The 72,089-nt window shown below is 39.3% G+C and overlaps 1 pseudogene; it reads left to right on the forward strand.

Annotated features, from left to right (window-relative positions):
* Nucleotides 1-2,119: 2,119 nt before the first annotated feature.
* LOC134863087 (piggyBac transposable element-derived protein 4-like) lies at nucleotides 2,120-34,587 on the forward strand (annotated as a pseudogene).
* Nucleotides 34,588-72,089: the final 37,502 nt, after the last annotated feature.

A 72,089-nucleotide genomic window follows, 5' to 3' on the forward strand; every position in this document is an offset into this window, starting at 1 on the left:
AGATGACCTGGCTCTTTTTATTAACATCAGTCTGTCCCTCCACCAGCCTCATTACAGTTGTGACGTTTACAAGCATTGGGATACAATAGCCAAACTGAATGTGGCACAAAAGAGGTAATTTGACATTAATCGGATGTAATGTGAGAGGGAGGTTATAGATGAAGACAAGTGCTAGCAAAGGAGTCCTATGATGAGATGAGGACGGACATCAATAGACATTGATGGTTGTAATGAATAGACAGAGTGCTGCGGTAATGACACTTTACCTTTAATAGTGCTCATTAAGAAGACTAGCCACTTGGTTGGCGAGAATGAAAGATGAGCTCTGTCGTCAGGCCATAGACGGAGGAAATGTCTTGTGAATGTCTTTGCTGATAAGGAGGTGTGTGTATATATAGATATATAGATACATAGATATATATATTTTATATTAATAAATACAGATAGATATAGATATATAGAAGCTGCAAGGTTCTTATAGTCATGGTAAACCAGGAGCCAGTCAAGTAAAATTTGATTGGTGGGCAGAATGAGAGACACTGAAACAAGAGAGGGAACATTTGGAAAACAAAAACAATTGTTACAAATGAAAAGTTCTGTCTCAAAGCATAATTAGTTGTACATTGTTAATTTTCTAATTGCCAATTTACATATTCTGATGGAAAAAGCCCAACATTTAGTATTTAAAGCAATCACAAACCCAGTGTTTTCAACTTTTTTCTCACATGCCTCCACGGTGAGCAAAGAATTAACAAAACGTGTTCTTTGGAAGTTAATAGGGGTCGCGTTCAACAACAACAAAACTTTAACAAAACATCTGTTTTCAAATATGAAAACCTGTGTTTTTATTTGGAAGTGTTTTAAATAGTAGAGAAAATGTGTTTTTTGGTAGATAATGAGCATACGACTGGATAGACGACAGTTAACTGAAGTTATGCATGGAATTAGTAAACACTTGGTCATTTTGTGGGTAAAGTCACCAGGGTTACAAAAAGTGCAATGAAATGTACAGAATGAACAGCAATATTCACAAGGTGAAAAATAAAATAAAGAAAAACATGAGGAAGATATTATTACACTAAATATAACAAATATACAGTTATGTTATTAAAGTCATAATAATGCTAAGATGTAAAAAGTATGTAGGTAGTACAAGTATAAAAAAGTGCAGGTGTACGTAAAGTAGTTCTACAAGTAGATATATACAGAATACAGAGCTGGCAGTTTGATTTGAATACAGCCTTTTATACTTCTTAGATCCAATATGCACAGTGAAGTCAGTGGTATAATGTGATTTAAGTCAGTATATACAGCATGAATGGTTGTGTATGTGTAGTATTTTGGCAGGGGTGTTTAAGTGTGAGCTAGCAGTCAATATCAAATTGCTCCCAATAGTCAAACAACAAGGAAACGTAATTTTAAAACCAGCACTTACTAATATGTAATTCTGTTTATTTACAAATGGGTATAGGATAACCCAACTAAAATAAACTAACCACGTGACTTCTATGCAAGTTCACATTCCTACAACCATCAATAAAGTTGTTTGTTGCACATCTCGACATTTTAATAAAGGTCAAAGTTAATGATTCCCCTTTTAACCTTTGTCTTGTGTTAGGGTCGGCACCGACCCGTTTTTAGGTTTTAAATGCATAAAATAACCATATCAATTTGTTTATTGCATCAAGGCTTTATGACTTTGTCAGGAACCTCTATTTCAACAAAATAAAACAAAAAAAATTGTTTTCACTAAATTATAAAATGCTCTAGTTGAAATTAAGACCTTTGTGTTGTTAGGGTTGGTTTCAACCCAGTTATAAAAATAAGATTATAAAGCAATAATTAGAGCCAAAACTGAAATCACAAGTTCACTGTCAGCCAACACACTGACAGCCAGCTCCTCTCCCAATCATGTGAGCTTTAGGGGATTCTCATTTTGCCTTGTTTTCCAGTATACCTGCACAAAAACAAAACAAACAAAGACTGGCATGTCCAGACATGCGAGGCCAATTCAGTATAGAATTGGTGACTTGCAGAGTGCACATCTCCAATTTGTAGCATGCAAAAATGAGAAGAAGATTTTCAGTGAGCCAAGTTCTGGATAATATTTTTGGTGAAAATGAGGGAGAGGACACAGAGCAGCATAGTGATTCGGATGAGCAGGTTTCTGAGGAGGAAGACAATGTGGAGTATCATCCAAAAGACAGACACATCTGATGAGTCTGATGAGGAGGTCACTGGTGCTGAAGCTGCTCCCTCTGAAAGATTCAAGTCCAAAAATGGTAAGATCTGTTGGAGCTCAGTACCTCCTGATGTACATGGCAGGGCAGCTGCTGCAAATGTCATCAAAATGACCCCTGGAATCACAAGGTTTGCTGTGATGAGTCCGCAACATCAAGACATGTTTTGAGCTATTTATGCCATTGTCACTAAAAAGAGTCATCATTGCTATGACGAACCTTGAAGGGAAAAAAGTCCATGGCAGCATGTGGAAAGACATTGATGAGGAATACCTGGATGCTTATATTGGTGTTCTTCTTCTTGCTGGAGTGTACAGATCCTGCAATGAGGCCACTGATAGTCTGTGGGACGCATCGACAGGCAGAAATATTTTCCGGGCAACAATGTCACTTCAGACCTTTCACATGATATCAAGAGTCCTCAGATTTGACAACAGAGATACCAGAGCAAGATCTGACAAGCTTGCCCCCATCAGGGATGTCTGGGAGAGATGGGTGCAGCTCCTTCCACTGATGTTCAACCCAGGGCCAGAGGTGACAGTGGATGAACGTCTTTCCCTTTCCGAGGAAAATGCCCCTTCCGGCAATACATACCCAGTAAGCCAGGGAAGTACGGCATAAAAATCTGGGCAGCCTGTGATGCAAAAACCAGTTATGCCTGGAATCTACAGATTTACACAGGCAAAGCTGCGAGTGGCATCCCTGAGAAAAACCGAGGAAAACGTGTGGTCCTCGATATGACTACTGGACTGCACGGTCACAATATCACTTGTGACAATTTTTTTACCAGCTATGACCTTGGACAAGAACTTCTCAGGAGGAAACTTACCATGGTGGGCACAGTGAAGAAAAATAAACCTGAGCTGCCTGCTGAAATCTTGCAGGTGAAGGACAGGGCTGCACTTTCCACAAAGTTTGCTTTTACAGACACCACCACTGTTGTCTCATATTGTCCAAAAAAAACCGGAATGTGATACTTTTGTCTACTCTTCACAAAGATGCAGCTGTGTCATCAAGAAGTGACATAAAGCCCACAATTATCCTCGACTATAACAAAAACAAAGGAGGAGTGGACAACCTGGACAAGCTGACTGCCACCTACACTTGCCAGCGAATGACCAAGAGATGGCCAATGGTTGTGTTTTACAACATCCTTGATGTGTCTGCATGTAATGCATTTGTGTTGTGGACCCACATCCACCAAGGATGGAACTCAACCAAAAAAAACAAGCAGAGAATGTTTCTTGAGGAGCTGGGAAATTCCCTTGTCAAGCCACACATTGAGCAAAGAGAACGGGTGCCCCGAGACCCAGATGCTGCAACCTTGGTCAGACAGCTGCAGAGCTCACCTAGAACTCCGTCCACGCCAGCATCCTCCTCAGACAGCCCTGCCTCAACATCATCCACAACCACACTCAGGCCACCTGACTCTAAAAGAAAGAGGTGTCAGGTCTGCCCAAGCAGTAAGGACAGAAAGACAAATGTATTGTGCTTCAACTGCAACAAATATCTCTGCAAAGAACACACTAAAAGTGTCACTTTTTGCCACACATGCATCTAAACACACACACATGTTCATGCACAGAGAGACTTTTACTCTGATTTTGTTTTTTATTAGTGTTGGAACTAGTAATTGATTTCTATTGGTTTGATTTGCTTGATTGGTTGTTGTTTGTCTAGATACATAGATTTGTTCTGCTTTTCATTTTGTGTTTGTACTAAAGTTCTATTGCTGAAAAAAGAGACTTTTTTGCCTTTTTCTTGAAGTAAATATATATGGGTCGAAACTGACCTGTAACACCATAGATGTTACTATAGTTAATACTAAAATGAAAAAATAAATAAAACTAATTTATTTAAGAGATGTGTTCTAAATCCCCTCAGTAATAGTCAGGTGACATAACAACCTTTTATTTATTTATATGATTCTCTTGAGGTTCATTTTACTTTTTTTTTTTATTGAAATCGAGGGGTATACTGACAAAAAAAAGGCCCAGGGGCCCACACCAAAAATATTAAAACCAATATTTTTATGGATAAGGAAGCCTAACAAGGTAACCAAGAGATGAGAAACAAATTGGATGATAGATCATTGTTTTAAGTGTATTTTACAACTAAATTAAAACACGGGTCAAAACCGACCCGTTAACATAAGAGATGGTAACAGGGAACTAACACAAGACGAAGGTTAAGTCTTGTTTTATGTAACATGAACATTCACAGCTCAATTGATTTAGGCACAAAACACAACACGGCATTTTTAGGGTCAGGGATAGCCTTATTTGTTCTTCTCCATTCTAATATGATCTGAAAGTTAGTATGTAATGAGTTCCAATTGCATAGTATGTGGATTTTGAATATATGTGAAATAATCTGGAGGTTTAGAGATAAGCAAGAATTTCTCAGTATCGTTTGTGAGAAAACTGGACATACTCCAACGCCCAAAAATACTACTCTCCACTGCTGTTTTCAGCAATAAAGCACTAAAAATCCCACTGTATACAACCTGCTCTGCAACAAATAGCGACAAGACAAAGTCAGCAACTAGCTAAAATGAACATAGCGCAGCATTTAGCAGCAAAAGGGCCAGATACTTCCCTAAAGAATTGCTAGAGACCAAAAAAACAGCTCAAAAGTGAGTTTTGGACTAAAATATAGAATGTTACCAGAGGGATGACACCAAATAAATGCTAATGTTGCTCCTCAAAAAAGATAGATGTCTGTATAAGTAGCCGCTTAAAATATCAACATTAATGTGATAAGGCAATACTGTTTCAAATGTTTCACAATTAGTCTGCACTCTCAAATTAGAATTCAAATTTAAATGTAAAGGGAAACTATCTTGCATCCATTTATCTGTCTGTACACAGCTAATCTTGGGAGCAAAGTCAAATATTTTGTTTGTTTTCAATAGTATATACTGGCTATCCCTAAGGACCTCACATGTTTGAAGTGATTCAGAAAATAAAAAATGTATACCTTCATTGACTAATCAAGTCTCATAACTGAATTTTGAATACTGTTTGCGCTAAAAGTTTAAATTTCCAAAACAATATTAGTGAACAAGTTCAGGTCATTGTCAATTAATACATATTTAAAAAAAACACACAAACAATTCATGTAGAAGAGTTAAACTCTCCAAAGCACCAGCGTAAAACAGATTTTCTGTGTAATAAGGTGACCTCCTTCCTGCATTGTGACCGAAAGAGCATAGCTCGATTTGGCTGGATGTTGGTTTGACATAATCTAAAAATGTTTGTTATTCCTTGGGTTCCTGGATGTTAAAGCTGAATTTTAAAACACACACACACACACACACACACACACACACACACACACACACACACACACACACACACACACACACACACACACACACACACACACACACACACACACACACACACACACACACACACACACACACACACACACACACACACACACACACACACACACACACACACACACACACACACACACACACACACACACACACACACACACACACACACACACACACACACACACACACACACACACACACACACACACACACACACACACACACACACACACACACACACACACACACACACACACACACACACACTCAATCAATCAATCAATATATGGAAGTGGAACCTTAAACGGTATAATTCACTGTTTCCGGACGGACCAGAGCTCAAACTTCCGGTATCCCAGATGTTTTTGTTTTTAGCCTCAAGTAGCATGTAGCTAATGGAATATTGAGTATGTGAGTATAATAAGAATGACGCAAGGATATACATACTACCATTCACTGACGCTACGTTATCATGTATTATTGTGTGTTTAATTATGTAACATTCCCAATGAATATTAGATGAATTGTGAAACAAGGATATTAAAAAGACACGTGATATGGTTACGTTAGAAAAAAAAAACACGGAAGAAGATGACGAAGTCAGATGTGCCCAAGACCTGTCCCGTCGTCACTAACCAATGAGTGACAACGAGACGGGAAGAACCTTAGAGTAGAAAACCATTTGAAAAGTTTGAGATCAGGCCTTATACCTACGACGCTGTAGACAGCTAACCACTCGAAAGTGGTCTGTGGGCCAGTTAAATAGGAGAAGACCTAAACGTCCATTGTAAACTTATCATATCATTTGTGTTAATAAATCCTGTAAAATTTAGATGAGAAGTCTCTTGGATTATTTTAGACCATTTACTATAGAAATTAGGACCCTACAATAGTGAATCTGAAAAAAAAGCGAAAAATAAATAAACATTTAGAGGCAAAACATTCTGATGCATCATTTCAATAAAATCAGATGGAACAGATTAACTTCAATTGTATTTTTTCAATAAAGTTAGAAGCATCTGGTGAAGATCTGCAATCTAATTACTGGACATTTTTAGTTTGATTATGATTTATAATGATTATTTAAGCTTCAAACTAGGTACCTTCTTAAATTTTTAAACCTAACTGGTTGAGGAACAAAGTCAAACAGAAGGTTAATGCATAACTGTAACCCAGAACAAAAAGCTCATGTAACTGTTTCACTGTGTGTATGTATACACCATATCATTTCAGTGAAAATTGTGTTGATTGATCTCTCCGAACATCCCTTGGATACTTGGCAGTACACCCTACATTTGAAGACAAACTTGAAATAGCTTGCAGCTTGGCAACTATGGGACTACCTAATTCTGTTTCTTTCTCGCACCAAGACAAAATCTCGGAGGGATTTACAGTTTCTAATTAATAATTGGTATACGAGGCTGACGCTCTGTGAGATTATTTGAAGTCATTAGAAAACACCCCCTTCCACTGAATCTTGTGAGAGAACGAAGGCGACTGACAATCCTGTAGGGATTGCACCGCCGCACCAAAAGTGTTTTGTTCAGGAAATTTAATTGCGGCATCCACAAACTTGTTCCTGTGAGTATTACAAAATAATGACTCTGTTTTAACATGGAATTAAAGGGATTTTTTCTCCAGGCTGGAATAAACTTAATGGAAAAATATTAACGCTAACACCCTAAGTCCTGTTGTTCTCTGTGCCATACTTCATTGTTTGATGATAAATTGTCGTGACTCTCAATCAAATTCCCTCTTTGTTTGGTTTTCCATATCTTGTAGCTTTCACAGTCCAAAAAGGCTTCTCCCCTAGTGATGCATACAGAAAGTTTCCTTTGTTCTGTATAAAATTAACCAAACCAGACAGCCGGGTGTGAAGTATGTTTGATGACAAACACTGGGAAGTACTGTGAAATACTGTATCATGACAAATTAGCAGAGGACGCAATTTGCAACAGCTTTTAGATCGTGTTTGACAAATAGGCCTAAAAAATGAAATGTAAAAGAAGAACAAAGGCACATAAATATCAAAGACATTGTGCGGATAATAGCAAAAGGATAGGAGGGTAATTCAGGACAGAAGGAAAAGGGCTTGAGGAGAATGGAATGCACCAGGACAAACACATCTAGGCTATTGATTTATTGGAGGGTATAGTCTTAGAGACGGGTGCAAGATTGATCAAATGGAAGGTTATCCTTACTCACAGAGGCAAGCTGTTTGCCAATATCCATCACTGGAAACTCAAAATGGCTCAAAGGATCTTTGACATTCCCTAATGCTGCAGAGGCAGTGCTCGACAGGTTAGGATATTCTCTGCGTGTAGAGTGATTGATTTTGGCCAATGAAAGGCTCTCAAATATCCTTTATTGAGGTAAAACAAGAATATCTCTCCTGATTTTTATATTTCTTGTATATTATATTATTCAATATATAGCTAGATGCATGATTACAGTTTCATGTGAATCTTCTTTTCCATCTAGGGCTGGTGGATCATTTTATGACAGTATTTTTGATCCAGAACCTGTTAACCCTAAACCTAATTCAAGTTGTATTTAAGCAAATAAAGTGTACACAAAAAAAAAAGAAGCTTGGTACAATGTGTTGAAACAACCACATTACGCCGAAGGATTAAAAGACTTTGTCTGCACAGATTTTCAGTAGAGTTCGGCCACTTGAGGAACACTAAAACAGTAATACCTTTTGTAAGTTTAAAGGGCTACTAGTTCAATGTTGCCTATTTAAATGTCAATTACATTACTTGTTGGTTCCTTTGGTGTGGAATTTCTGGTCGTCTGATGAATGGGAGTCCAATATTCACTTGTTCTGGTCTCCACCATCTACAGAATAAAATGTTTAGCTGCAAAGTTCTTACTAGCTCCACGAGCAAATCGCTAACTTTTTCAGGTTAACTATTGATAGTGAGCAGGCCATATACATTGGGTTTTTATATCCATGAGCATGAGTGAAAAAAAAGCAGTTCAAATAGGGCCACAAAATTCCAATTCGCTGTTGGGTGATTATTGGTGGTGTTGTCACCTCCTTCACATAAATCGAGTCATTTTATCCATTTTTGACTGTAAAAATGTAAATTAAATCAGCTTTAAGAAATCCTAAAATCCCCTGCATGACGAAGCACAGCCGTATCCTAGAGACTGAAAATCTGTGTGAAAGTTTCTTTTTCTGATCCAACTATTCAACTTTTGATAACACAATACCATTTGGTTTGTTTAGCTAGCTCAAGCAACACTGCTGTGGCTGTTTTTGGAAGGGGACTCCTGCGAGGCTGCCATACGGTTTAGTTAGTTAGAAATAGCTTTGTTTCTGGGTATGTATTCATTATGTTAAGAAGTGTGTCTTTCAGTACTTCACAGATTTCCAATTTATTCTTAGGAAATGTTTTCTTCGTAGGGTACCTGTTGAATTGTTGAATTTGTTAAATTTAATCTAAAATGGTGCTTGTTAAGTCTACAAGACCAACCATTTATTGTCTGGTACCTCTTTTTCTAACATTTCGGAAGGGCCTTTTCAAACTCTAGCAAAGAATACTTTGTCACTAAACTTCAATGTCGATGTCAAGCGCACCCCTATGAAATGTACAGTATTTTTACCTCTACCAAATTTACTGCAACCTCAAAAAAAGATGACGTTTTGTAGAGGTTACAGTACATTAACGGACGTATAGCTGATGGATGTGCTGTTCACAACATCTTGACCCTAGTCATGTCGGAAAAAAGTGAAGTTGAAAACATGCAAAACAATGTTCCGTGCTTTGTGATTACCCACTATATATCCTGAACCTGCCGGTCTGCTTTGGGGGAGTTACAGCCTGTTGAGTGTCTATTAATTTGAATCTGCAGTGGTGTTGACAAGAATCACCACCAGGTTTACTGGCCTGATTGTTTCATCTGTCAGGGCATTGGAGTAAAATGAGACAATTAATTCCTGTGAACCAAAATCCACCCTGTCCATTAATCTTGTAATTGTAACCGAACACAGCGGTGGCAGCCCGTAGAGTAGGGGAAGTGAGGTGAAGGAGATCCAGTCCACTCAGAGCGCTATAACACACCAGTAATCGCTCCGGTTTCTTATTTTAAGTTTCATGTAGCTAAATATAATATAAAACAACATGGGAAACACAGCACTGCATGAACTCCTGTTTCTGCACATTCAATCTACAAAAGCTGATTCAACGAAAAATAAACCTTATGATCTAAACTCAATTTAATGATGTGATTGTTAGTAGTAGTAGTAGTAGTAGTAGAAGGCATTGTTCTGATTGGATGGAGCTGATGTTCAAAAAGCTCTAAATATTCCTAGATCATCCGTAATATTTAATTTAACGGTTTAAAAAAATATGTATAGGCAGATTATATTCCTCGTGAATCATTTCCTGTCTATGCACATGTAAATTTTAGGCATGGTATTACATTTGATAAAATCTCATGGGTGCATGATGAACTTGAATGTTCCGTCTTGACCTTAGAAATACCAATTTTAAAATGAATGTTATTTAAAATGTACCACTTACAGCTTACAGCATCTTGTGGCCTTCAGCAGCAGAATGGAATTTGCTCAGATGACATGAAGATAAAAAAAAAGATAAGTTTTGACAAAGTATTTTGCAGTCCTATACAAAATAAAGTCGTACAATTCTATATTAATACTGAAGTAAAGTATATTAACTGTAAGGCTGCCTGGAGTTTTTGACTAACTGTACCCCAATGAAATGCAGAAGCCTCTCACAGATGCAACATTTTTTAAAGAAATGTGCCTGCGGTATCAAAAAAATGTAAGAAATATCTTTGAAAAATAACCAACATACTGTATGTTATTCGGATTAAATACACACACTAGGTGTCTTTCTATTCAAGTTGTCAGGCAGTTAATGTGAAAGATAGACCATGATTTAGCATTATGTAGCATGACTTGGGCACAGAGACTGTGTGACATTAAGCAAACAAGTGTGTAGTTTGTGTTTTAAGGTCTACTCGACAGTGTTTATCCGGATACAATTTCTACACACTGTCAGTAAGGAACTGGATACATTTCTACTCAAAGTGTGTCATACTGTTATCCATGTGTGTAAGCTAGCTTGTTTGGGATTTAAATATGTTGCTGGATATTTTACCGCCATCGTGGCTCGTCATCTGAGACTGAGAGACTAGAAAAGCTGCAGTTTGGAGTCAGAGCTGTTAAAGTAACACTCTGGTCTTATTGCTCGTTTTAGTGGAGGACAAGTAATTTGGACTTTCCATGCGCTCAAGCATAAGGCATGTGTGGGGGGTTGGTGTGTTTAATTCAAAATTAAACTAAATTAGACGTTCTAAAAATGGGGATCAAGGACTGACCACGCCACCTGGGGACTCCAGGAAATAGACAAAGTAATCAGGACACTTAGGGGCTGAGACTGTTTCACAATAAAGTGAGGTGAGGGTCCCCCCCAAATGACCAGCACTGGTAAATGACGGGCACAACATAAAGCAAGACCTAAAGCTAAACAACTACAAACGAAAGGAAAAACAGTATTATTCAAAATAAGCAGAAGCTAAGAAACTAAGACAAATTTAAAACAAGCTAAGCTAATCAATAAAAGCAAAACAACCCAAAGAAAACAATAAGCAAAACAGTATAAACCAAAACAATACAAGCAAAACAGCAGGTGAACCTAACAGCAATGGTTAAATGAAGGTTTAAAAATGGCTTGCCATGTGGCATACACACATTGCAGGTGCTGCCTATAGTCACCACAGGTAGAAGCTTTGCCACACTGCACATGTGCAGGAAAATGGGAAAGCTGCAGAAAAAACTGCAAGGAAACAGCAAGAGCCTACCTGTACCACCGCGGGCCAAAAGGAAGAACTCAAGCTAGGTGCATTTTATACCCTGCTCTGATGAGGGGAGTGGTTGGGGGAGGAGTCAGACCTTGAGCTGCATTCAAGAGCACTACTCACTACACCTGCTACATCAGGGCCTTTATTTAAATGTACTCGCTGGTGTGTGTGTGTGTGTGTGTGTGTGTGTGTGTGTGTGTGTGTGTGTGTGTGTGTGTGTGTGTGTGTGTGTGTGTGTGTGTGTGTGTGTGTGTGTGTGTGTGTGTGTGTGTGTGTGTGTGTGTGTGTGTGTGTGCGTTGGTGAGGGCCCACTGAGTTAAGTGTGAGCATGTGAAGATTATATTAATTGTTGGTAAACGAAATGATTATTCTGAAGTTGTTTGAAGGATTGTATATTTCATGTTGTTTGTTTATAAGTTTTTACAGTAAATCATTGAGAGTTCTATTTCTTTCTTAATAGAGGTATTTAAACTAAACTAAAGGTTAGTGACATTGTGTTCAACTCATTTAAATATACATTTATACGATATGTATGCTAAATTGTTCAGTGGGTATATTCCATAACAGAGTAAACATAATCTTATACTAGTGAAGCTACACTATTAAAGGTGCTTAATATGTCAACAAAAAAGGGTACATTGGTGAAAGAGAAACAGGACAAACTAAATAAGACAACATTACCTTAAGTATTCTTCATTGTAAGAAAAGGCATTGATAAATGAGTAACTGCTTCACACAGATATTTAGCTTTGTCTGTGTAAAGGTTAATTGGTCATTCTTAAGATGGATAGTATTGGTTGGATCAATGTCTTGTAAAACAACCTTAAAAACTGAAGGATTAGTATACATTGTAAAAGTGGAGTATGTTAAATGCGTTGTGTTTATAGTATTAGAATATGTCCTGTTTTGTTCTTGTGATTAGTCGGGGGCGTGGTTTCAGTCAGGTGGTGGGGTCAGCACTGATGAGACACCTTGGGAGGAGGTGGGATGACCCATCAGCCTTAATCCATGGTATCTGTGACACAAACACACCAGACGGCCGGTGTCGGACTTTCAGGAGCTTCTGTACGGAATAAGATATCCACCCAGGGAAAATATGCACATTTTCCCTTAACTACACCAAAAAATTGACTGGCCTGTCGACCTATGGAGCTGCTACCAAGAGGGGTGTGGATGAGTCGCTAGTCGGAAGAAAACAGAGGCCTGGAGGGTGTGTCAACCATACTTCTCCCCCTTAAACGGGATCCAGAATCAGGTGTGCTTAATTTGTCCAACAGATGGTAAATTAACATTGTTACAGTAAAGAGAAAGTACCAAAATGACAAAAAGTAAATAGCATCAAGTGAAATACATAAAAACTCATGAATAAAAAAACTGAATCCAATATGTACACATTCAAAGTAAGAAAAATAAGTATTATTATATCAATATAGTATTATATATACTCATTTATTTTGATACAAACAGTGTTGGCCGCTCATCCCTTCAAACAGAAAACTCAGATTGCTTATAGTTAGGGGAAATAGGAAGGGTATATTTCAAGCTTGTTATGGAAATACATTATTTGGCTTTTTTTTTATCAACTAAAACGTGTTTAAAAATGTTTTCATCTTGATTTGACTAAATTAATTAGAAAAAGAGGCTTATTAATGCATGCATAGTATATATATATATATATATATATATAGAAAGAGAGTAAAATAAAAGACAAGTTTCATGTGTGGGCCATATTCCATTATACTTTCAGAATATGATGCAGGCCAATTAAGAGTGGACCACAGGCCACAGTTGGCCCCTGGGCCATAGTTAAGACACCCCTGAACTACACGTTCATTTGAACACGTAGGTAAAGGACACTTGATTGTGGGCTTCCCAGCCATTCAGTGGTTTCCTATAAGCCATGCAATGCTCCCTACGACTGGTATGGGCGCCATGTTGCAAATGAAGACAACTAGAGCAAAATTGTTGCATTTGAATGTTGCTGAAAGTCTCAAGGGACACAGATTGGTTCGAAATGTCAGTTGCGTCCTCTGTGGATCACCTAGAGTAACTGGAACTGTTTTGTAGAAGGTTACAATGTTGTTGCATAGATCATGTTCCGATACCTTGAGCACCCCAAACAAAACTCAATGTCACTTAAATTGCCTTGGGTTGGAGGCATAAATATCAGAGATAGAACGCAAGCACAAAAAAACTAAATGATCTGCATGGGTAGATTCACTGCCACTGAAGGTGAGTAATAACTCAAAGTAGACAGTGTACACATGCACCTTAAATTAGCAACTCACAACCAATGACATAAAGTCGGATTCAGTCACATTTGAGGGTACCATGAGTTATCAATGCATCATACCCACTGGGAGTTGTACGGTTATAGACTCTGAGATACTACAGAAAAGTCTATGGTACATATAAGCCGACATAAAGCTGCGTGTTTGATTTCTTTGTTGTCGTCATTTTGAGTAATCTTTGAGTTGTTATACTTACCTTTCCTGCATATGTTGCATTTGATTAAATTGTAATACCTCTGCACCCTGAATCTTCTCTCAAAGAGAACCGCCAGGTGTTCCACAGATAGCGTGATTTGTCATCTGGTATGTTCCGTTGCTGTGTAGGCCGCTATATTATAAGAAAAGTCCCAGAGTTTCCACTGCAGGCGCTTGTGTCACGCTCATCACGTTTGACAGCTGTTCAAACTTCACCGCATCTGCTTATTTGGAGGAAAAAGTCTGCTGCTATCATTAGCACACACAACATTGCCATATTGCCCCTTCTTGCATCTGTTCTCAGAAGTAAACTGTAACTGATGGTATTATCTAAAGCCGTGATTCAATAATCTGGCTAATCCTTTGGGACTTCTTAGAACTGGGTAGTGTAGGACTGAACACTTGCTGTGCTCTTGGAAAAGTACAGAGCCTTAGAGTCAAGAGTTGAAATCATGGTGTGCAGGATAAAACTATATTTTGGGATTAGCTTCATTTCATTCGGAGAATTAATGAACGTACTTTGTGATGAAAACGTTTGTGCTTGCATAGCCAACAGATGATGAACACAATGTCAGAACTATGAATGATTAAATATATCTTCTGATTGTTCCCATTGAGCGCCAACAGCAGTGTTGCAATGCGACAGTGATTTAAAATGCATGCTTGTTTAGGAGTACTTATTGGAAGGGTCCATTATATTTGTGGGACTATGTTTAGACTGGAGAAACGTTAAGGTCATAAGAAGCTTTGGGGTTGGGGAAAAAAACACACACCACCTCCTACCCTCAATCCCTTATTCCTTCACACTTTCCTGCAAACCCTGCCATTTCAGAGATTTATAAATAGTATTAAGCCTGTTCTTGGCTCTCTTGTCGTTATGGGCCGCTCAGTTTGAGTGGCGGTTGTCACAGACAATTTCAATCATACTTTTGTAGAAAAAGGCTGTACCGAGCAGAAGAAAATTCTCTTTGAGGAGGTAACGTCATAGTTGGAAGAAAATTGAGCACACCAAATGATGTATTTTGCCGAGTCATTTTAAAGGCAACAATATTCCGATGTTACCAAAGGTGTTCGAAGCTTTCAGGCAAACACTATGACTTCAGGAAAATGACTCACTCAACACAGGATTACACATTGATAACCTGCAGAATATTCTAACCTAGTTTATATTTCTTTAAAACTGCATTTGCAGGTGGACCTTTCCAATTTAAACGTTTCCTATACTTTATAAACCAACTTATGACATGCACACATCATTGGCTGCACGTCAGTCAAAAATCCTTCCTACAGTTCATTGCATATTCAGGAAGTGTAGGTGGTATCAAGCCTGACTCGCATATCAATAAAACATAGTGTAAATATACCCATCATGCGCCTAATTGCCGAGGAGGTTAAACAAATGCCAAACAAAGATGTAATGTATATTTCAGTGCTGGGTTGAGACTGGATGGAAATGCTGACAGCCATCCGGGGAATATCAGCAAAAGATGGCAAATCCCTTTTAGACTCAGAACTGAAAAGAAAATAACTGATGTAATTGGCAGAAAATGTCTCTGGTCTGAAGGCTTGTGTTTTGCAGATTTTTTTCATTTGTTCTGTAAGGGGAGTAACATTTACACACATACTTCTAAAAAGTAAGCAATAGCCCTCACTCCGGGAAGATTGCATTGCACTCCTTTGTTGAAGCTCTTTGCCCTCAGGTCCACCAGAGGCCTTGAGATATACCATAAACAAGACACCTACTCCGCACCAATGATTTTCAACTGCCTGCTAGCTCACAATATTTAACAAAGCTTACATTATCAATCATCTCACACTTATGTAAATGCTATATGTCACGTTAGTTTAAAAGATCTGACATGATCACACCGGAGACATTTTAAGCGGCAAGCTGCGGCCTTTTCCTGTAATTTTTTTTTAATGAGTTTGAAGTAGAGCATGCTGGTTCTGCGCCACAGGCCCCTTGCGCTTACCTGCTTCCGGCAGTTTTGAGGAAGCGCCTGGCATTCTCCGAGCTGAAAATGATCCAACTCTTGATGCGCCCCACGTTACTGTCATTATTTACCCTTCTTGTCAAATTGTAAGAAAACAGAGGAGGACTTTGGTTGGTAAGCAGGAAAAACAACAGAATAAGCTTGATGCTTCACCTCCAGAGGAGAATAAAAAAGCTGTATCAAGCTTGTTATCGCCCTGACAGATTTCTCAGTTGTTTTCTTTTACTATTGTGCCATCCGCAATTTTTCTCCACTTCATTAAGATTTATTGCCATTTTCTACCAGATGCCCGCGAACTTCCCTCATCCTGATAACCCGACACATTTTCCTGCTCTCCTCAGTCTCATTTCCAAATCAATCTTTTTCCCTGCTCAGTTTCTATATTGTCTAGTCAGCCCATCTACCCCTTTGATGATATCCCACCAGCCTGAACTACAGCCTGATCCGTAGATCCTGATGAATCTCTGCCTAACCCCTGTTGTTAAATGTACCTGCTTTGACCCATACCTTTCTTTTGATTCAAGTAAACAATAACTTTTTTCTTGACCAGTCTGACTGTGAGCTGTGCTTTAATGTTTAAATGTGTTACTATTTCTCAGCCATTGCAATCATAGCTGTAATGAAATGGCTATAAGGTAGTGTGTTCTTCTGTTACAGTAAATTAAACATGCTTATCTCATGACATGACTGCCATGCCTTCCCTTTTGATACAGCAACTATGCAGTTTCAAATAATAGTCCATATGAACAACTCAAAATCTGAGGTTTTTAGATCATGGATGCTTCATTAAAAAAAAAGATAGCAAAAGCAGGCTTCTTATGGCCAGCCAGTGTCAGATGCACTGTCACTTTGAGCTAACTAATAAATGCTAGGGGCCTTAGTTAGTTAAAATGTCAGCTTTCAGCTGGCCTGTTTAAAATGAGAAGACTGAAACAGTGTCAAAGATGCACTTAAATGGTGCCATTCCAGAAATAAAACCAAGAAAACCACATGGCTTCATTGGACTTTACCACTTAACCCAGTCTCACCCAAACCAATGTAGATCCTCATGCTGAAATCTAATCAACCCAGTATCTAGGCAAAAAAGACAATATCTTTTAGCCAATCGGATGCCTTTGTCATAGTAGGATAAACTATTGTGAAGATTAAATAACGTTGGAAATAATGTTCCAATGGCAAAACCTCAGAACAATTTGCAGTCGTGGTTACATGCTATCACACCAATACTAATGCTAACAATCCCTATGCTAAAGGAACACAATTGTTTACTTAATACAGGGCAGAAAAAAACTGATTTCTAAAAAAACATTTCATTGTGACATTATCTTGTACTGATACTTACAACTAAAAACACAGTGTATATGCTGGACCTGAATTGTATATTTGTGTGGTGTAACTTCTGAGTTACAACATCATTGTTGTCCATGCACTGAGAATGAGTGGTATCGATGAGGTGCCTGCAGAGCAGCTGGTTTCCTGAGGCTGAGTCCTCAACTCATCCTCAGTCCTCCACCATAAGAAATTGTTTTTTGTTTTTTCTTCTGTAGTATTAAGGAACTACATCTATTTATAAAGAGAATATTGTTGTGAACACAATCAATTGCATTACACAAAGTGGATTTAAGTGAAATGTAAAGTGTTAATTGGCTTTGTAACAACTGGAAAACTAATATTTTTTGCATCTCTTCCCTGAGGTATTCAGTTTTCTCTTTTTCTTTTTTTATGCACCACATAATGGAGCATGTTTTGATAGCACAGCTAGTGTTTTGGCCTTTACGACACAGATCTCCACATTCATCTGAAGTTAGACACCCCTCAAAGCTATGAAGCTCAACCAACTGCTGAATAGTGAAATAAATGGTGATAAACATCTATTTTTATGAAATTCATACTTAAAATGTGTGAAATTTGAATTCAGCAATGATAACGGGAAATGTAATTGCTTTTCATGTGGTTTTTCTTGAACAGGATTCTGTCAGCTCTTGAGATTTTTAGACTTTTTTTATTATGTTGAATAGCACTAGAAGTATTTGCAGCCATCTTTACCCAGGTCTTCTTCCAACTGTGTCAAAACAACAACACCACGAAAATACTAAAAATACATTGACAAGGGCAGTCTGCCTACACAGCCTTCGGTCAAAAAAAAGAACAAAAGAAGAATAAAAAGAGAGAAAGAAAAAAAAACTCTTCCCACAAACCCCTTGGAGTCTGACCCCTCCCTTCCATTTGAATCACTTGCTCCTTGTTAAAAGGACCCGGCCCTGGACGGAGCGGGGGTGGTGATACCCGTAATGAAGATGAATATTCAGCTGCTTTAGAAAGGCTCCTGGAAGGCTGCCCGGCCTGCACTCGCTGTTCCAGTCAAATTGGCGGCACAGCAGCGGAGGGAGAGGCGCTACACATTGGGCTGAAGTGGGGAAGTTGGGTGGAGGGAGCCAGTGGGGATGATTTGGGTGGCAGACAGGCAGGGCATGCCTGTGTGCTTCTCTGGCAGATGAGACAGCGATGCATAATCTTTGTTTGCATACACACATGTGTACGTAAGCATGTAGACACAAGCACAGTGCGGAATCAGTGGAGATAAGCTGGAAGCTATGACCGTTCTAAAGTATAGAGGCTTAACATGGCTAGTTTTTTTTTACACACTATTTGCTCGTAAAAATACTTAATTGATCTAATGTTTTTTTCATTAAAAAAGTTCACACTGGACACTTTTACCATGCAGCAAAATGCGTCCTCTTTTTCTTTCTCAGTGTGATTTTCGATCAGCCAATCGAGTTTGCAAAACGAATAAATGGGCCTATATTTATGAGAATTTTAAAAGAGCAATACTGACGCTCCATAAAATGGAATTTTATAACTCTTCTCAACCTTGAAGGAATTAAAAACATTTGCATGAGAGTATTCTGCATTTTCAGGTTTATTCCTTTTGCTCCCAATGTGTACAGGCATTAAGTTAGAAAAAATAAGCAGTCATTTCCATGTCTGGCACATTGTGTTGACCCTCTAAACAACCCTTTTATGATTATTCACACACACACAAATATTGTTCTATCTGAATACATGATTTGGATTAATTAAGAAGAAAGTGATGCATTGCTAAAGTGTGTATACTGTCACATTTGTGGGGGTGGAAACACAGAAGAAAAGGACACATTTTGACTTTTTAACTCTTTTAAGAACAAAATGGAACAGGTGTCTCAATCTTATTTATGTATTCAAATGTATTTAATAGGGACTTTGTATATTAATGTTTTACATCACTCTTAACAAATAATAATGTAAAATTACAAGTAGGTACAATCAGTAAATCCCACATCATACATGCTCATGTTACAGGAAATGCCAATAAAACAAATAAAACTAAATCTCTAAAAGTAAAATGTATGATGTACATTTATTTTATTGGTAAGTTATTCCATTACTGTGATTTTTCATCTGTTACCTTAAAGGCAACACTGTACAGGGAGGCTGCTGTACTAGAATTATTCTATGCTAAGATGATGATAATGATGTAGAATTATGTTTACTGTCTATACTTACTGGTGAGGACATTATGCTCGGGGGCAGTGAGGGAGAGAGGATCATAGGTTCAGGATTGACTGACAGTTTTGTCAGTATCACAACCAACACACTCTTGTTCCTTGTCAATATTTCTTAAACCTATGATCAATGTTTTTTCATACTCTCATACATATGGGGGGAATAATGATGACATTTCAACTATATTTTTCCCAAGCGTACACCTATAGAATCTATAGAATAAGGTGGAGAAGGTTCAAATAAGAAATAAATAATAATGATAGAGAGTGTAGCCATGCAAATACATTGTGATTATTAAACAGGAGTTATGATTCTGCAGGCTGCATGTAAGCAAACACACAGAATGTATACAGCTTGGATGTGTATTAATAATATTGTCTAATATATAAGCAGTGCTATGTTAGCAAATCATGATGCAAAGAAAAAAAGCAGACATCAGGAAGTGCAAAAGCAAATGTAAAGTACGAAACAAAACGATAGAACTGCAGCGGCCCCAACTCTTGGCCCAGAAAACTGCTTCAAAGGCTGTGGTGCAAAAATAACAAGTTATGGCATTCAAAAGGTTAATATTCTCTGTTTTATTCCATTTCTATGTTCCAATTAATCCTTTCTAATGCATATGTTGCTCACCTTTATTAGTTCCAGTGATTTGTGTGCCCTTATGGTACTGTACCCCTTAGATGGCAAAAAAAAATGAAGATAATCCTATACAGTTAAACTACATGAGTCAAATTAAAGTCAATAATCTGTGCAAGCCAGCATCTTAAAAATACTAAAACACCACTGTATGCATTGCAATGTACTGTACATGTTATATAATGTAGAAAATGTTCCTATTGATATTTTAACGTTTAATGCATTGCATTTTTGTTAATTTTCTCATTCATAAATGCAGCAACTGTGATGAAACACAATTTCCCCAGTGTTAATAAAATATTCAGATTTGTATTAATACAAACAATGCAAATGATTTCTATGTGTATGCAATATAAACAATAAAGAAAAAAAATCTGATTCTAAAAATAAGGCTTTTTACACTTCAGTGACACTTGTTTCTAAATGGATGTTGATGATTCCACGATCAAAAGCTCAGCATTTTGCCATGAGCTGAGTTTGGGGGAACCTTTGGCCCTGACTGCGAGCCCCCCACCCCTGTTGCCAAGTGGAGAGGGGAGATGGAGAGAGCCGGCGGCCATTAGCGATGTTGGCTATTGGAAGTGAAAAGAGAAGAAATGTGGGGCAGCTTTGCCACCCGTTTGAAGTAGGGACAGCTTGTTTGTGAAGTGGAGGCCGAGTGCCGGGCTTTCATGTCCTGCTCTCATGTGACCTGGGGAGACCTCAACTTCATAAACCATATTGACTATATCGCCTGGGAAAAAAAATACAGTGACACAATCCATTCCAGCACTTATGGGGCTCGGGAGCCTGAAGCTTTATGAAGTGAGATGAATGAGTGGGAGCGTGGGGAGTTTGAAGGCCAGCCCTCGACATGACTCACAAACATTACTATGTCCTCAAGTATTGACTCATTACCTGAATGATAAGTGGGACGCTTAAGAGTGAAGACGTGATTGATACATTTCCGGCTGCATCTGTTCACGATTCTTCTAACAATGCCGTCACACTCCTGCTCGCTCCCGATTGTGTGGTTTAAACATGAATTAAAAGTGAAACCATGAAATTGCGAGTCCTCCCCGCCACCTTCTCTAAAGTCCAAATCTTATGCTCTTAACGGGAGTTTTTTGACACAAGTGCTGATCTAGCTCTTGGGGATGAGGGCTTGAGAGACTTAGACGTTTTTTTGTCCTCTCTGCATTTCTTGGGAGGGAATTGGCAGATTATTTGGTCAACCTCGATCAGTTCCACCACAGCTTAGGGGGATACATGCTCGCTGACTAATATTGCCCGAAAATCCATCAAAGTCAGAGGGCTTGTCCCCTTCTTGAAAACGTGTGTGTTCCAATCAAACTCTCAGCGAGTCAAAGGCATCACAAACAGGAGCTATACGCCGCCTGCAACTCACGCTGACAGATCCCGATGAAAATGAATGATGCTGTCTCCGAGCAGTAAAGTACCTACTGTAAAGTCAAATGAGATAAAAAAAAAACCCGAAATAATAAAGTTAAGATGGTTCGCACCCAAGAGTTCTGATGTACAGTAGAACACCAAAAATGTTTGGTTGTTATACATATGATATGCCGCCGTGTATCACGCAACTGTGGGTTCAGTTCTAGAAAGGTGATTGCAGTTAGCTTATTCACTAAGCCAGGGGATCCATGAATAAGTAGGATTTACTCTAAAATGAAAGAGGTTAAAGCTTAAACATAAGGAGCAGTTTGCTGGCACATTGGGTGACATGCTCGAAACACACATTTTTCTTCATTTTTTTTTTCCTTAGGTGTCTTATGGTTACATTTGAAGACAAAAACTGTAATAGCTGCTCTTCATAACAAAAATAAGTGTATTTAAAAAGCCAGACGTCACAAAAAGACATGAGGCCAACTTCAGCTTAATAGTAAAAATACATTTTAATTATCAAGTGCTCAAAGATGCTTTACAGAGGTAAGAAAAAACAAGATAACCTAAAAAATCTAAAGATAAATGATATTATGCCATCACCATACATAAAATATAACATAAACAAACTTTAGATAGAATGTTATAATTATTTTTTTGAATAAACAATAATTTTGAATTTTTGGTGAAAATAATTGGTTTGCCTTTCTTTTTTCCCGAATATTTTTTACTTTTCTAAAGTAATTATAATATTTCCCCGATTCTAAATAGTTTTTGATTTGTTGTTTTCTTCAATGTTCTGACCCGTCAGTAATGCCTAGTGCTAATTGGACTTACATTTTAAATGTCACTACCAATTAAACAAAAAAAAAAGGTATTTGTAAATTATTGTTGTTTATTGGTCAAGAACTCAATTTGTAAAAGCATTTCAATTCACTCTTTAAAGGGGCCCTATTAAGCTTGTTTAGGGTTTTCCCTTTCCTGTAGTTTGTTATATAGGTTTTGTGCATGGAAATGGTCTGCAAAGGCTGAAAATCTCTGTTTTCTCCGAAACATTACCCCCCTTCCAGTTCACGGGAATTTTAGGTCTGACATGTTTTTCTTTTGGGTACATTTTAATGAGAAGGGTATTTTGTGTTGTTTATTCAGAAATAAATGTAAGTGAGAACCAGAAAAGATGAGTCAAGGTAAAATCCACATTATCGCAGACCTTTGCGTTCCTGGCCCTCAGATAGACATTAACTATTCTCTTCTTACCTCCAGCTGTTACAAATGTCAGTGCTCTGCTCAGCAGGCCGCACAACACACAAACCACACACGCTTTGCACACGATTTCCCATTCCTTCTGGTCCTCAGCTACAGCACGTGACAGAGAAACAGTTATTCGGCACAGGTCCCACGGGTTAGCTGTCTGCTCGTTTGTTAATGACAAGCATTTGGGGTAGCCATCGATTTCCTGGGGCACTAATTAAGAGTAGACTCATTAAAGTGTTTGCAATACATCCTGTGTTAACTTTGCAGGTTGTTGTCTTTTTCCCCTTTCTATTCATTCCACTTTGATCGTTATTTGTCTTTTCTCTCGTTGAGGCAAGTGCTCCAACGTCTTACGGGGAGATGGATCACAAAGAATACGAGGATCCATCAGATGGCTATACTATACAGAAATAGAGTTAAGTAAAATGTGTAGGCAGATGCATAAAATGGATATTAGGTATTTAATGTGTTTTAATCTTGACCAGGTGTTCTACATCTTCCCCTTAGGCTGTATTTGTGCTTTCAGTTAGGTATAATATCAGTAAATAGAGCTCATATTGTCAGTTTCACCGTAGATAATCATACACCTGAGGGGCTGCACAGTTATTATAAGGAAGAGGTATAGGTATCAACTCTGATTCCAACTAAACTGACTTATACTGGGAGGTATCTGAGCAGACATTCACATCCATTTAGGGGAGCAATCTGTATTAAAAGCCCAGTACTTCTTATTTCGAGCAGCTCTATTAATCTGTCAAACTGTCCTCCCTGTGTGTGTTTACATCTGGTGCCAGTTCAGATATCTGTTCCTGATACCTTTTGCTGCCTGACCACAGCTCACCAGGTAATAGTGTTCTAGTATGATCTGCAAAGGGTTAGTCCGCCAACCTCACCCCTTCACTTCGGATTCTGGCAATGCATGTTCGGTTCGATAGTTTTTGCTTTTATCCTGTAAGGTTTTTCAGATATTCATCCACCTCTGAAATGTCTGCTGTTACCCTAATAAAATAGAGGTGAAAGCAATTCCGTTTGTTGCTCAAATCTTTGAGAGATGACATTTGAAAAACTCAACAGGAGTGTGCCTTTCCAGAAACAATCTCCCCAGTTACTCGGCATAATACACAGACCTCCCTTGCTTTAAATGTGTTATTATTGTACCGCTTTATTATCTCACACATATTTGGTAGTGCAAAGGTTTTCTATGCCTCCGCGTCGGCGGCAGTCGTGACAAGATGAGTTCAGGTTATCTGTTTCGTCCCATACTTGTGAATGCGATAATTAATGAACACTTGGACGGTAATTCTTACATTTTGTACAAATGTTTACTTGGACTGACTAGACGTTGGTGTTTGAACGTGCAAGTGAACTTACATCTGTCCTATTCTTGTTAAAGCAATATTTCAGCAAAACAATATTGCATTATATACTGTATTTGTGCCCAATGTACATCTAGACTCAAAGATGAACCAATTAGAATTTGGTGGTCAAAGGAGAAGGTCACTGTAACCACACAAAGTACAAACTTGGCCATACACATAAGGATTGTTATCCTAACTATGACAGATTTATCTAAATGTCATGTAAAGTTTTGGAAAGATATGGATAAACTGCTACTTGATTGGTTGGTGGAATACTGACTTGACATTGTAGTTTATGAACTTCTAGAAGGATATACATATCAAGAAAAAATACAGGGCCTTTATTACAAATACAGAGTTGAAAGGGAGAGAAACACAGGATTACATAACCGAATCACTCGACATTCCATCAAGTACACAGTAGAACCTGCACACTTGACAGAACAGCTTGGGTGTCAGAATACAAGTAACAGGATTACGTAATCATGATATAATAAAGGTTACAGTATTCCCTTACAGTTATAAAAAAACATGAGTAATCAGATTACTGGTTAATTTTTTAAGTGAAGGAGTTCAAGTATCTCAGGGTCTTGTTCTCGAGTGAGGGAACAATGGATTGTGAGATGGGCCGGAGAATCAGAGCAGCACGAGCCGTACTGCAGTCACTTTACCGCACCGTTGTGACAAAAAGACAGCTGAGCCAGAAGGCAAAGCTCTCTGTATACCGGGCCATTTTTGTTCCTACCCTCAACTATGGTTCATGAAGGATGGGTCATGACCGAAAGAACGAGATCGCGGATACAAGCGGCTGAAATGGGATTTCTCCGCAGGGTGGCTGGCATCTCCCTTAGGGATAAGGTGAGAAGTTCAGTCATCCGGGAGGGACTCGGAGTAGAACCGCTGCTCCTTCGCGTTGAAAGGAGCCAGTTGAGATGGTTCGGGCACCTAGTGAGGATGCCACCTGGGCGCCTCCCTAGGGAGGTGTTCCAGGCACGTCCAACTGGGAAGAGACCGAGGGGTAGACCTAGGACCAGGTGGAGGGATTATATCTCTTTGCTGGCCTGGGAGCGCCTTGGAATCCCCCAGTCAGAGCTGGTTTGGGGCTCTCTGCTCGAGCTGTTACCTCCGCGACCCTGACGGAAAAGCGGGAGAAGTTGGATGGATGGATGGATGTGCTTGCTTTTCTATTCATGTATTAAACTTAAACCACACAGGGCTAGCATATACATAATTAAAGATGACACATTTTTCAAACTAAATATCTTAGTTGTTTATTTTCTAAGGTTACATTGTTGTCTGTTGTACATAAAACACTTAAGTAAAAAATAGACTTATTGATATTGTCTTGAATGTATTGGCATTGCATTGGATATTCAGGTTATCCAAAAGTAACAGAGTAATCAGGTTACAGTGCTTTCATAGTGTGATACTAAGATTAGATCACTGATTATATTTTATAACATGTAAGTAGTTATTGTATTGGAACATGTTTTAAAAGAAAGTCCCCGAACCCTGTTGGTGCAGACTGTGTCCTTATCCCTATCTGGCGACCCAATAATGCTTATTTCCTTCAGAATCTTGTTTATACTCCATCAACTCATAACAAGATAGATCAAACAGCCAAACAAAAATAATCATTGTTAATGGCACAGCACCTTTTTCACAGTCCACATAATAAACTGTCGACTCCGTTGGCACTTCTTCGAATACAACATTTGTCCCAATATAATGGCAGCCACTCTCCTCCTGCAATCGTGCTCTGCTAGTGGGCAGCACTTGGAAAATGTGTGGAATGAACAGCCTGCAACAATATAAAGTGTTAGCAGTCAACTCAACAGAAAGCTAATGAACCATAGCAAACAGCTTGTGGGGTGTAGCAAGAAAGAGCAGTTGCATCAAAAGCCCTTCATCGGCTTGAGCATGCTTAAGTGAATAAACTATATCCTTAGGCTGCTGGAAAATAGACATAATCCATTTACATGTATGCAACTCAAAGTGAGAAAAAGTAGCAGACAGTGTTGAACTAAAGAATAGACGTCATACATAACAAAGATTCCTCTCAAATGGCTGTGGGAATCAATTACATTGGCTTCTATATGGTGACTTTCATGTTTTGGGGTAATGTATGTTGTACAGTATTGAGAGAAAGAACCTTGGACAAAGAGTTGACTATTGCTTACTGTTGTAAAATTAAGATTAAACTAACACATAGAAATCCTTCATTTAAAGTTACACTGAAATGTTACACAAAGGCATGGTCAGGGAAATCTCTCCAAACAGATTTTGCATTCATACACAATCTGTAGGCAATGGGAAAATATTTGCGGTATCCAAAGCACCAAAGGTGTTTTAATCCATTAGAGAAAATAGTGCAAGGCAAATGCACTCCTTACACCTGTTGCAGTATAATTTTTAAAAACAAATATGTTTTTGAAAATCGCAGGCCCTTTTTAAAATGAACCAAATGTTCACCTCAATAGGAATGGGTTTAAGCCTGAGTGCCCCATATGGGAGGGAATCTAAAGTACCTTAGACCTTTTACCTTTTTTGTTGTCTGTGAGAAAAATATAGAATAAAACCATACATTCAAAAGTGCTCAATAAACGTAATTGCAGGGAAACAAGCTGAATCAAATGCAAATACATCAAGGTTCTTATTCATGTGCTGCCTTCTCCTCCATTGTAGCATTCAGACCTTGCTATTAATTAAAATTCATGTCCTATGACTCTTCACTCTGAAAAGTATCCCAAGTCATCCGCCCTAGCGTTGTGATCCTCAGCTAGTTCTCCTCGCTGCAAATCCTGCCCCTGTTTCCGATGCAGGTGTTGGTCTCTCCTTGTGAATGGCAGCATGAATGCTAATAGGCCGTTGTAATAGGGTCTTTGAAGTATGCAATACACTGTTGCAGAATCATAATGTGAAAATCCCTCTTTGAATCGGTAGACGCGGCCCTGCTTGACATACTTGGGCCTCCTCTCTCTCCAACCCCTGTCTTTTTCATTGTACTGCCCCACCCCCCCAAAACCCACCCCCCACCTCACTCCCAAAGGCACCCACCTCTCCATCTCCCCTACATCTTTTGATAATCACTTCTGGCAGGAAGACTTGCCTTGTTCGGATAGGTCTTAGATGACAAGCAAGGTTTCCAAATACCAACACGTGGGATGAAGCGATCCGTGGGAAAAAAGTGAGGCTGTGGACCCAACAGGGAGGGGGCTGGATTATCGGTTTAGGAGTGAAATAGAGGGGGTTTAGGGGTTGGGGGCTAGAACAGGGATGGGGTTGGTCGGAGAGAGGGTAGCTAAGGTGCAGCACAATGGTAATACTCGTTTAAGATTTTTTTTGTTTTTTTTATGACGCCATCATCATTTCCATGCATAGTAGATTGAGACAACCTTTCATCCGTTAACTTCAAGTAGTTTAGTCTCATTTTCTTGAATTCAAATATAGAACAGCCACTGGGTATTTGGACGAGTGACGATATTGAAAGCACATTGAAATTTTCACTTTTCATGTATGACCATGGATAGCTTTAACAGGCCGATTGAAGGCTATCAGAGATAATGTACGACCTCTGTGATTTTACACTCCGAACCCGAAAGAGCTTTGCTCATTTAGATGAACTGAAACCCGAAGCAGGAAAACATCGAGCTACTTGAAAAAATGTCTCTGATTTGGTCAACACCACTTCAAGTTTCATCTCTAAACATAATTAATGTAATTAGTGTACTCTTGAAGTGTTTTATAAGCATTGTGTTTCTTTCACTACCAATCAAAGGAACATTTTATAGGAAATAAATATTATTCCATTTCATCTAAAGCTTTATGATAAAGCCAATTAAAAGGTGCCCTTGATCATAACCCGACATTTGTTTTTCTTCGAGCAACAGATGTTGGGATGCACAGGACATTAACACGTTCCATGTTTACGTAACAAATGTACATAAGGTCAATCACACATATTGGTTTAAAAAAAATGTATTTTCTGTTATAAGCAACATATGGAAACGTATAATTCTCAATTTAAGCCAGTAGTTAATCAAGCCTTCGTTACATCATAACTTACTCAGTGTGTCGTGCAATAATTCAATTTGTCTGAGGGGAAATACTGTAATATTCCTGATTATCCAACTTAATTCCTTATTTGAGCCGCTCTAACTTAATGCTCTAACTTAAAACCCGAAGGATTTGCAAGAGGAGAAACCAATAGTTGGTTCAGGCATGATTGTAAAAAGAAATACAGATTGGAAGTAGACAATTTTCTGCACAATTACAAAGAAGGATATATTTTTCAATAAAAACTTTAACATGAAATAACTGATTTATTTTTGTCATTTTGTGGCTGGTCCAAGAAGTGATACATAACAATTAAACAGTTTGTTCGTACCTTAAGTTGTTATGTTAGCAAACAGTTGCGTATCTTAGCATACAGCAAATTGCAACAATAACAACTCTGAACCCGATGACAGAGTGGTGCCCTGATGACGAGTTTTTGTAGGCCGACTATGAAGTAAGCAACAGAATCAGAATACCTTTATTCCGAATGTACATTTGTTACAGCAAATAAAGAGCCACATACAGTGTAATATCAATCAAGAAGCTTGAATACAAATATTGAAGATAAAACTAGAAATCGCAAGGGGTCCCCAGACAAAGGGCAATTGGATTTTTCCATTACAGCTCTGTGGCAAACACATCCATAATACTTAACATGCTTATTTCAGTAGGGTAATCACCAGCACTTAAAACCACTTTGTGATTTTTATTTTAAGTGTAAATGCAATTGGCAGAAATATATAGCTAATGCTATGCTATAAGAGAACTATCACAGTCGCATGACCACGCATGACCACCGCTGATCTAAAGGCAGACTTGTGCCAGTGGCATGAGTTTTTAGATGCTTGCTAGCAACCACTGTTTCAATGACACATGGATGCTTCGTGGAGTATTTATTGCTTCTAACTACAAACACGTTCATAAAACCATTGATGAGGGAACTAAAAGTGGTAAAATACTAAGTCTGTCCTGGGTTTTAGGTTCATTACTGCACCACTCTACAGGTCTAAGGACTATTTAGATACAAAATATTAGTTTTTTCGTTTAGATGAACGATGACGTATAACCGGGCCAAAACTTCCTCTTCTCTGCATTAGTCATTGTTTATAGTAGTTAGTAGTAGTCCGGTTAGGAACTTGACAGATCATTGTAAGTAGTAAGAAAGTAGTAAGAAACCAAAGCCTTCTAAAATGTGACTTGTCATCTCTTCTCAGACTCCAAAAAACAGAAAAGCCACCGATAACAACATTTTGCTGAAAATGCTAAAATTACAACAAACATTTTTCACTCACATGCAGTCTTGTGATCCATTGTCGAGATGTTATTTATGTTACAGCGATTTTAATACGTCAACGGTGTTACTCTTGTTGAAAAATATGTATTCAAACTTTAAAATATTGCTATAAACTGTTTTCTGAACTTTACAAAATGTTCTTGTCCTAACTTTTTGTTCGGAATCAACTTGAGGTGTACCAAGAAGAAGGTGCTCCACCAAAAAAGTTAAACATGCTTATAATCTGGCAGAGACTAGTGTCATATGCAATGAAACTCATTCTTAATGACTGAGGAGTGAAGACCACTGAATAACACTGAACTACAGAGTCTACAAACTTGCCAGTTCTTTTCCCAGTGAACCAATTTGATTAATAGAGTATTGAAGATAATGCATGTATGTTCCAAGTCAATAAAAGGGCAGATAATTTGTGCAATACAATTTTCTGTAACTGGATCTTTATTCTCTTAACTGATTTTCTTGAATAGGGTATATCCTTAATTTGTTTTATATCTAAAATTGATTTAATTGTTTCCATTTTTCTATAAAATTAAGAGCCTAGTGAAACTTCTAAACACAATGAGCTTGGTATGTAATGCAAGGAAATGTGCAATTAGTCGATAAAAGGTGAAAACACTTCATATCCCCCTCTATCCTGGAAACAATTACTCTGGACTTAGTGAATATTGATACAAAATGTCACGAGTGATTCATTCGTTGCACATTCTCCCATCCTCTATTGTCTACATCTACTTAAGTTTGTTAAATTGTACTTTCCCAAGAACTGTGTTTTTGACAAGCTCTCAGTAAAAAGGGCTCTCTGTGCTGTTTACGTGTAGGTGGATAACAGCAGTGCAAGAGTTTCTGCAATCAAGAAAAAAAAGGAGAGTAGACTGCAAAAATCAAAGCTGCAATGTACCATTTTTATTAACAATATTAAAAAATATGTACACATGATATCGATTTCAGGTTGGATTATTCCTTTAAATATCAGTGTGTGGTTGATTTGAATATTTGCAATCCTTCCCATCTCAACTCTACTATTTCTCCATCCATCTCTGCTGTCGCTTCATCACGTATGCCACTGTCAATCACCCAGTCATGCTTATAAAGCAGCTGAGTTATGAAGAGCTTTTATTTGCCAGGAGCGCCAATTGAACTTGACCTGTGATAAAGCCTTGACAGAGAACGTGTTAATGATGAAGCCAGGCTGACTGATGTGCAGTCATACAGGAGTCAGGAGGGGAAGTTGTGAGAGGTTGACCTTTGTGGACTGAATGCATCACGGGCTTCCATTTCTCCGCTCGCTTGTTGGACCCATGGATGGTATCAAGAGAACTGGATGCAACGTTGGAGGCGGGACCTTGTTCATTGCTATAAAAGTTCAGAGGTGCACAAAGCCTAAAAATTGCTTCATTGTAGTCATGGAAATACCGGGATGCATGCAACGATTTGGCATCATAGAGCATGCATACTAGCGTTTTCCTTTAGCCCCGCCTCTCATTTGCCACGTCTGGCGTGTTTCGGCTCTGGCAAGTAATTGGAGAAGGGATCTGGATTTAATTTATTCACTAAACGCTGATTTACAGATGTCTACTTTTCCAATGTGAGTCAATGGGAAAAAGCATTTGTATAACCAATTACGTCACAGACTGACACGAGAGTTGTAGTAACACAGTTTGGCCACTAAGTACATTTGGTGAAATGTCTGGCGCACTTCCTGGTTGGTTGACCTTAGCCCATAGAGCATGAGCACTGGCGTTATTGTTGTAAGCCCCGTCTCCATGTTGTGACGTCGCAACAAGGGGCTTTTAACATGTTTGTACTGTAAAGTTGATTTACTTTAAAATATAAATCATACATGGATGTTGAAACCTCTCTTTCACAATGTAAGTCAATGGAAACAAGTCTATGGGGGGCTAAATGACGTCAAGGACTGACATAGAAGTTGTAATATCACCGCTCTGCCATTACAATAATTTGTTTCAACGCCCGGCTCACGCCCTGAGGGCTTGGTTGGACGCCGGAATATTCATCATTATAATAATTACATCCTGTTGGCAGTAGTGTTTCTTTTGCGTCTCTTCTACTTCACCGATTCCCCTTCCTGAATGCTTTTGTGACTCATTCTCCTCTCTGCATCACTCATCTACTCTCTTTTCAAGCTCCCCTATTCGTTCTTTTATCTTTCCGAACAGGTGATTCAACCCAGTCTGTCTCTGCTTGGCTCTCCTCGCTATCTCTCAGTCGCTCTCATTACAAAAGGTGATCACCCATTGAGCTCATCAACCCTGAGTGAACTCCTTTCACCCCCTGACTGATGAGACTGAGAACGGGGCTGTCGCTGAGCTGACAGCTTCTTCTGAGGAGAAACATATTAATGGCTCTGCTTCAGACTAAAATGCTAGGCGCAGGACACTCCCGTCCCACTCACACTGCAGATACGGCGACGCTCTCCGCTGGTATTTCTTAAATGCCAACGTCAGTCACGAATAGGTCAGGACAACAAGCACTTAAATAAGGCTTTGTCACTGATTAATGAGAGGACTGCGAAAGCCTCCGTGCAGATAAAACAATGAGTGTTTTGTAAATAGTCATGGGTGCTTTTCTCTCTCCGTTCTGTCCTTCCTCCACTTGAGAGAATCATCGGATTCAGAAAACTGACAGCCACTCTGGGGATGGCAGAAACACATGTTCCCAGCCGCAGGACCGGGGGAAATCCAATCAGATCCCAGCGAGCCTGCAGTGGCTCAATTTGCTAAGCCAACAGGCCTTTTACCAGTATTGTTGTAATGGTATTAACAGGTTGGATCCCAGCCAAGGAGCACTATAGCAGTAACATGCTGATGTTATTGACTACTTATCCATAAAAATGCATCCCTTCTCACTGCATTATACTCAAGTGTGGCACAAATCGACTAATCTGAGAAGATTAAAGTCACTTAGAGGAGATTGGAGTTCACCCATGGTTGTATTAAAATGCACAAATCTAATCAGAGACAATGTGTAAATTGTTTGGCTAAAAGGCAAAGATGTTACATGGTGTAAAAAGGGTTAAATAGGTCTTGGCTATCAATCAGCATTTGTTCCTAAAATAAAATGAAACCAAATAACCACATCTGATTTGTGAGTTTAATGATGCATTGTAGGAATATAAAATGTATGTGAATGGAGTTTGTAACAACACATTAAGAAATAACACCACTAACACAGAAAATGTAATAGATATTGTTTTTGTTATACCAAAATAAAGACACCACATTAGGTATTACCTAGAAAATGTAATAAATGTTCATATCATTATGTTATAAAAATACATTTTGTAATAAATAGTAAAACATTTAACAAATATTAAAAGTATTATGTAATAATAGACATTTCCTCAACTGTTTTGTTGTGTTAATACATAATGCAGTAAGGTGGAACATTTTATAATACATGCATTATGTAATAACTAAACTAAATCGATGTCTAAATTCATATAAAAAGTTATAATCAATAATTATATACAATTAGTACTGTATCAACTGCCACCATATACCTTAACTTTCCCGATGTCTTCGGACAAAGACATCCACTTTAAAAGGTTATAACTAAAAGCAAGTATTATTACATTTTCATTCAAAAAAAATCCAACTCCCTCATTTCAGAATAACCAATAGAAAATGTAATCATTTTATACAAAATGCTGAGATACACATTTAATTATAAATGTGTAAATATTAAATAATGGAATAAAATATGTATTTTTGTATTAGAATAGGCAGTGTTACTACAGAGTGTGTTGTTACTACAGAATGGGTTGTCAAACAGCATCTTGGAGTTTTGGAGAAAAAGTTAGAGTAAGCATCAGCAAATACAGAACAGTTTGTGTGATCAATCAGTGGGTTAGTAGTGGCGTTCCCTCGGCACAGACCTGGCTCTCACACTCTGCACAGATGTCTTAGAGTTTCCGCCGTGTTCATTTTTTTCTTCTTCCAAAGTAATTAACTTGTGGAAATGATTTACCCTTGAATGGTTGTCAGATCAATTTCTCATTGGAGGTCTCTGTAAACCTGTCATGGCACCAGTAGCCTGTCAGATCCTAGCCACTGGGCACATCACGTCCCACATGAGTGCTTCTCGAGTGTAACACTACACAGAGAGCCTTTAAACAAAGAGCAGACTCCTGCAGGTTTAAGTGACCGTTTTACAAATGACAGGAAATAACGTTTGTGGAAGTCCATTAACGAAGTATTCAAACGTAAGCACTTTTACAGTGCAATAAATACATTTTAAAACACAATCTCTTTTAGAAGAATGTAGTTTCTTTTGACTTCCAATCAATATTTTACCAGATCCCTTAAAACTGATAGTGGAATCATGTTTTTCAAAAGTAACTGCATCTGTTCTTACATACATCAATTGGCAATAAGTATGGTTCTTCAGCCCAATAAGAATGATGCCTATAATGTAAAATGATAACGTCCCAAAGGTGTTCACCATAGCCAATAGAGCGACATTAACCTGTATCAGCTACCTACCACGTTTGGGAGGGTTACTTAAAAATACCTTCCATTAGAATTACTAAACTTAACAGAAAAAGTAAGGAAATGTGTGTTTGGTATGTTATTTGTTTGATGTAACAATGCTTCTTAGCAATACATCTTATATCGTTGGAAAGCCCGTTTTCTTACCTTTCAAATGGTGCCACATATGTGAGGAACATCCATTTGTGGGATGAGCAGCAGAGCTGAGTATGTTGGTTGCGCCCATGACAAATCTTTTCTTCCAGTGCCAAACTGCAGCCAATCACCAGTCTCGTACGGCCGCCAGGACGAATGCATTGACTGCCCTTCACCATCAGGCCCACTTGCACTGGAACCTCAACAAGTGGAGGAACATTATCTTCAGTGATGAGTCCAGATTCTGCCTATGGCACTTAGATCACAGGGTCATAGTGTGGAGAAGACGCAGAGAACACTTTGCCGATTGCTGCACTGAAAGAGTAGGAGTGGAGAGAGGGAATGGCCTGCAGTCCTGACCTCGACCCAATTGAACACTTGTGGGATCAGCTTGGGCGTGCTGTCCATGCCAGAGTGACTAACACAACCACGTTGGCTGACTTGGGACAATCGCTGGTTGAAAAGTGGGATGCCACATCAGTGTGTGACCAGGCTGGGGACCAGCATGAGGAGGAGTGCTACTGAGGCTGCTTGTTAAAGGTCCCCTATTATGCTACTTTTCAGGTCCATGTATGTATTTTGTTGCTCCACTATGACATGTTTTCATGCTTTAATGTTTAAAAATTGCTTTATTTTCCTCACACTGCCTGTGCATAAATTCACTCTTTTCACTCCATCTGAAAACGCTCTGAAGAGCCCATGCCCCCACCCTTGCAAAAGCACACTCTGCTCTGATTGGTTAGCTGGCGACTCTGCTGTGATTGGTCAACCGCTTAGAGATTTGTCAAATGTCCCGCCCCTGAATAAAGCTGAAAAAATGGCATCGGTTGTTGTGCCGTACCAGTTCATTACAAATAGATAATGATGGATTATCAGCAATCATTTCAAAGTGACACAGAGACATCGGATTAACCTTCAGCAGCGTTTGTATGACCTTGAACACAACTTTTGATCACAAACAGCAAAGAATGTTTATAGCTTTGGCTGTAAAGTGAAGCACTTTTCTTGCTCTTTATTGGCTGCTAGTTCAGTGAGTTTTGGTTGTACAGTGATGAGACTTATGCCAAAGGAATCCGTGGAATCTCAGGCTGCATATGATATGTGGTTTGTGTGGAATGTTGTTTATTTAGTTGGTATGAGTCAAGGATCACACCGAATGTATGTGACTGCATTTAATCCACATAACAGGCAACTGGCACATTACAGGAAACAGAAAACATACAACCCGGCCATCGAGCATCCTGATTGGCCCCCCACAACACAGTACGTGACTCGCATCAAACAAACATAATCATTAACCAAATGATCTACATCCCTTTCTTTTAGTTAATAGTACCATAAAACGCAATACCACTAGTGGGTACAACACAATATGTTACTTCACTCTCGTAGCTCAATACTGATTCTTAGAAGTTTGAGTCACACAGCTAGTAAGATTAAACGAACACCTGAGCCTTTCACTTTAACATATAAAGCCAACTAATCACTGTGAGTGTTGAAAGTCCATCAAATAACATATTGCACCATTTCTGAACGCACCCGACAGTGGCAATGAACATTTACACAAAGAACAAATAGTGTTTTGTTTTTCACATGTATTTGGGATTTGGTCTGCAGATGCGACCAGAACGTATGGTGTATTGTGTTTTGTAATTATCAACGGGTGTATGTGCTGGGGAGAGGATGGGTGTTGTGGTTGCATGGTGTTTGGTGTTGATACTTGTGGTGGGCTAGAACTGTCCACAGCAGGCAGGCTGGCGTCAGGAAGGTCTGGGTCATCTAGGAGCTGCAGTGGTGGTGGCTCTGCAACAGGAAGAATGTGACGGCGATTTCTCCTGTAGGTTTTCCCTTCAGCCTGGACAACGCAGGACCGTTTTGTCGTAGCCTTTCACTGTCTGCAAACGAACCACTTGTCCCTCCGTCAGCGGCTGAAGTGGGTGGCTTTGACTTGTCGTAGTGCGATTGAGAGTGAGGCGTTTGTTGAGGAGGTGGGCTGCGCATCCCTTGGTGTTCCGTGTGGAAGGCTCCAACATTTTAGTGCTCACTGGAATGGCCACCCGGGTTTGTCGAGACATGAGCCGCTCGGCTGGAGAGCCTAGTGTTGGGTCACGGGGTATGTTTCTGAGGTTCTGGAGATTGAGAAACACATCAGACCCATTCCTGTGCAATTTCTCCATGAGCTGCTTGGCACTGCGAACTGCTTGTTCCGTGAGTTTGACTGGGGAAACTCAGGGCTGCTTGTGGTATGAGTAAAATCCCATTGCTTGGAAAATCCGTGATGTGCCGACTGGTGTATCGCCCAGCATTATTAGTGAGAAGGGTGTGCGGTGTACAATGCACTGAACAGTGTCTTTTCAATTTGTAGATAACCGCAGACGAGGTCAAATCTCGGAGTTGGTCAATTTCGAAGCCAGAATATGAATCCATGAGAACTTGATAATGTTTGCCATGCCACTCCAGAATCTACCTGGGTGGCCTTTGTGCACAGTTTTTGTGTACTCTTTGTGCAGGGACTGAGGGATTACTGCTTTGTGGCCTTTCATGATGACTCTGTCCTCCATCGTTAGTTCATCCCTGTATGGGAAGAAGCGGCTGAGAGCTGGCTGGAGCTGGTTTTCTCTGGTGGGCTATCCCCGCCGAATGACCGTGGCAAGGGTTTGTAGCGTCTCATCCTCCGCTGTGTGTTTCCGGAGTTCCTCCAAGCGGGCTGAGGAGATGTAGCTCACACTCATGAATTCATAGTCACTGTTGCCAACAGGGCTTTGTGGTGCTGGCGAGCTGGGACCTCTGGATAAGGTGTCTGCCAGATACATGTACATGCCCTTTTTGTAGACCAGGCTGATGTCGTAGCCCTGCAGACGAAGCAGCATCCTCTCGAGATTTGCAGGAGCAACCTGGATGGGCTTTTTCATGATGGTCACTAATGGCTTGTGGTCAGTTTCCACAATTGTGGGCTTTCTGTAGACATAGTCTCTGAATTTTGTGCAGGCAAACACGACAGCCAGAAGCTCTTTTTGTATTTGAGCATATCGCGTCTCAGTGTCCGTGAGAGCACTCGACGCAAAAGCTACTGGCCTGCCATTTTGTAGACATGCTGCACCAAGTCCATAACCTGACGCATCATAAGTCAGTGTTACTGGCACCTTGACATTGTAATACGCCAGCACTGGTGGGCTGTACAGGCTTAACTTGAGGCGGTCAAAAGCCTCCTGGTGCTGTTGGAACCAGCACCATGCAGTCTCTTTTTGGGTGAGTTTCCTCAGGGGAGCTGCAATGTCGCTGAGATTTGGGATGTACTTGCCAAGGTAATTGATCATGCCCAAAAAACGCTGTAGTGAAGTCACATCCGTGGGGACTGGCATGTCCTTGATCGCTGCAGTCCTACACGGGTCCACTTTTAGGCCTTCATTGGTGAAGATGTGGCCTACATATGCTACCTGGTCCAGACAAAATTTGCACTTGTCTGGGTTTAACCTGAGATTGACTACCGTGTTCTTTCAAGTACTTTTTTCTCAAGTTAGCATCGTGTTCATCGACAATGACTGAGCAGGGGTAACCCGCAAACAGTTGCTCCATGGAGCGCTGAAACACTTCGCTCGCTGAATTTATGCCAAAGGGCATCCTCGGAAATCTGTAGCGCCCGAATGGAGTGCTGAATGTGGTCAACAATGACGACTTTTTGTCAAGGAGGATCTGCCAGAAAGAATTATTTGCATCTGAGACCGAGAACACTTTCGCCCCGGACATTTGCGCTGCCACCTCTTCAACGCTGCATTATCGGGTGGTGGGGTCTTTTCACTGCTGTGTTAAGGTATTTTGGGTTGATGCATAGTCTGATTTCTTGTTAGTCCTTCTTGTGTGCTGCTACCATCGATGACACCCAGTTGGTTGGTTCAGTGACTGGTGTTAAGACACCTATGCTTTGCATGCGTTCCAGTTTGGATTTGACTCTGTCTTGCATCGCGACAGGGATACGGTGGGCTGGGCGAACCACAGGCTGAATGCTGGGATCCAGGGTCATACAGTATGTCACTGGAAGTTCACCTAACTCGTTGCTGAACAGGTCTTTGCATTGCGTGAATATCTGTGAGCTGAAATCTGTGTTCTCCTCGCTGACCTGGTGAACCTCATGACTTATCCTTACAACCCCCATGTCCCTACATGCGCAAAATCCTAGCAGTGGTTGTACCGCCCTGTCCACAATGAAAAAAGGCAGCGAGAGGTGATGGTCCTTTAACTGGCATGGCAGTGTAACAATGCCACTGGTCTCGATCCTGGTGCCTCCACAAGCAACAAGGCTGGCTGCTTTCTTCTGCTTCATACGCTGTTCGCCACTGTTCAGTCTTTTGAATGCGCCAAGTGACATCACCTGGATTTGGCTCCTGTGTCAACTTTTATCTCCATGGGCTTGCCATTTATGTGCATTGTGACGAATCCTTCATTTCTTTTGTTGGCGTTTAAGTTCACACAGTCTATGTCGTTGTCTACCTCAAGGACATCCACATAGAATGTTCCATCTTCAAATGATTCCTCATCTATTTCCACTTCATTTACGGTCTGTCTGACAGCGTGCTTCCTGGGGCTTTGCCAATTTTGGCCGCTCGGTTTAGATTTGCAGCAACTTTTATAATGGTTGAGCTTTTGGCAATGATGACACTGTTGTCCGAATGCTGGACACTTTTCCCGCTTATGCCTTGCACTGACTACACGACTTTCAAAGTCATCAGATCGCTTGCCAGTTTACACTACACAACTCGCTCGGGAGTCTTGAAGTCATTGTGGTGTGCACACTACGCAATTGAACGGCGACAGGGGGTCACACAGTACACGATCTGTCACCAGGAGAAATCCCCGATCTGTTCTCCAAACTACGTTTTGTCACGAAAACACGCGAGAAGTGACACGGGAAATGACGCGAGACGACGAGCGAAAAAGGAAGTTTTTGTCAACAATCAACATGGACGTCAGAAGAAAACAAGCGGTGCAAGTTGTTTGCGCGATGCTTTGTGCTGAAAAAACACAGGAAAGGAAAAAGAAAAGAATATGAGTGAAGGAATGGATTGCCACATTTGTTGTGCCTGACAACGCTTCTTCTTTTTTGAAAGTTGTGCAGCTCCTCCCCGGGGCTTTTCCTCACCCCGTGTCTTGCGCTCTCATTGGCTGTAGCTCGTCGGCGCACCCATTAATAGTAACTTAAACTTATATAGTGCCTTTCATGATACCCAAGGTCGCTTTACAAATAGGGAGGAGAAAAGGGGAGTGGGGGTTAGGGATCAAAGGACTTAGTGCAGAGAAATGTTTTGAGGTGCTTTTTGAACATGAGTTAGGGTTAGGGATTGGGCAGAGCGGACGTGGAGTGGTAGACTGTTCCAGAGTGTGGGAGTATTGGCAGAGAAGGCCCTGTCCCCAAATATTTGCAATCTGGTGTGGGGAGTGGCCAGCAGGTCCTTGTCAGAGGACAGCAGGGAACATGACTGTGAGGAGCTGGGAGGAGGGGTTTATGCTGATATAGAGTTGGGTATCATCGGCGTAGCAGTGGAAGTTGAGTCCATGTTTACGGATGATATGACCTAGGGGTAGCATGTAAATAGTGAACAGCAGAGAACCTGGGGCACACCATGGTTGACGGTTGCTGTATGAGAGTAAGAGCCATTTAGGGTGATGAATTGTTTCCGGTCACATTACCAGGCACAACTCTTTTCACACTACAGGATTTGGACTCGACGACAGGTCCAGATATTTATCTTGCTATATATCTGTTGGGCCTCTGGGAGGCCTCGGGGAGTCTCTCACCTCGCTCTTTGAACAGTTCACACATAACGATCAAATGCCAACTGCCGAGCGCCGATTTAACGCTGATTTGCCTCTAATCGTCCCCGAGCTCCAAAATCCCTCTGGGAGCAGCCGATTGGGCTAAAAATCTTGTAGTGTGAACTTGGCATTAGCTGCGTGGCTGCCCCCACAATTGCTGCAGTTCCTGATTCCTGAGTCTACAAGGTGGACTGGGGCTTTGGTTGGTGCATTTTATGTGAAGCTAGCCTAACTTCATCCACACTGGCAGCACTGGTGTGTGATGCTAAGGTCTTGCTACTGGTCTCTGTCATCTCGTGGATTCGGCAGATTGAAATGGCTTTGGCAAGTGTTAAGACAAGAGTGTTAAGAGAAAATTGCGATCGGTGATGAAGGCGACAAGTCCGTACTCGATTCTGACACCATGTAGAAAAGTTGTCACACCGAATGTACGTGACTGCATTTAATCCGCATAACAGGCAACTGGCACGTTACAGGAAACAGAGAACAGACAATCCGGCCATCGAGCATTCTGATTGGCCCCCCAAAACACAGTACAGTGGCTCGCATCAAACAAACATAATCATTTAACCAAATGATCTACAGTTTGTGCAGATCGCATGAATTAAAAAATCGCAGTAGCTCAGTCTGTGCTATGTAACGTTAGCTCATTTTCGTTCACTGCTGATTTAGACACTTGGTGTTGGAATTATATTTTGTTTTGGTAAAAATGGTTAATATGGTCTGGTTGCTGAGTTTCTTCCCGCTGGATGAAAAACCATCGCAGTATTTCTGCAAAGTTCAGGTAAAGTTAGTGGGCATACAGCCTAAAAGCTTGGTAGCGTAGCGTTGATAGCGTTAGCTTCTAACTTTGCCGAGGCAAGCAGTGTGCTTGCAGCTCAACTCTCACAACAGCTCCACAATTCAGTGAAATGTCGAGAACACCATAATTTGGGTTTTTGCTCCGAGGGAATATTGGTAAAAATAAATGCAAGCCACTTGTTCTTCACATCTTCTTCCTTTGGTATGGCAAACAAAGAAAGTTTTGGTTCGCTGCGAAAGCGGCAGCGTCTCTGCGCGGCTCGTGCTTCTATTGACTTATTCAGTTCCATATCACGGTGAAGTCAGTGTGATACGGAACTGAACCAGGAAGTAAAGAAAGGAATCCCATCAAGGCGTTTCAGGCAGGGGGGAGAGATATGGGAGAGAATCTCCCTCTGGCCTGAATTTGGGATTTTAGCTTTTGCAGACCTATTGCATGCACACAAACATAAATAACACACTAAAGGAAAGGGAAAACCCCAAAAAACATAATTGTTAATTAATAAATTGTTGACAATATGTCTTGTTTCATCAGACTTCAATCATCTTATCCACCAAACAACACCAAAAGAGTCAACAGCAAAAAGAAAAAAGGCTGTTTGGTATTGGCAGAGGAGATTTGTCACATTTTTAATGGGTGCAACCCACTTACTTAGCTCTGCTGCTCCTCCCACAAATGCATGTTCCTCAAAAATGTGGCACCATTTGAAAGGTAAGAAAACAGGCTTTCCAACAATATAAGACGTATTGCCAAGAACCATTGTTTCATCAAATAAATAAGCTACCAAACACAAATGTCCTTACTTTTTGTATTTAGTTACCTGTAGAATAATGTAATCTGAGTATTTTATGTACAGGAAAACCTGCCGCTTATTAAGCATATTCAGGAAGTAGCCTTCTAAAAAGCAAGCATACAATCTAAAAAATTGAAAATGCTCCGTTTTAGTTTAATACAGTTAAGCTCACACACATTATGTGTATGTTCAACTACTGAATTTAAAAAATGAACAAACCACAAAGCAGATCCAACCAGTAGGCGTATAGATTCACACGGTTGTTTCTTTTGAACTCATGAAGAGTTATATGGCAATAGTTGTAATAGTAGTCAGATTTAAATTCTTACTAGATCCTGGATGCAAATAAATAACAACCTCATCAAAAGAAAGACAGTTTATATTGGACAATACTGCAATGACATTCTGTAACTTAAGTTTATTGTGTTGCTTTTCTGCCTTCCTACAATATTTGCACTTTGCAAGTGAACTACAGTATGGTTATGGAGGGTATAGATATCTGAGATTAGGCAACTACAACAAAGATATTGCTCCTTTCTGTATAATTACAGATAATGCACAATACAAAACCACCTTCAATTATTTTTACAGTATGTGCACTGTATGTGCATAGTTGAGACAGGGACTTAAGAGAATAGTTGTTGTGTTAAGGGGCTCATGATAGCTATTGGATTGTAAAGCCTGACTCTCCTTTCCACGAAAGTCAAAGGGTTTAACATGCCAATATATCGCTCCAGTCTCCATACCCTTTGTATTTCCAACTTCAATGAAGAATAGGCTCACTACTTACTCACACTACTCCTTGCATACTCGGCTGCAGATTACCCCGTGGCAGCTTCTGTTGTGAATGGTCACCTGCTGGTTTATGCATAAGCGTGGACCTAGTTGGACTTTCACATTGCTTTCACACTTAAGAGACGCTGGTTCTGCTTAGGCAGGTATATCCGTCTTTAGAAATCGAACCAATTTATGCCTTCATTTGATGCAAACTAAATAAACTTTTAATTTGCATTCAAATCCCTTTGAAATTAATTTACTCACTCCAATAGGAATCCCCTTTTGTTCATCATCAAGGTTTGCAATAGTTTTAATATACTATATTCAATAATCCCAACAAGCCCTCCAAATGACATGGCAATAATAGCGTTATTAGAGTAGAATGACACATAAATGTTGTGATCTGGCACCGTCTGGAGCATGATGATCAATTGTCCATTGTCTGTTTGGGAACATTATCTGTTTTATGAAGTAACAATGTTAATATTTGGTCAGGTAAAGGCTTTATGCTACTGCAATTTTTGCATAATAATCCTTGTTTTGGTTCAATTGACTAATTTCTTTACATCCTGCTGTTACAATAAACGGAAAATGGATAGGGAACAAGCCTGGTCAACTTTTGCCTTCTCTTTCTGTATCGTCCTTCACTTCTGTCTCCCGTTCTCTCCGTACGAGTCAACACAAGATTATATGGTACACAATTGCATGTTGTTCATATTTGTCAATTGTTGGAAAGCGTGGGTTTATGAGATTACATGATGGATAGCTGTAGGTTAATGTATGCCTTCTGAGGCTTTACAATGCTATTTTGTATTCACCTCCATGCCTCATCTGCTGCCACGTATCTATTCTCCTTTCTTCAGATTACAAGGGGCTGCATTTGGTTGATATAATATATGACTTCAGTGTGGAGCAAGCTGCAAATGTTACCTTTTTGAGCTTCCAAAGAAAAGCCTTATGTCACTTTTGCTTGCCATGGTTTTTATCACGTTATCAAAGACAGGTCAAGTAGCTAAAGTGAGAATGCTGTGGGTTGTGGCTAGATATATATTTTTTAATTGCTGGCAAATAAGCTACAGTTGTACACTACTTACACTAGTGTTCCTCCCTTTTCAGCTCTAAAGGGGCCCTATTGTGCTTTATTGTGGTTCTCCATTATACTTGTGGTAGTATGTTATATAGGGTTTTTTTTGTGCATATACCTGTTCTGCCTAAAACACCTCCATTGGAGACATTTTTTTTTACTTCCGTAACACACTGAGGGTTGGAGGGACATTTGTGCAGCAGTCATTAGTTGGACAAGCAGCATTTAAAAAAAGAAAGTGTTCCTCTTGTTGCATTCGTTGTTCACTGATTCTTTCCAAATGAATGTTTAGAGGTGCCACATTTTATGGATATTATTGGAGCATAATAGTAATGAAAATCAAGACATAGTTAGAGGGAAACACATCTATTTTGTCTGAATATTTCAAGGAAATTTTGTTCCCTCCAAGATGTATTGTAATTATGCCCAAGCGTAACTGAAAGTGTCTCTTCCAGGGCAGTTTCCTGGGGCCTTTTTTCTTTTTACTAAGTATGTTAATTATTTAAAAGCACCCTGCTCATGTGGTCGTACCACAGTACTAGTACCATTGGCTGTTTTGGGGAATTACTGAATTGGTGTCATTTTTCTTGTGACTATAGTTCCCACAATTACACTACACCGTCAATAGCTTGTAAGAAATGAAATATAAAAAGTTGTAAAAAAGTCTACTGCATCTATGTTAGTTAACAATTGCATCCACCCTATTGACTGTGACTGTCTTTTAATTCATAACCCTGTTTGACAATGCATTAGGGCTTTTATATCCATAGTAATGGACATACTATGTACACATCCAAGGCTGAACTTTATCCTGTTATGATTTAGCTTGCCAACACATCCCGCTGTAAATACTTTACACTGAGCCACCAAGTCTATTTTCAGACTGGGGAACATTACACCCGCTTCATTTGACAATCCCATGCCCGTGGTGTGAAAACTAATTGGCCATATTTGAGCTAAGGTCTTTCTGTCATTGGCATCATCTCAGCCTCTGATTCTTGACAGAAATGGAAAACATGTTAAAACCTCTGCTGTTCAAAATAAAACCCACCGCTACAGAACAAGACTAAGGACTGGCTGTGCATTTGTGCTTGTCTCGGTACTGTATGTGCTTTCATTATGACCACAATGATTTAGTGTGCTATGGCGTTGAGACATCAGGCTGATACTTCTTGCCCCCTCGCAGTCTTCCTGGCAGCTTCCCAAGGACAGGCAGCAGAAAGCAATTGCTATTAGTGCATATATAAAGTCCCAGCAGATAAATATAGGCTGCTTTTAGCAGATGAGCCACAGCGCCATCAATTAAGATTAGGGCAAGTGCTATCACAGTCTCATAAAGAACAACAAGACGGCATTCCCTCAATGTCAAAGGTAAGATGAACAAGTGTACGCCGTTGGGAAAAATCAAAGAAAACCTGATAGCTCATATACATAATGCTCACATTGACAAATAGCTATTGATGTTTCTTCATCAATGAGAGTGACACGGCTCAAACTGCTTGGAGGGGATCCCGATCAGAGATTAAATTATTCAAAATTTGGCGAGGATTGATCTAATGAATTTATTTCAGGCGATATTTTCTCCACGATGGGAGGATGGATATTTTGGACTCCTTTTCTGTGCAGCTATGGAAATGTCTTCTTCTTTTTTTTTCTTGAAGTCTACCTCCATCTAACAGTTCGGACACTTTGAATACAAGGACAACAGAAATGGAGCAGCCGCTTGTGTGGGAAAATGGCGTAGAATTGTCTTTTCTCTGTTGTCCAATCACAGTCCACCGTGTGCCGTCCGACCCTGTTCTTGTGTTGTTGCCCTGTAGCTTCCTCTTTTCCTGTACCCTGGTTGAAGCAAAGAGTATGCCAGTGATCTCCATGCCAGGCCAGAGGGACGTGGACAATGTGTTTGCCCCGAGACTCTCCAGTGGTTTCCAAGTAAAGGCCATCACTCTCCCTAATTAGCTGGTCTCTTTTGGGCTGTGACTAAAATCACCTCTGTGGCTCCTTCCTCCGTCGGATCACACCTAATTTTAATTAGACCCCTCGGAATATTAGCCGGGGTCTTTGTTCCGCTTCCTCTCATTAAGGAGCCAGACAAATGAGTCTTTAAAATCCTTTATACATTTCTTCTACACCCACCATCCCCCCTCCCCTTTTCTTCTCTCAGTATTGTCCTCGTCATTTTCTTATGCATGCTCTTTTATTTGATATATTAGAGACAGTATAATCAGCCTCCAGCCTAGCTAAAACCCTGTGAGTGGTGATTGCCCATTTGTCCAAATTTCCTGGCAAAGTCTGCAATGGCTGATATAATTTTGGCGTGGACCAATCAAGTTTTTATTAATATTCTCGGCATTACATTCAGAATAAGTTCAGAGAAAGTTTAGATTAACCAGAAAAACATACATTTTTGCCATTGTGTGAGTTTGCCGTGAATATCAACCCTACCATGTACATGTGGATATTTTGACACGGGAATGGTGGGATTTAAAAAAATGTACTATATCCAATTTTTAACACAAAAAAGTAAGGTCTAGAAACCAACTCAAAGATGTGCAATCTGCATTCAAAAGCAGATAAAAAAAGAAAAAGAAAAACGTATCTTAACTTTTAATTTCTTTCGGAAACACTGAAAAAATACTTTATTACTACTTCACTACTTTATTCGTTACATATATTTTTTTCAGGTATTCTTTTATATTTGAATTTGAAAAAGAATGAAAAAACCCTCACAAAGAAGCTACTAAAAGCTGCTGCTTTACCTTTTCTGACTTAAAAACAACGCAAATGTAATATACATATTTATAACCTACTTTCATACACTCAGTGGTCCAACGTCTTCCTTCCAACTGGGTCTTACAGTTCATGTAGAGCTAAACGCAACAATAATCATAGCTCATTAAGAAAATATGGGCATGGAAAAAGAAAACAAGGCCATGGCGCTGTGCCCAGTTCAAATTACAAAATGCATTCTTGTCTTTTGCGGCTGCTGGAGGAAAGAGAGTCTCCCGTGTTTTTCCTTGTGTGAACAATGATGGATAGTGAAATGCACCCTGGCTTGTGGGTTCTTAACACTGAAAGCTGACCTTTTATAATAGAGATATTACAGAGCAGCGCTTCCCAACCTTTTTGACTTGTGAGCCACTTATGGCCTCAGTGGTGGCGTATTTCTGATCAGTTCAACCTTTTACTGTCTTGGTTTATTTCAAGTTCAAACAGTGTCGAGGCAAGAAAGGCCGGAAATGCCTTTTGTTTTACAAAAACACTGAAATGAAAGGAAATATCTGAAAGAAAATCTTATAAACTCATTTAAACATTGTTGGTAACTAATGTTTTGTTTAGCTAAACTCTCTGCAGCTATATGCATTAGATCTATTTTGTATATATTTACTTTTAAATTGTTAAAACGTGACAAAATCTATATAATGACACACAAAAAAAATCTAAACAGAAAGTGAAATGTTTTTTGATGATAAATTAATTTAAAAAAAATAATGATCAAAGAACATATCTATTAGGACTCTGTCTACCATCAACTAACTAGGTTGACAGTCTGATACAACCAAGAACAAAAAAACATGACATCCGGAACGTATTTATTATTTAAAATGATCCCACTGACTGTTTGTTGAGTCAATTTGTTATGTTGCGTTGTGCCACCTTGTATTGTTTTTGCCCCCCAAAAAATCCCCCAACTTGTATTGTTTTTTGGAAACCTTACATTCAGAAAACTCCTTGAATTCAAACAAATATTTTACCCAACAGAAATATTTATTTGGAAAATTAGATGGTAAGTGGATAAAATAGAAAAGGATTAAAGCGAACATTTTTGCCAGTAAACAGTATACATTCAGATGTAGGCTAATGGAGGACCATAATCCGCATCAACCATGCAGTTCCTTCTTATGGGCAATGCTTTAAACAATGTGCATGTTGACCCCTACATCTGTGCCTATCTTTTTGGATGATGCAGCACCTGTAGGTAAGAAAAACCCCAAAACAGTCAAAACACATTAGTATCTCCCAATGGCAACTCACCAAAGTTCATATACTCTTCCTCACTCACAGCATTAACATCTGCAACCATTTAGCCCACGTGCATTTTGCCGGCCTCGTGGTTGTCTTGCGCACGTTTGTTTGTGCATGCGCTCACACACGTGTTTACTATTTTTCAGTGTATAGCAAGGGTGAGGATGCACTCATGGGTGGTTGAGTAATAGATGCTGGGGCTCTGCCAGTGCCGCACACCCTTGTTCATGAATTATAAAAACCAAGAGCAATTATGGCTTTTACACAAATTAACCAAAGCATGGTGGATGCAAATCGTAATTGGGTCAGTGGTTATTTCCTGCAACACACCTGGGCTTACAGTAAGCGTTGGGTATCAATTATAAATGGCTTCTGTCCTACCAGGGGTGTGAAGCCAACCAAGTCCTAACGTAGCATATAAAAGTGCATTAGCATAGACATGATGACTGTAATAATCTCCATGTTAAGGCCGTGTTGTCTCTTAGACATAAAGCAGTGTCTCTGTGAAATGTACATGCGTTGCTTTCTAAAAACTCTTCTATTCAGTCACATTTATTATATACAGCAAGGTCAATTCTCACACGTTAGATTGATCAATTATTTCCTCAGACTTCAGTATTTTTAAATATTTTATTAATGGAATTAACTTATAAATGAGTGCAGAGCTAATACACATTAGCTGAGTAGAAAGAGTGATCTACCGTGTAAGATATGAATAGCTATGTGTATGTCTCAACACCATTAATAGACCAAATAATGGAAAATCAACAAATCTAAAATGTAGCTGAGAAAACCCCAAGATCACAGCTAATATTCAATCCTTAGATATTTCATTTCTTTTGAATATGAAATTCAACAGCCAAAAAATGGTGCGCAGATTTAAATGTACTCTTAAATGCAAAATTCACAAGCACTTTTTTTGCTATAAGGCTCATGCATAATATAAAGCTAAAGGAATGAGTCCTGACACATGGAAACAAGTCAGGGTTTAATAAATGTAGTGTTAATTTGTGAAGATGATCTTCCCGGACAAATTAAATGTTTGTTTTTTACAGACCCTACTTTTATGGAATAACTCCAAGAGCTGCTCAGCTGGTTGCTCTTATCTGGGCCATTTACTTCAGCTGTAGTGGTGCGCCAAGAGAGAAACTGCCTCCAGTTATGACGGTGTATGTTGAAACAGTGCTCAGAGAAGACTTTAAATGCACAATGAATGCTAACAGAGCGGTTTTCTATGTGAATAGACCCAGCAAGATACAACAAATTATCAATGGAGTGAGTAATTTCCGAATCTGCTCGTGCTTTTATGGAGCTCTGGTTGTGGGGTAAAGTTGCAATCCACCAATAGAGTAGTGCAGAAACAAGTCCCACACCTTGTTAATCATTTGACAAAATTATATCTATATTTGTTTCCCTACTTTGGCGAAAGCAAGACCTACCAATACTCTCTGAAGTCTCTGATTGGCTAGAACTTGCTGCTATCTTTGGTGATGTTGGTTACTTTAATGCATTAGGACTAAGAATGGTTAGGATGAGGGTAAAAATATCATGGTGGGTTCAAGACTCCCCATCACTATGCATATTAATTAGTCATGTGCTTGTCTTCTTTGCAGTGAGAGTATTTGTGTTTGTGAGCTGAAATGGGCTTTTGGTCCATCGGGACATTTTTCGGGCTATTGGGTTTTCAGAATAATGGGCCATATGAACAATGGCATCTTGAAAAAAACATAAAAAGACATACATTTATATTGAATGCACTCAGTGCCAATCACCCACCAATGCTTACTTTGTATTTTCCCTACATAAGAATGTATATGGATAAGCATGAGGGAGCGTGTAGCTTTGCTTTAATGTGGAGCCATAATGCCTTTTATGTGTCATAGTATTTGGCAGCCTGAACTACACCTACACAGTAGGCAGCATTTTAACATGTATGCATTTACATTGGGGATTACAGAGCCTTTGATAGTTGAGGTGAATGTCTTTAGTGATGTTTGCATTATGTAAACACAATGCAAACAAACGGCGTGACCTCAGGTGCAGTCACAAAATTGTCAACTCAATATCTGTTCACCTAGCAAGTCAAGCCCATGAGGAAAGATTTAAAGTTTTAGTTTATAATTTATTCTTATTTACAAAAGAGCTTTTGGACTACTTTAATATTCTGTGCTGACTCAGTTGCACAGTTAAACTTAGAAAAATGGATCGGTAAAAAAATATTTTTCTAGTGTCTAAGAAGCCGAGTTTATCAAAGTCATAGCCTTTGGTTGAATGATAATCCAAAGCAATAACAAATGAGATGTCACATTGGAAAAAACAACCTTGGCTGACATGTCTGCTTTTATAGCTATTAAAAGGGGATCAAGTAAAAGAATAATAGTTCCAATTATGGTTTAAAAGAACATAATGAGCAGACAGCTGAATAAGCTGCACCCCCACAATGTGCTAGATGTTCCGAACAATAATATTTAATATTTAATATTTAATATTGCCTGTACTTGCAAGATAATGGTGTGATTAGACTGGGATATGTTCCAAATGTTAACCACACTATAATATATGTTCTAATTTGAATGTTAGACCAGGAGTGTCTGCAGAATTTTCAGTGATGAAAAAAAAGACATAAACAAATGAAATACACTGTCGTTTCTCTTTTCAGTATCAGAATGTTGTGTTTTGCCAGATACGTTAATTAATGTTTCCTCTTTGCGTTGATTAAAGATGCCTTGTTATGCTTTTGGGTTTTTCGTTTTTAACAGGTTTTCAAAGTGTTATCAAAGCTGGTAAAAGTGCAGCTAATTTTGTATACTGCAGGGTAGCTTGTGAATTTACTCCAGGTGTAACTAAAGTCGTATTTAATTGATGTTTATATTTTACATTATTAAGCCAAATCTGCAAAGTAACTAAAGGCATTAAATAAATGTAATGGAGTAAAAGTACATGATATACCTTTGAATTGGGGTGGAGTATAAGTAAAAAGTTGCAAAATATGTAAATACTCAAGTAAGGTACTGCAAAATTGAACTTAAGTACAGTTCTTGAGTTAATCTACTTAGTTACTTTGTACCCCTATATAAATTTTTACCATGTAAAGGGTCTGCAAAGGTTAAAATCCCTGTGTTCTGTCAAGAGGGAGTGTCTCTCCCACACACTCCCCCCTGCCCTAAACACCTCCATTGGACTCCTTTGTTTATTTCTGTAACATTGTGACATCACTATGTAAAACTCAGGCTTCTATTGGCTGGCACTCCTACACACTGTAATTAATTATCTAAGGGGCGGGACATTTAAGACAGATCTCTAACCAGTTATCTAATCACAACAGAGCCAGCCTGATAACCAATCAGAGCAGAGTGGGCTCTGGTTTCAGACAGAGGCTGAAAAGAGGTGCTGCAGCACAGGCAGTATGAGAAGGAAAACAAATTAGAGCATGGAGACATGTCACACTAGAGGCACACAATCTAATATGTTTAAAAATAATAAATTAAATCTTGCTGGCATTTTGTTTCCTACTAAACATATTTGCTGTAGTATACTTTGACTATTTTAGTAAATATATTTAGTTTGAATTCTCAGTTTGAAATTGATTTAACAATATGAGTGTATGACAGCATTTAAATAAATATAAAACACAAGCACATAAACACATAAAAAGTATTTATGGGAAACATTTTGAGACACTACCTACTGCTCTGAGATAGAAGCTGCCAGTCAACCATAGTCTCATTTATAAGCAGTAAATATTTTAAACATCTAATGTAATTTGACAATGATGTTGGAAATGTTACTGGTAGAAGTTTTAATGATCCCTGAGAATTTTTAAAACAAATCAAAATGAAGATGCTCAAAATGTTGCAAAAAGTTATTAGACCTTAATAGGTCTACTGAAAATATTAAAAGACATTTGTAAATTTGAAATTGTTGTAATATTATCTGTTAATGCTATTAAAAAATCAGCCATAATTAGGTTACAATAATCTCTGTTGATCCATCCACGCCTTTAAAGCTCATCATGGCTGTTTAGGGACTGGTCTTTAAATGAACACTGTCAAAAATATCACCATAATATGGGTGTTTAAAATGGGCCTTTAGCCACTTCTTATGAAGATACAGCACAGTTTGACTGGAGACTCTAGAGATCTTAACTTGAACAGAGAATACTTTTTTCTTGTAGAATGCATGTGTGAACAGGGAGTAAAAAGCTTTGCAAAAGATAAACTAAGGCCATGCCATGTATTGATTTAAAAGGGATCATAAAACCTCAAATCCTAGATCAATATAGACACAACAAACCAGAATAACATGCCAGGAAGTTCAGATTTTTTGTCAAGACAATAATCTTAAGCTTATCACAGCAAGGGCATAGGTTTACCTTTCAACATTGGGAGATAAGAATGCAAATTATGTAAGGGGTCTGGCAGCATTTATCAAGTTAATTAATCAACAATGATATAATAGTATTTCTAAACTCCGGATTTTAAATAGCGGGTATGAGTTTCAGCGACATTTCTCCTGCTGTTCGAAACGTTCTTCACCTTGTGCCTATGTTCTCTGAGAAACAGAATTATTTGAGAAAATATAACCTCACAAGATAAATGTAACTTAGAAAAAAATGTTAATATTTGAAGAAAATATGTAGATGTCCTAAAAGTTGCTTTCTGCTGGAGTACGGCAACACCACATGGACAAACCACATGCAGAACTGCAGTACATTGTAATACTAGAACCGGTAATCAAAATAATAAGGACAATCTATTCAGTGTATTTATAATAAATAAAAAAATGGAATCATAGTTTCGGAGAGCGGTGCCTGGATGAGTATGGCAATAATTATTCTCGTAATTGTATTAATATTTAGTTGGAGTTTGTTCCTGCCTATATATATAATTTCGCCATTGAATCATGGTGATTTTACAGTAAAAGACCTATCTATAAATATATAGACAGAAAAGAATGTTCAGTTTAAGATCATGTGATTCAAGTAAGGGATAATGTGCTTATTACACAGCCAGATACTAAACAATCTGACGACTTGACTCCTGACATTAATTGAAATTATTTTATTGACTTGAAAATCACAGCAGAGACAATGCCGTGTTCCTGTTAGAGTTTACTTCCTGTCTGTCTTCTTCAGGTGATTTATCCGACGTCCAGCACTCCGTATTTTAACATATTTTCCTTTCTCTCTCTTGGTCCTCCTTAGCAACGGTCATTATAGTGCTTAACAGCATTCTGTTACTGTTTGGTGTATTTATAATAACATTTTATATATTTATTTCAAAAGGCGGTGACCCATTGAATGACTGTGTGTAGCAATTAATTTATTTTAAAAAATACAATATATTGTGGTGGAATATGTTCCAGCATATATATGCAAATGTTATTGTAATTTTGGCTTTGAACCGCAGTAATTTAACATAAAAGACAATATGTAATCATAGAGAAAAATTGAATGCACGATCATGTAAGTAAAGGTTGGGTTTTTGTATTTGCAGTTATCTTGCGGTGTATTCAGCCCTCACAGCGGCTGGTTTTCAGACCTTGTTTCTCTGCAACTACTTTGCATCTATTGATCGTGGCTCACAGCGGCTAAAAACAAAACATAATACAGGAGTTTTAAAGTGTAAGAGCTGGATTGCATAGTCGCCACTGGATTGTAGATGTAATGATTTTGAAGCCACAGATCCCTGTCGAGCTGCAGTCTATTCTATCGCAGGTAGTCCAATATGAGGCCTCTGGCAGAAAAGCCAGTGCGACTTCTCCAAAAAGCCCATCTACTGCTCTGCAGGTGCACAGGTATAAAAACTGAGCATGTTTTCAGGATGAAAAGAAGCAGATCACTCTTTCTTTCAACAGTTTGCTTTTATCTAACATTGTCACTAGCTTTTCAAACATAAAACAAAACCTTAAATATCATACTATGTAGATGTTTTGATCACCAACAACAGAAATACATGACATTACCTAGAAAGCCATTCACCGGCATTTAAAAAAAGAAATTGGCCTAGGAACAGTGAAATTGTAGAAGCCAAACAGTAGTATTGGAGAGAAAGCCAGTGTGATGATGCTAATACAACAACAGTTATGAAAAAGAAGTCAAATCAGAATTGAATCAAAAGGAAAAAGTGCAAAAAAATAATAAAGCTAATTCCTAACTACAGTGTAATTTGTCTTATGTTCCTTTAGATACACAGTTTGCATTACTTGCAAAATTAAGAACTTGCACTGCAATATCGCAGCTTTCCGATTTTCTCTTTTACAATTCTAGAGAGCCAATTTTACATGTCCACTAAAGAACTCATGCAGCATTCAAAAACTTGGGAACTCAACCCATATTAAAAGTGACCCTGTGTGGTTCTTCTTTAAATAACTCAGTTAATAAATATTTCAACCTTATGAATCTATAAAATGAATAGCAGTTTTCAAAAGGAAGCACAATTTGAAGCTTCCCTTAAAGGCACAGGAAACATAATATTTTACCCTCTGCTGTATCTTAGCTAAGGGGGGCTTTAGCAACAACACATTAATAAAAGAAGGGAAAAGCTACTGTCTTGCATTTCCTCATACATGTATTACAAGGTTTTTAATGGGTAGCGATGAACATATGATTACATCATGATATAATTTACAGAATGGAATTGGAATAGGTATGCACTCCCCCAAATTGGTCTTCTATATGTATTAATGGCCCTCCTACCTTAACCTCTCAACATGCCACCAGGCTAATAGCAGGCCCAAAAACGACAAGCTAAATAACTAGCTTATATTGGCTACAATATCCCAGATGGATGGGCGATTACCTTTTAGAGAGTTGTTTCTTTCTAAGGAAGCACCTTTATTTAAATCTTTAGTTATCGTTATAATCAACTGGTCTTTCATTTTATTGAATAATAAATGATTAATAATCCAAGTTCACAGGTCAGCCTCACTTGACCTAACCCCAACCCTAACCCTAACCCTTGGATGCAACTGTAGCCTTCTCGTGCTAAATCAGACAACTGGTTAACCGGTTGGTTAATGTTTTGGTCTGCCATGTTTGTTTACACCAGCTGTTGCATAATTCCAAATGACCTTACAAAGTTGCAACGACTGTAAGTGAAGCTAGCTGGTTACATTTGGTAGCAGTTGTTAAGCTTCAGGGATACTGGGGCAATGTGAGTTGTGGGGGTGTTGACAACTTCACTGTCATAAAGGGATATGCAATTAAAATAACATTAGGCCGATATATAATCAATTGAAATGTAATTGAAATGTTACTTTTCAAATTAAGAATGATGAAAACCTTTGCATTATAGCGCTTTCCTTAATTTATACGTATATTTAGTATTGACATTATCTATTTAAAAAATGTTTGCATCATCTTTATTTTAAAACGTTTTATTATTTAATAATGAACTTTTGGCAGTCGATACAAAGCTAAGCTAAAAGGGGCTTTTATGTACAAACAGTACAATAGGATTCTTCATCTTGTATTCCTTTGTGAAGGGGAACTAAAATACTCCTCTGACGTGACAAGAGCATAACAACCATTTAATATCTGCCTGAAGTTATTTTGGTAAGCTATAGAAGAATTGTGTTCCCACGGCTTTATCTGTTCAATGCTATAAAATCTTCCGCTTTGGGCCATATGGACAGATGTCAAACTCTGGTGGTTCAACTGCGGAAAAAAGATTTGAAGGACAGAGAATAAAGTGCGCTGCTGGTTCTACTGTCTCCTTCCTGCACGAAACAAGATCTCCAATCAGCAGGGGTTCTCAGCTATGTAGGTCAATCAGCTTAAGGAACAGTGGAAGTATAGAATCCGTAAATCATGCCTTTCAAGTATCCACTGCCAGTATCCCTTCTCAATATATATGATGTCGACTTGGGCACTCATGTTTGTGTTTCAGAGCCTTTATCACGTTGCACATCCACTTTAGTGATGGATAAGTGAGAAAAATCAAGTCCAGAAGCATAAACCTTGAACGAGAGGATGCAGCGATCTGAGACATATGGTGAGAATGCATATACTTGAGGATGCGTCTTGGCTCTCCACCTCCACAAAGCATTGTTTCTCTCGCTCTGTTGCGAGAAGCTCACCTTGAGCTGTTCATCTGTTTCTATGGTGATTCTGCTTTAGAGTTTTCTCTCTTTGTATCAGCACTCTGTTTGGAACACTTTTTCTATCAATACTGTGCAGGTGATGATATTTTGGATAAGTGTCAGCTAATATATGATTCTTGACCCGACCTTCAGCTCATATTACAGCTGAACGAATCTAAATTATCCTAAGGGTCCTTTTACAATGGTAAGAACACCTTTTCACAAACATACACCTCTGCAAATGCACAATAACACTGACAGGTGGAATACATATAATAGGCCAACACATCATTTCTTATTTTATAGCATCATTTCTAGTTAAAAAAGTACTTTCAAATAAAAAACATTGCATGTGGGCTGCATTTATTCAGATTTTTCTGCCTCGGGCAGCCTACAAGCAACGTTCCAAAGATGAAGACATGTTAATAAGATGGACATCACTGGAATATCCTCTATGAGATATATTGTATTTAGTGTTATTGTTAAGGAATATTTTGTGTAAATTTGTAAATCTTTAGCTCATTTGCATCTCTTCTCTCTGTCCTCCTCTGATCTGGCTCTACGGCCTTGCAGGTGCTGTTATCTTCATTAAGGAGGGGCAGCCTGGGCTTCCGAAGCCTTGTTGTTCCCACAGTTGGTACAAGCTCAAGCTGACCTAAGATTGGCTTTATTGTTTAGGGACAGCTAGTGCCAGTTTATGTGGACGCAGATGCTCCGGTAAACACCTTATTTGTGACCTATGACAGTTCAAGTCAAACATATTGTCCGAGCTTGTTTAGTCTGGCATTTGAAGAATGTTGATTATCCATTTGGAACTAGTTAAAACCTCTTCCTATTGTCAAGATCTTCAGAATTGGTTTGGCAACCGCTGTGGCAACTCGTGTCTACAGTAAATGTCTTGTCAATTCTCCGGCCGTAACTCCGAATAAACCCAACAGTGTTTTACCATCAAGTTCCTGCTCTCCAGTGTCTCTCTGAGTTTCGTCTCCATTGCTTCAGAAGTTTCCACCACAGTTATCATTACTCTCTTGATGCCAGGACGTCAGTTAATGTTATGGAAGATGAATGACATTTATTGTGCTCAATCAAAAAGTTTAATAAAGTGTTTGTGTATATTACCATTGCAAAATTGCAATGGTAATATACACAAACACTTTATTAGTATTATTAGTACAGCTGTTGTCTATGCAGCACTGTACATGCTTTGAAAAAAATATGCCTCTGAGAAAGTTAGAAAAGGCATGGTTTGCCAAGAAGAGAGTGACATTTTTTGTGAAATGTGTGTATTTACAGTGTTTGTTGAAGATAAAAAAAAGTTTCAGCAAAACTTCACTAACTACAGGAATACGCTAATAAAATGCATGAAGCTTTGTCAACATCTCAAAGAGGGATCTGATTGTTCCGCACCCAACCGTTACTGCAAAACCTTTATGCTATAAATAGTCATATTTCAGCTTCTCTTTCCCTCCACATCGGTGGTAGCCTTGGCCGGTACATTATGTTTATGAGTCGCCATTATCATGAATGCAATAGCTTTTGAAAGCCTTGGTAAAGTTTCTTGAAATATAGCATAACCATCCGCTTGGACCTAAGGGATGAACTCATTAGGGTTATGTGGTCGAGGTCTCTGTTACGTCCCAGAACACTGCTAATTAAGACCATTTCAAACAAACTTGTCAGTGATGTCATTTTAAACAGTCAGGGATTTAAAGTGGGCCTATTATACTTTCTGGGTTTTCCCTTCCCTGTAGTTGGTTGTATAGTTTTTTTTTATTTTATGTAAATGGTCTGAAAAAGGCTGAAATCCCCGCCTTAGTGACATCACTATCGTCGTGCGTCTATTGGGTAGCGCTCCAACACTTTGTATGTAATACAATACAGCACAATAGTACCTGATCACTGTTTTTGGGAAACAGACAAATTAGACTAAACTTTATTTGTTTGGGTACCTTTGATGTTAAATCAGATCAGATCAGAACTCTACTTTTTCTCCTCTTTTGCGTATCTATTTCCAACGCATGACATTGATGAATTCAGAAGATGTGCACAAATACAGAGAAAAATGTCTTGATATTGACCTTAATGATAAGAGTCTACTAGGCACAAAACATTTAACAATTATTGTAAAACGCTGGCCAAAATAAATCTACAGCGGCATTGAGAATTTGAGGACTTAGCAAGAGGTAAAAGAGCATGTCAAGTTCAAGCTCTTACAAAAAGCACAACTTGGTAGCTTGAGTCCCTTTGTCCTCAGTCATCTCTAAAGTATATTACTTTCTTTCTCCTGCAACCCACAGGCCCCCGCTGCTTATGAAAGTCATTCGGAACAATTTAGCTGCATCGTCCCTCAGCCCCATTGTTCAGTACACTATGAATACTCTGCCACCCAAGATAATGCTAGCGCAGCAAGCCAATCTCCACAGAGAGACACCTCAAGCGTGAATCAATACCCCTGACTTCAATGAGACAAAAGCTAAGACCTTGCCAAGCCTAGAGCCACTCTGCCAGGGACATGTACTCATGACTTTCCCATGTATGGCAAATGCCCAAAGACACTGGATCAACTACTGCATCAAACAGTGACAAAGCCTGGCTTAGGTCAAATCCACTTTCATTCCAGTCCATTCAGGATGCTGGCGTTCAGTAATATGCATACACAGAATACTTTTTGGCTCAAATTGCCCATCATTTGAAGTGCAAAATCAACATTTGAATGCTCCTGTGATGAATGCATGCTTTTTCAGCTTGTCACCTTGCTCTCTTTTGACTTTTTGTGAACTACTGTTTCGGTGGCTAATGCAAAACATGGCTCTACAAAAATAAGACTGCAGACAAATATACTCCCACGCAGGGACAGAAAGAGGCAGGGAAGAGAGGAACACAAGGCTACACTACAAAGGTGAGTTATAAAACACTGAAGTCACTTCTCCCTGTGGAGTTGTTGAGGAAACAAAAACCTGTGAATTACTCGAAACATTCAAATCCCAATCTTTTTTCACTCCCACAACCCCACCACTCACATCCGCCACTCAGAGGGTGGTGTAAACGCTAACTACTAACCAGAAAAAAATAAAAAACTTTAAATACAATAATTAGAAATTGAAATCATTGGTGCTCAGTAACAAAAGTAGCAATTGTAATATATATCTATTTTTTTTAAATAAGGAAAAACATAAGGCACGGAAATATGTTTCCAAATATGATACAAAATCCCCAGCTTTTGGTCTAAAAAACGAGCATATTTCCAAATCGTATTTGTAACGTGCTCTGAAGTACAAAAATGGTTGTGAATCTGAGGCTGCCTGTCACAAGTACAGAAAAACTGAGGGGGAGGCAGAATTGTGTGGGTGGGCGCGTCGGTCGATGGGGGAGCCACAAATCTGGGGTGCTCTGATGAGTTTGTTTGGAGCCCAGCTGTGTGTTTGCCTGTGACGCCTAAAATCCATTAGAAATCTGCTGGGGGTCAGGGCTCCACTTCGACTGTGGTGGCTGTGTGCCTTTGGAGGCGCCCGTGTGGCCCACCTCAACCTCATTTTCTCCACGGAACGGGGGCTGTGAGGCAATCAGGCTCCACAGGACAGATGCCTGGAGAGCCCTGAAGCATCAAAACATGCTGTCCAACCCTCCCCAGAGAGGCTGACACAGTGTGGCCGGCTTGAAAAAGATCTTTAGGTGAAGACTGATTATGTAGCGGGCGGTCCGTGCGATGCATCAAGAGCTTTGTGGAATATAATGTTTGAAGTGCAATTTTTTCCCCCCAACAGGATTTTGTTTGGAGAGTTTTTCTTTCATGTGGTTTCATTTTTAAGTTGATGGCACTTTTAGCTGTACAAATATTTCTGCAGGCAGAGCTGCTATAGTATATCCAGCCTCCATGCTACCTACCTGAAAATATTCTGTTTCCAAATGGCTTCAACCACACTTATTATTATCTTTGCCAGGAGGTTATGTTCTCGGCGGTGTTCGTCTATCTGTCTGTCGGCAGGATAGGAAAACTTACTAAGGTGCAGCATCTGCCAAGGAAGAACCGATTACATGTTGGTGTTGGAACAGATCCTAATCACAGGCTGGATACACAAATTATGTTCCACTTTCATCAATATTGCAACATTCATTCAAGCGTTCATGTGGTGTTTAAACATTCAGAAAAATGTGATCCTGACTGGGAGGGTTTACATGAACGCCCAATCAAGCTGTATCTCTGAATCAGATATCAACGTGTTGTTTTAACACTGAGCAAGGAAATGCAACATGTGTTCTTGGTCTCCCCAACATGACTTAAAGCTCATGACAACACAATACGAATAACTTCCAACTTTTGCAAATGGGAACAGTCGAGGACCTTATGAATGCACCACAGGCCTTGGCAGAGGTGTCTGCTGTACGAGTGCTATTCTAGATATTATAGTTAGGGTAAGAAGTTGAAAATAGAATAATCTTATTATTAGTAGCAGCTGTACTCTTATTTTGTTTATTTAAATTATTCAGCCTAACTGTTAACATGGCATCGGCTTACAGAAAAATTCCACTATTTCTTTATAATTTGGGCCTGATTTACATCGTCATATGTACCGTGTGTCACTGCTTCCATATAACGTTCTCTGCCTTCTTCTCTTACCTGAATGTTATATGTGATTTGATCAATATCTGTACTCTAAATGTGCAAAACAATATTGATCACTGTCTTTTCTTATTTGATTGCTGCAATGAACATGCAATGTTTATCAAAGAAGTTTCAAAGCCATGGACAACAGTTTTATTTTTGTGCAAAGGATGCCTGTGAACTATACTTCTGCCGCTCTCCCTAATAGAGTGCCGCAGGAACGAGTCCTAAAACCCGGAAGTAAGTTAGCATTTTACAACTTCCGGTTCCCTCGTCTCAGAGTCAATGGGATTTCTCCATAGGATTTTGGAATATAGCTCGAAATAAAGTCTGTGGTTGACACAAATTTTAGAGAAGGATCATTTTTTGTTCCACGACAGTAAATACATCAGCAGTTTTTACAATATTCTAAAAGCCTATGGAGAAATTGCATTGATTTTTTATCGAAGGAACCCATGCGCAGCTTACTTCCGGGTCGGCCTACAAAAATATGTCATCCCTGTGGCGCTCTATGCTGAAATAGAGCCTAAAAAACGTCTTTGTTTTTGTCAATAGAGAAAGAGAGGTCTACAAATCCCGAACAGCTGTTTTCTGAATTGACAGAAACCATTCATTAATTCTATACCTATCCATATAAATGTTGTGCTTTGATAGTGATACGTTCTTATTTGTTCTCTGATAAATACATGATTTTCTTTGATGTTCAAATGCTAGTCCTTTTATTGTTGTTACTTAGCCTTTTGCATGGTGACGGCTTATTGCTTGATTAAATTAAGTAATTTTATTTAATAAGACAATTGTGTCCTTTTGCTTAGTGTTTCTTCATACTGGTGCCTGCTGAAACTCAAACATCAATATAGATGGCCTAGTATGTTTCAGGGTGTGCCTTGCAATGATGCCCCCCCCCATTGCTCAAAAGCATTCCGCAGTGCATGATCTATAGCAATGACCTCCAAATGCTTTACCTTACAGGTCTTTATTTTCCCTAAAATGTGTTAAGTACGAATTAAATGTGTTGGCATCCAATCAGATTGATAGTGTCTCCTTTATCCCCCCACCCCCCCATGTTATTGGCAGGGCCCATGACTAATGCCAGGTTTCCTCGGACACCCCTTGAGCCATCACAGGGTCAAATCGACAAGTTATTGATATGTGCAGCAGCCAATCAGCACCACATGCTGTGAAGAAAAGACAGAAAGCATTTTTTTTAGGAGAGGCAGATTTACTAGGAGCCCCCCCTCCCTCCTGTCTGTGTCGAGAGCTGGTAAAATGACCAGGTCTTGACAAGACTTCAATTCACGGGTCACAAAACATGTCAGAGTAATGGCAGAAAGGTTGAGAAGCACACTTAGCTTGACAGGTTCCTTTTAATGCTAGCTGCCTCCGAGCTGTGATCCACGTGATGCGTTGCACATACAGATTAACTTTCAGCGGACATGGTTTGCATGTCAGTTTCCTCAGTGATGTCAATCTGATGCAGTGAAGGGATCAGGAGTGTTTCCACCCTAGTAACAACAAGCGTCAATCCTCGGATTTGTACACCTTATATAAATTGCTCTGATTGAAAAACACTTATATGTTAACATGCAACCCACACTGTTTATAGGATGAGATTAAAAAGCTTAACAAACAACTTTTACATATCAGGGTTCTCATTGAACCTCCTAGTAATCAATGGTTACTTCTCTCTCTTTTGCGGCCCTTTCAGAGGTGACTTCATCATTGGTGCCTGAAAGACACGGTGCCCCTGAGTAACAACTGATTACCTCTGAATGAATCCCTAAAGTCTCGCTGCTAATGCAGAACAATAGGTAGTGAAAAAAGGGAGGCTGTGCTTTGCTTCAAGATCTATTTCTTTTTTTATATACCAGGCATCATTTTTTGCTTCACTGAACTATCACTAAACAACAGCTGCTGAGCAGGAGCCAGAGAGACGCACTGCGGGGAGTACGAAGCAAAGTGGGAGAGGGAGAAAGAAGCAACAAAGAGGGATAGGGGAAGAGAAAAGGCATCTCAAATTGGAGACAGATGAGAATTTAAGAGGCGAGGTCACTTGCGATAGCCAGGAGCTCTTAGGTATGGTGGCCCACTGCGAAGGAGTGAGAAGAGAAATCCTGGCAGGTCTGCCTCTCTCATGACGGATAACAAGTCACCTGAAATGGCTTCCTGGGTGGCAGCCATTAGACAGACAATTTGCAATCATCCCTGGCCCAATTTTGCTCACCTTCCCTCCCTCTCTGTCTCTCTCACTTTTCCTCCTATTACCCAGCTTCTCGCTCCGGTGCCCCATAGACCTTGGCAGCTTGAGTGACAGGGACTTAACTAGTCTAGTCACACAAATGTGAGAGGGGAAATGAGGAAAAGAGAGGGGAGAATTTCATTCATCTCACAAATACCAAATAACCTCTGCTGCCTTGTGCATTTACATATTCTCTCCACGTTCTCTGTTGGCCAGGTGCACTATCCTGTTTCCAAGTCACCTCATCTGGAACTCATCGACGCCATGTGTCACCGTGGAGGCAGAAAGCAGAGGTGTAACTACAGTAACAGATGCGAGGGCACAAAGGCCTGAACTTGTGTCTACATCATCACAAATATGAGATGCAACATGTAGCATAGTGGGCTGCTGCATTAAGTACCTTCTACTGGTAAACATACAGAGTTGCCAAAAGAATATGGAAAAGGAGAATAGCATTCCAAATATATTTTCCAATGCTGATTCATATGCTGGCGAGTCTTTCAGCTTAAGTTCCCTGGAAGGAGAGGAACACTAGGTCAGGGGCCCGTAGTTGACGGCTGTCTGTCATGGACCCTTTTCTTGAGTTGAACATGTTCTACGAAGGACATGCTTATTGACTCCACGCAGTTGGCACCCAACTCGAAAGTGACAGCTATTGATGGGAATTAAATTGACCCTTCGCTATGCCCCGCCCATGCTTCATCAAGATGTCGGAGCTAGCATTGAGCCCATACTGTCACTATTTGGACCCACTAAAGAAATGTTTCTCTATTTTTTAGAATAGCAAAGAAACCTTTTGGAGAGAATCACTCATAAAGATCTGAAAGACATATACAAAACTTCAAAACGACAACCATAGAAGCTAACGCACACCCCACTGATGTAAAAAGTGTACATAACAAGGTGATTGAGACCCATAATGAAAGTTCTGAGCAACACAACGTCTTCTTGTTCAGCTCCTCATTCACTCTGACAATCATTTAAAAAATGATAAGAAATATGTGTATACCTTGAGACCTTAAGTATCTAGCGCAGCGTAGAAGTGCTAATGCTAGTAAAGGATTTGCTAATATACTCTTCTAGTTTTTAGCTCTACAAATTTTTACATGGAAATGTATTGTCTTAGAAACGTACATCCCCTTTAAAGCTCTCAGGGTAACAAGTATCACTAACACACGTCCCCAAAGTACAACATTTTACCATGAGTATAGTTGTTGGATCCTTGTATGAGCTGACAGATGCTCAGTATGATTGGCCAGTCTGCATCCAAGGGGCGGGAGTTAGCATACAGTCAAATTACCTGATGGTATATAAGTATTTAGGTACAATGTTTGACAATAACTTAAGTTTCCAACCAAATGTAAATGCAATTTCAAAAAAAGTTAAATTAATCTACATGTTTTAAACATTTTGTTTATACATGAGAACCTGCAATTCATACAGAATAGTATTAGCATGTCTATGCTACGCTAGATAATTAAGGTTTATATATAAATCCTTTCCTACTACTTATGGTTTTAACAAAGTCGCTGATGAGCAAACTAAAACAAGGGTCTCCTTTCTTTTGCCATTAGCCTGTATTGACACATATTGGGCACAAAAGCACTTAGTATTTTTTCTTCTTCATTTAGAAGTGATCTTGCATTTAAACTTGTTATCACTGTTAACTGTTTAGATTGTACATTATGTGATAAACTTGTGATTACTGTGTTGTGAACAAAATTGCTTGTGGGAAAATAAAGTTTTGACTTGACTTTGAACCTGACATAAGCATTATTCTGCTGCTACTGTATGCCTCCACTCCACATTGGGTGTAAAAGCTTGGTTTCAAATTAGATTTTTTATTCTGTTACAATGAATAACCATGACTAAATAAATAGTGATCAAAGTTAACTTGCAGGAAAAACAAACATAATATATTAGTATGGTTACAATGATTAACATTCAATAACCCAGATACTCTGCTCATCAGAACTGTGTGCGGTTTCATTAGATTGAATTGACAGTGGCCTGGCAACATAAGCAATAACCCACCAACTGTCATCACATTTGATTCCAGTGTTGCAAAACTCTTGGTTCCTGAAAATATGTGACATTATCAAAAATGACATTCTACTGATATCCAAAACTGTTCCAACCTTGAAAGAAAAGTACACAAAGCTAAAAGGTCACGAGAGCACAGACATCCACCAAAGTAATTCCGTCCGTGTCTCATGACCCTTTTTTTTTTGCATTTCCTGTTTTACTTTGAAATGTTCTCTCTCACTGTGTCATATCTGTTTTTACTTCCTGTCTCTGGGTTCTCCAACTAGTTTTGATGTCTGCCCACCCTGATTCTTTCCACCTGTGTGTAATCACCCTGCTGCTATTGTGTTTTTGCCTAAATTCTCCAGCTGTGTGTTGTTTATGTGATAAGTTCTGCCTGTATCTGAGGCCCAATTCCAAACCAACCCTACACCCTTCCCCTACAGAGTGTGGAGTGGGAGTGGGTGGTCAAGCCCTCTTATAGCGACTCTGCATCAGACCTGACTCAAAGCTGCGTGTGTCCATCATGAAACAAGCTGTTTACAAAAGGTTCCTTGCAAACATTTACTGATAAACTGCAAAACAAAAGAGACATTTAATGTTGACATACAGTACAGATGTTAACAACGTCATGGTTACCTCGTTGTTGTTTTTCAACTTAGGATCATATATCCGTGTTTAGTCTAGAAATCTGTAAATGTGTGCATTTTATTATAAAGTTGTGTATATTTACAGGGAGTTTTGCAAAAACTAAGCAGCTTATAAACATCAGAATTTAAAACTATAAGAGATTTACAAAAAGAAATGCAATAAAAGATTTTCAGAGGGTTTTTAAAAACTTTTTTTAAAGTGACAACATTTTCCTGGACAGAGGGGAGTTTGTTCCAAAGCTTGCAATTGGGCCTAAGTCCTGTCTGTTTTTACTTCCTACCTTTGGGTTTTCCTGCCTGTTGTGATTGTCTGCCCCGTCCTGATTATTTGCACGCGTGTAATACCCCTGCATCCCTTGTGTTTTTTTCTCCAGCTGTGTCTTGTTTATACGATTAGTTCTTCCTATATTTAAGTGCTGCTCCTCAGTTAGTCTTGGCCAGAACCTTGTATGTAGGTCTTTGTCATACATGGGGATGCTCTGTACCATTTTAACTTGCATGTCTAGACCAAGCCTTTGTTTAAGTGCTTGTCTCCTGCATTCAGGTCAACCCTGCTCCACTAGTTACAGTGACCCTCTGTTTGACAATCGCTATAAAGTGTTTATTTATTTTTTTCCTAGCCAATGCTACACCCATTCATCAAGTTCCATGAAAAATTAGTGAGCATTCTTTCCCGTAATCCGGCTGAAAAAAAAACCAACAATCCTAACCAAAAAAATTCATTGACCATGATCAAAGTGGTTTTCAGATTTTGGTTTTAAGGTTTTTCCCTGGTAGTTTTTCATGTTTCTTCAACATGAAATGTGCTTTATAAAAATTGGTTGTCAAGAACCACGGGAGTTATGAAGAGTGATGAAGCACAAAAAACGAATTGTTTTAGCACGACAGTGGCTAGACAGCAAGCGAGAAATATATTCCACCCATGACTACCTACAGTCAACAGTTTGATAATCTGTTGTCACAAAGTCCCCTCTTAAAATCAACCATGGATGCATTTAGTGAACCAGAAGCTGAGTCATGTTTGAGATTGAAAAAACTGTTCCAATGAGAGGTAGAGGTAGCATTTTTTTTTAAAGCCAAAAAAAATCCTCTGACTCAACAGGTGAGCCAGGTGTTGTCCTGTTATTCAGTATGTGTCGACTCTCCGAGGCGCTAACGCCGTTTCATCTTGTCAGAGCATGCAGGGTGTGGTGTAATAAAGCTGGTAGGTTTGTGTTGTAGTTCCACCATGCTACTATAGCAACGGGTATGTAAGCAATGTGTGCTGTGCTGATAAATCTCACTTTAAAAGAAAAAAACTTTGCAGGCCCTGATTTGATACAGGATTCAGAAACCTTATCAGAAACAAGTTTATTGCCAAGTAGGTTTACACATACGAGGATTTTGTCATGGTGCATGGGGAGAGTTCATAAACACAGTTAAAGAAGATAAATTGTAAGAAAAACAACACAAAAATAAAACAATTATTTAAATTGTTTTATATATTTACATGAAATATATAGATACACCAACAAACTACTTACAGTATAATATTAAAAGATACTCAGAATTATAAAATATGTGTGGTATTTAAGAAGACATACTTTACTAATACTTACTTTTTCCACTCTTGATACATGCACAAAAGTTACAAAAAATGGAAAGCTGTGCAGATAATTAAAGAGGTATCTTTGTTTCTAAAACGTCTGCAGGGTTGTGCAGGACTGACAGTACTTAAATCTAATAATAAAAACGAGATATAGTTTGCATAGTGTGCACTAATTAATGCATTGAGTCTGGAGTGGCTGAGGGTAGGTGTCAGTGGGGAGGAAGGCCGCCCATCTAAGTTAAAGCCAAGATCTGATGCATAACATCACTATTAGCAGAAACTGGGACATTTTTGTGTTTAATAAAGACAGACTGATTGCTCACACGCTGAAGTTGAAAAAAACAAAAACAAGATCCAGCTGTTCATGGGCTTCTCTCATTTTGAAATGTCAGATTACCCAGAGACGAGCATCAGTGCAGGAGCAGCTATCAGGCCTGATGTAGTCCTCCTCCAAAGGTTCAGCCGTCTGTTGCTGCCTGCTGTTGCTACCCCCCCCCCCCCCAACACACACACACACACACACACACACACACACACACACACACACACACACACACACACAACCACACCTACATGTCCCAATGCTCCTATCTTCGCACAACAGACACGCACACATGCTTGCTCATAGTGATGCTAATTTCTCGAGAACAGCAAGCAAATGTTGGGCAATGAATTAACACATCATTAACACCTGACCCACCAGGCAGACAACGGATTTGAGGCCAGTTAAAAAAAGAATTCTTCCTTGATTTTTTGTTTTTTTGTTCTTTTCTATGACTTTTAAGAGGTCTGCCGCATCTCCTCCCCCATGTTGTGTACAGAAATGCACCGCGCTGCAGACTGAGTCATACCCATCTTCCACTTTCCAAAAGTTTCTGGGCGCTTTATAAAGGAATACACTGCGCTGTGAGTGTTCATTTCCTTTAATAGCACTTGAGCAGTGCAGAATAGGGGGAGTATGAAGACTGTATAGACAACAACTAATAAGGATGACAATAACTGGAGGGAGAGAAGCCACAAAGGCAAATTTAAAATGGTAACTGTTTTCCAATAAGAGCAATTAAGCTACTATGGTCCAATAGGTTTAACTAATCTTGGATTCTATGGCTTTGGGTTTTATACTTTATACAAAATTACTTGAGTTGTGCAAAACCGAATGAATATGGATATATGGCTCAGAACTGTCTAGCACATTTAGGTTCTTTAACATACAGGACTTCATGAGAATGGTTGTATTCATGCCACATTCCCTGGTTACAAAGGATTGTCTTCCTTACCCAGCTCTCAAGGAGGAATAAGCTGAGCATCAATCTCTCGTAGTGCCAAATGGCAGTAAGAGCTAGACCTGCCTGTCTAAATATTGCTCATGTAAACTCAGAAATCCCATAAATCCACTCACACATAGGGATACAATTCTCGCATGCATAGGCAAGAAAGAAATACATTATCAAATGATGAGAGGCAAGTTCAAGTGTTTTTTTGGTTTTTTTGTCAATCCAGCCTTTAACCCACACAAAATAGTAATCAATTAAGCTCAGCGCAGGTTCCTTTTCTATCTATGGCTGCACCTTCACCATAAAATACTGTACCTCATAATACAATGGGGCCTGATCGGCGAAGACTAGTCACATTTCTATCATCTCATGCACATGTCAATAAATACTCTTTATTCAGAAAATACATCTGTCCTGATTGAAGTATATTCATACATCAAATACCATGAAAAAGGGATAGTTTGCAGTGACCCACAGACACTTATCAGCTGCTTTTATCTGGTCTCTAATTACACCTTAAAAAGTAACTTAAAAATCTATAAATGCTACTCTCTAGCGCCAAATGAAAGAGTGACAAAGTTAGGAAATAGCTGGCGCACTTAGCATGGCATTTAGCTACTTAATATCCAGGTGGTGGAGACCAAAACGGAGATAAGAGTTGAGCGAATGTTAGACTTTAATTGTTCAAAGGGAGAAAAACACAACAAACAAATGTTGTTCAATATCTGCTAGATGTGTAAATAAACAACACATTCACAATATTATTTTAAATGGAGATAATATGTCACACTATATATTTTTTCACCCAAAAACTAAATATCCCACACACATTTGTACTATAAAAAACTGTATTATTGATGTTTTCTTCTACGGTTTGCCAAATGTATACCTTTTTACAAAGTTCATATCACACAAAACAAACCAACAAAATGGAAATCATTATAATGTATGGGAACATAAGGCCAAAATACTTTTCGTAATACATGTAACACAACAGTTTCATAACTGACAAAGAAACATGATTTTTCATATCATGGTACATCCCCTTGATAAGGTCAGCGTCAATACCAACATTTTGGATCAATGATTCCATGAATAGAAATGTGTATTATATCAGCCTGTGCATGTCAATCCTAATGCACAAATTGCAAGAATAAGGGGATGCAAATATGACATCTTGCCCTTCATAACATTGTTTTGCACTAGTGGTCACACTCCACAGGGAGACTTAATGATTATAAAGTCTCTCTTGGTTCAAAGTGTTTGTTAGCAATTGGCCCAAAATATACTGTAGCCTTCCATTTGTGATATATGACATGTTAATTATTGCCTGCTACCAAAAAATGTCATGGTGATAGCTCAAATGAAATTTAAATTATAGGAATCACTTAATTAAAAGGTGTTTGGCAACCTTATGAATAAGTTTATATTTTCTAACTAAGGCTGTCACAACAGAATCATTGACATTGACGGGGCTGGCAACAATCCACGAGCAAACCAGCCGTAGCCAAAATATGACACATTGCACAGATATTGCACTTGTCTCGGTTCAATTTGCATGCAGTGTCTTATTCCAAGACCACCCACTGCAGTGCAGGCAGGGGGGCTGCCTCCCAAGAATGTTTAGTGAGCATCTGGCACTCCCTGATGTCACTGTACTATTTAGCCATCTTTCAAGGACTTAAACTTACACCCATAATGCATTTAATACCACCTTAATTAAAGTCAACAGTGCACTCTGTGCTCGACTACATTGGAAGTTGTTGGAAAGTTATTTCCCAACTGTGCAATTTACTGCATGATGCTGCTTATACTTTCCATCTATCTTTTATCTTTTCCATCCGTCCAATATAGCATTGTTTCACAAAATACTTTCAAGGGTGTTGTGGATTGTCTATTGAATTTATAATTTTTTTAGCTTTCCCTTAAATTGTATCTTGATGATGATATAGGTGGGGCTTTTCTCACCAAACTCAATACCTTTAAGGTGTAATACATACATTGCGGATTTGTTTTAATATATTTTCAATTGAGCATTCTTTACATCTACACCAAAATTCAGTTCGGCAAAGATTGACGTCACCCCATTCAAAGTGAATGGGAAGCATCTCGGTTGAAGCTTCCAATGGAATATATAATATATATATATATATATATAATATATATATAGATTAATCGCGATTAATCTATCCATAAAGTAATTGCATTTTTCTATTTAAGACTGAAGCTTATAATGAATATTTATTTATGCAGAATCATCAAATTAATGTAGAATAAACACAGAGAAAGTATATTTAAATTCAAAGACCATTGGCTTAAAGTGCACTATGCAAAGTGCAAATACAAAAAATAAGGTGAAAAAAATAAGAACGTTGAACATTGAACATTTTTCACTCCAAAAAGATAATTTACTTAGTCCTTCTTTACTTTCAGCCAGTTGCTGAGGCAGACCAGTTTGTTTACGTTCTCAGGGGACAAAGAAGCTCGCTTCTTTTGAATAATGTGGCCTGAGAGTGAGAACAACCTCTCACAAGGCACTGTGGTTGCAGGGGTTGAGAGGTACTTGCGTGCAATGGGTGCCAGCCTGGCATGTGCTCCCTCTCTCTTTGACCACCATTGTAGTGGACACCCTTCTATGTCCATTTTTGGCTCTGCTTTGTAGCGATCCAGACAATGCTCTATGGACTCCTCCTCGTCATCTGTATCTGAATCAGAAGAACACAGCAAGATGGACATCCTCCTCCTCTTCTTTGGTGACGGCTCCTCTGTTGTCTCAGCAGCTGGTTGTTGGGCTGGTGTCTCTCTCATCATCAGGTCACGTACTGAAGCCCACACCTCACTCCTTTCATCTTTTGGAAGGCACTTCAGGTCTTAAAACCTAGGGTCAAGGGCAGTAGTGATCTTCACTCATTTGAGGTTGGTGCTATCCTTCCGTTGAGCTAGGTCTGTGGTAAAGGCCTTCTTGAACCTCAGAACATAAACTGGATCATCGTCTGAGGGCTCCATAACTCTGAACAAGTGGCGTAAGGCTGGCAAGACCACTGAACAGGTGACATACTGCTCTCCCCCCAGCAGTTCAGTCACATATCTGCAATGGAAAGCACAAGGTGTTAAACATTTGAGTAAATCTTTATTAACAACACAGAGAACCAACACACACACAGGTGAAAGAAAGGGAGAGACAGAGAACAACAACATACACACACAGGAGATGGAGAGAGAGAGAACAGCACATACACAGGTGAAAGAGAGGGAGAGACAGAGAACAACAACATACACACACACAGGAGATGGAGAGAGAGAGAACAGCACACACACAGGTGAGAGGGAGAGAGAAAACAACATACACACACGAGATGGAGAGAGAGAGAGAAAATGGTACACATATACTGTACACAGGAGATAGGGAGAAAGAAAGAGAGGGAGGAGAAACCAGAAATAAATAACATACCTGCAAGGTTCCAGTAGTTCCTCCAGCTTTTGCAGTTTGGCAAGCTCCTGGTCAGTCAACATGGCAACATTGCTCTTTTGCTGCACCAGGGTAGTGGTCAGTGGAGATTTGTTTCTTTGCATCCTCTTTACCATCTCCAGTGTAGAATTCCATCTTGTTGCAACGTCCTGAGCAAGTGATTCTTGCTGAAGTCCGTGTGCAACCTGCTGTTCGTTTAATTCCTGAGCGTTAGATGGACTATGCTTAAAGTGCCCGACAATCTTGCGACATTTGGCCAGAACACTTTCAAATCCACTGTCTTTGAGTGAGACTGTGACCGTTCTTTGCAGACAGTGGGCCATGCAAGGCAGGTGTTCAAATGGAAGTACCCTCGCGGCAGCTACCATGTTACGAGCGCTGTCAGTGCCGAGTGTGGTCAACCTTTCCTTGATTTCCCATTCGTTTGCAACATCCAGAAAATGGTTAGCACATGCCTCGGCATAATGTCGCTCCTCGGTGTTACTCACAGTAAGTGCAAACGACTGCAGAGTCCAGTCTTGATCAATGAAATGCGCCGTGACGCCCAAATAATTATCGTTGTTGACAGACGTCCAGTGGTCAGTTGTTACAGCGATGTGCTTTGCTTGCTCAAGAATGTTCGTCCGCTGAGCCCTCTGATCCTCATACAACGTGTGTATTCTTGACACGATGGTTCCTCTTGAGGGTAAATTATAAGAGGTATCTCCCGATGCAACACGAATTACTTCTCTCAGTCCATCATCCTCTACTGTGCTAACTGGGCGGCAGTTTTTAACTATCCAAGTAACCAAGGAATTGGTTAAC

This window comes from Eleginops maclovinus, chromosome 4 (assembly GCF_036324505.1).
Source record: "Eleginops maclovinus isolate JMC-PN-2008 ecotype Puerto Natales chromosome 4, JC_Emac_rtc_rv5, whole genome shotgun sequence".
Lineage (NCBI taxonomy): Eukaryota > Metazoa > Chordata > Actinopteri > Perciformes > Eleginopidae > Eleginops > Eleginops maclovinus.